General features: G+C 42.4%; 2 protein-coding genes across 2 annotated transcripts; one reads left to right on the top strand and one right to left on the bottom strand.

The window, feature by feature from the left end:
* The first annotated feature begins 4,450 nt into the window (after positions 1-4,450).
* LOC123754204 (uncharacterized) lies at positions 4,451-5,215 on the top strand. The gene has a single exon (XM_045736413.2). It carries the CDS (start codon positions 4,451-4,453, stop codon positions 5,213-5,215), a length of 765 nt encoding a protein of 254 aa, XP_045592369.2.
* Positions 5,216-6,799: 1,584 nt separating this feature from the next.
* Positions 6,800-47,778, bottom strand: LOC123754136 (WD repeat-containing protein 20). Its single transcript, XM_045736337.2, has 4 exons — positions 47,471-47,778; positions 24,257-24,445; positions 10,238-11,521; positions 6,800-8,129 (listed from the first exon to the last, which is right to left on the bottom strand). The coding sequence occupies exons 1-4, from the start codon at positions 47,750-47,752 to the stop codon at positions 8,040-8,042; spliced, it is 1,845 nt and encodes a 614-aa protein (XP_045592293.1). The 5' UTR covers positions 47,753-47,778; the 3' UTR covers positions 6,800-8,039.
* Between the last annotated feature and the right edge of the window lie 5,740 nt (positions 47,779-53,518).

Genomic DNA, 53,518 nt, shown 5'->3' with positions numbered 1-53,518 from the left:
CCCAAATTTGCATAATACAATACAATACCATGCAAACAGCAAGCCACCTGCTAAATAGAACATTTGCCTACCTTTCGTAAAATATCTTGGGGAAGGGGGGGGTTTAAGGGATGTAAAGGTTACTAGTTCATACTAAAACCATTTAATAGAAAGGAATCTATCAAGATATTTAGTACTTTACTTACGCTCCCTTTATACACTCATTTATGCGGAAAACGGAAGAATTATACGAAGTTCCGCAAGACTGTATGCTTACTCCCATTGCGTGTTTCTCTTGCGTGCGTCAATGCATAAGGGTTAATAATACAATGGGTTCATCTACTACACATACACAGGATACACCGGCTGCACTGATAATGTCCAAGGAAAGTAAAGACATAGAATGACAAGCAAGGTCATGATATTGCTTTTCATGAAATAATGTAATTAGCAGCAGAAAATAATTAAAAACAAGAACCATTTTACAGATCATGCAGATATAGAGAAATGAAAAATCATATCTGGTGATAACTAACGGTATCAGCAGGCATTTAATAAATTACTTGCATAACTATAATATTGAACACCACAAATAAACTAAGCTTCCAACAAGAAAATGTTGATGACGAACATAAACAAGACCCCCACAGTCAAGAGAGAAACTATCATTTGGTATACACACACATTATCTACAAATCAGCATCTGTCGCTAGAAACAAGGAAAATGACAAAATAAAGATCAGAAGGACACGACGAGCCAAGAGACTGGAGCGTAAGACGAGCCAAGAGACTGGAGCGTAAGACGAGCCAAGAGACTGGAGCGTAAGACGAGCCAAGAGACTGGAGCGCAAGACGAGCCAAGAGACTGGAGCATAAGACGAGCCAAGAGACTGGACCAAGACGAGCCAAGAGACTGGACTAAGACGAGCCAAGAGACTGGACTAAGACGAGCCAAGAGACTGGACCAAGACGAGCCAAGAGACTGGACTAAGACAAGCCAAGAGAGTCTAAACATTCTAGTATACATCTAATATCACCCAACAATTATGGGAATTTTATTACCCAATAATTTAATATATTGCACTTGAATTGCAACAAAAAAAATTCCAGCTACTCTTTGCTTCCCGATAACTGTCACAAGACGCTGTCTATCAACGTACATCATTGCATGGTAGACGACCAGGGGCCAGATTCACGAAGCAGTTACACAAGCACTTACGAACCTGCATATCTTTTCTCAATCTTTGGCGGTTTTGTTTACAATTATTTAACAGTTAATGACCTCCGATGCACCAGGAGGCTGTTTATAACAATAACAACAGTTGATTGGGAAATTTTCATCCTTGTAAACTGTTTAATAATTGTAACCAAAGCTGTCAAAGATTGAGGAAAGGTGTACACGTTTATAAGTATTTGCGTAACTGCTTGGTGAATCTGGCTCCAGTACTGTCGCCGTCATGTTTTTCACTTGTATCATTAATAAATGTCCTTCAAACACTCCTCTCATTAGAAAACATTTCCTATTATTCAACTTAAAACACATTGATAATGTAAATTAGTGTTACCTGCTTGATGGGGATCTGGGATCTACTCCCCAAGCCCGGCCCGAGGCCAGGCTTGACTTGCGAGAGCTTGATACCTACTTGATGGGGTTCTGGGAATTCTTCTACTCCCCAAGCCCGTCCCAAGGTCAGGCTTGACTTCCGAGAGCTTGATACCTGCTTGATGGGGTTCTGGGAATTCTTCTACTCCCCAAGCCCGTCCCAAGGCCAGGCTTGACTTGTGAGAGCTTGATACCTGCTTGATGGGGTTCTGGGAATTCTTCTACTCCCCAAGCCCGTCCCAAGGCCAGGCTTAACTTGCGACAGCTTGATACCTACTTGATGGGGTTCTGGGAATTCTTCTACTCCCCAAGCCCGTCCCAAGGCCAGGCTTGACTTGCGAGAGCTTGATACCTGCTTGATGGGGTTCTGGGAATTCTTCTACTCCCCAAGCCCGTCCCAAGGCCAGGCTTGACATGTGAGAGCTTGATACCTGCTTGATGGGGTTCTGGGAATTCTTCTACTCCCCAAGCCCGTCCCAAGGCCAGGCTTGACATGTGAGAGCTTGATACCTGCTTGATGGGGTTCTGGGAATTCTTCTACTCCCGAAGCCCGTCCCAAGGCCAGGCTTGACTTGCGAGAGCTTGATACCTGCTTGATGGGGTTCTGGGAATTCTTCTACTCCCCAAGCCCAGCCTGACTCAGTCTATCTGGCTAATATGTCTATACTGAATGAAGGACGTAAAACAGTCATAGTTGAGAACATGTTAGCTAGAACAGTTATTTCTTAGATACTCAAACTACCAAAACCTTTATCGAATAATTAATTGAATAATATGACCCCAATTAATATGACAAAATTAAAACTGTATCCACCCAAATGTAGTTCGCCATCTATGCCAATTGTAAATAACACTTACGTATTCAGCATGTATTATTCATGAAACAATGAAAACAAATGCAAGTTTGTTAATTCTGTATAAATTGATAAATAAAATATCCACCCAAAGTTCTAGATCTATTAACAACTCTGCAATTTATACAACAATCAAGAGTATATTACCTGAAACAGGTTCGAGGGATACACATTTGTTCACTAGGCTTAAGGACAATTTTTTTTTATCTTTTTAATTCCTGTTATTGCCTACTAGAAGAAAAAAATACATTAAAAAATCTGACAAACCTTCAGTAGATTCATTTTTCCAAGAGATTGCCACAGAAAACTAACCCAATGAAAACCCACAATTATACACTGCACCACCTGGCAAAATGTGATCCAAGACCTTATGTGTAGCATCAAACTAAAATATGAAAGTTAAAGCTGGAAATTATTACTGTAAACATCATGGTTTTAACAAGCCTTCAAAATGCAAAGTGGAAACCGGCTGGTCTTTACCAAACTCTCCACTTTATAATATGGATTAGGATAATATACAAGACAAATTCCCTGGGCAACCATTCCAAAGATATCAACAAAATATAGATGAATCACATCTTTCATAAAGCCTCTATTAGCAGCTTGAAGTATGTACTCTGTCACAACCTCCAATGAATAGGGAAATTGTAAACATAGAACAACTTGAATATTAGGTTATCATATACAAGTACTGTACAGAGGAACCTCGGGTGACGAGCGGCTCCATCTACAAGCATTTCAGGTAACGAGCGAGCCACTCGCAGAAAATTCGTCTCCATTGATGAGCTTCCACTCTGTTAACGAGAAAACAACGTTGTGCTTTCTAGCGTTTCCGTTGATTCTCGCAAATTCTCGGACGCCTCCGACGATACAAATCAATGAATTTTTTAAAAAGATGCTGATGATGCTGGGATGTAAAGGGGGTGACTGCTGTAATGTTGCAAAGCATTAAATTTTTTTGTTAGAAAAATTTGAAAAAATTGAGAAAAAAAAAAAAATCAAAAGGTTCGTTCTGTGTATGTCAAGTAGGCTGCTCCATTTTCAATGAAAAAAAATAGAATATCATTAATATTTTTCGGTGGTGGAACACATTAATTCTATTTCCATTATTTTAAATGGGGAAATTCGTTTCGCAAGACGAGCGTTTCACATGACGAGCTCCGTGCCAGAATGGATTAAATTCGTTAACCAAGGCTCCTCTGTATTGCCTAACAGCTATGTAACAAATTCCAGAACATTTCTATCCCTTTTAACAAACTAACTACCTGTCATTGTATACCACAAACAACTCAATATTTGATCCAAGTATTATCCAGTGATCCAAGTGGGCAATGTGATAAGGGCAACAAATTTCCATGTTTGTTTCCCTAAAGTTATCAGTCAGGTTCATTCAAATAATTTCTATAAAAATAAAATTCAAGATGAAGACAAGAATAAATATTGAATATCAACATGCAAAAACAAGTGCGGCAACAAAATGCATCCTACAGTACTTTATTTACACGTGTACTTTTATATTGCCTTACGTGGCCAACCACATCACATCAAATACATTATATTAATGAAATTCATACAGTAATCAACAGCTTAGCTCCCTTAAACTGCATCTAAATTATAAAATGAAAAACAAAAACTAAACTCTCCAGCTGTTAATAGATCACACAAGACCATCACTACGATAATGGACCAGATGACCCGAGTCACCGATCTATTCGTCAAGCACACTCATACAAACATTAAGTTGGTACTAAAATAATATTGATCAACTGTGGAGACAGCAAACTTGCAAAGTTCAACCAATGTGTTCAAGAGAGAACTTGATAAACATCTCCAAAGGATGCCTAATCAACCAAGTTGCAACTCGAACGTCAGGCTGCGACTCGAAGGTCAGGCTGTGAGCAGCCCGTCCAACAGCCTGGTTGACCAGTCCAGCAACCAGGAGGCCTGGTCGATGACCGGGCCGCCGAGTCCTGAAACCATCTCAAGGTAACCTCAAGGTAATATAGTTGTCAAGATGGGCAACAAGCTATCAACCAATGTAGTTGTCAAGATGGGCAACAAGCTATCAACCAATATAGTTGTCAAGATGGGCAACAAACTATCAACCAATATAGTTGTCAAGATGGGCAACAAGCTATCAACCAATGTAGTTGTCAAGATGGGCAACAAACTATCAACCAATATAGTTGTCAAGATGGGCAACAAGCTATCAACCAATATAGTTGTCAAGATGGGCAACAAACTATCAACCAATGTAGTTGTCAAGATGGGCAACAAGCTATCAACCAATATAGTTGTCAAGATGGGCAACAAGCTATCAACCAATGTAGTTGTCAAGATGGGCAACAAGCTATCAACCAATGTAGTTGTCAAGATGGGCAACAAACTATCAACCAATATAGTTGTCAAGATGGGCAACAAGCTATCAACCAATATAGTTGTCAAGATGGGCAACAAGCTATCAACCAATATAGTTGTCAAGATGGTCAACAAACTATCAACCAATATAGTTGTCAAGATGGGCAACAAGCTATCAACCAATATAGTTGTCAAGATGGTCAACAAACTATCAACCAATATAGTTGTCAAGATGGGCAACAAGCTATCAACCAATATAGTTGTCAAGATGGGCAACAAACTATCAACCAATATAGTTGTCAAGATGGGCAACAAACTATCAACCAATGTAGTTGTCAAGATGGGCAACACGTTATCAACCAATATAACTATATCAAGATGGGCAACAAGCTATCAACAACCATTTTCTTCCTCTAATTGAAGAGTTCAACAAGTAAAAACCTAAACCCACGCAGGTCAACATATAGGTGTTGCACAGCACAGCCCGGCTATGCAGGGATTACTCGGCTCATCATCAAACTATCAACACCACAACTAAAAAGCATAACAAAAAATTTCTAGTAAGGGTACAAAAGAATACCAAAAAAAAAGATTAAATAAAAGTAGATTTCCAATATAATATAATATTCACTTACTATGTATAGTTTCTGATTACTGGACATCACTTTTATTATAAATTTTTTCACATGTAATTGCATATACAGATAATCTCATTATCTTAATAAAAGATATCAGAGGCTTATTAAACCTAACAAAGAATTATGAGAAAACTGCAGCATTTGGACCCAAACATTTATTCCGTTTCAAAACATGCAAGAAACCAATTACCAAATATACTTGACAACCTGTGTGTGTACCCTTTAAGCATGTTGACCAAACCACACACTACAAACTGAAGAGACGACGACGTTTTGGTCCGTCGTCGACCATTATAAAATTGATTACGGACTTATCCTCCTGGACCATTATCACAATCGACTTGATAATGGTCCAGGACGAACTGAAATGTTGTCGTCTTTTCGCTTTGTAGTGTGTGGTTTGGTCAACATTTTTCAGCCACGTTATTGTGACTCCTCATCCCCATAAGCTTATCGTGGGAGGCAGCCACAAAATGCAGCCAAGCAAATCTCGTTTTGATTTTTATATGGCTCAACTCTGATGATACATTTGCTTCGTTTAGAGGCAAGCTTTGACTATCAGTTATTAATTGTACCCCATTACAGTATAAAGTTTCTCCTCTGTAACAATGTCCATACTTATGGCATTCTAAGCAAAACTAAGCATTAATTCAAGACTGAAAATTTAAGAAGGCTTTTGCAAGAAATTAAAGTTAGATTCCCAACATTGAAATATTTGCAGAAATAACAGTACAGTATATGGCTTCTACACATTTATCTACAATTACAAAGGCAACCCTTGAAAAGAATTATATCGGAAATAAAGACAAGTGTTTCGAGAGTAAATGGGATTATAATGAGCAAGGTTTTGAGATCTGCAGTAAACCTGGTCTTTGAGAGGGATGCTATTCAAGTTCATGCTGGCAAACTGAAGGAAACGTTATACACAGTGTCTATATCTTGGACACCACCTTCCTTATGGGAAGGTGGTGTCCAAGATATATCCCCTAATGTCCAAGATATTATCCCCTTATGGGACCGCCCTATCCTTGAGGATAGTGACCGTGAGGGTCACAAGGCAGTTTCTTGAGGGGGTGGTGACCACATTCATAAGCTTTCCATTGTATTTCGTACGCCTTTACGTGCCAACACTTGTGAAGTGCGAGAGACATGCGTCGGGAACTTGTACGCGCAGGTTTGGCTACTGTACAAGTGAAGCAGTTGCCACTTGATGCCCATGAATAATGAATGTGTAGGAAGTATATATAAATATAGTACAGTGCATGCATGGAATTTAAATAATATATATTCTAGTTCAGGGGAACAGACCGATTCCTTGCAGGATCTTGGGTAACCGAGAAGTGTAGCCCTATATAAAAACACTGGGCTTAAATTATATTGGAGTTTTTATTAAAATATTGATATTTAGGGTTTTAATTTGCTGATGAAGCCCATAGTACAATACTATGAATATTATTATTAAGGAAAACATATTGTATAGCTATTTGATTTACATTTTAGCAGCTGGACTAAAATTCTATTTTAATTCAGTCTTTTGGTTGTAGTTATAAAAATAATATTTATAATACACTTCAGCTTCTCGTCACTGACTTGTATACATCAGTCAATGATTTTCTTATTATTTAACTACCCTGTGAAAATTACAGGTCGAAAACATAAGATCAAAAACTTGTTTTAAAAATGTCATGACGATTTTATGCCACTACCTATGTACATTTAGCACAATGTGGTTTTCGATAAATCCCCAATATACTTCTCAGCCATGGCATGAGTTTAACATCAAAATACAATATACATATTATTGGCAATTTATTATAAATTATAAGACAATATGACCCCAGCAATAACTGTGGAAAGTAAACCGATACAAATCCAAGTAAAGCACTGGAATGGACACACCAAAAAACAGTATTCAAATAGTGACAAGAATGAAAAATCGAGCTCGTAGTGCATCTGTCTGAAACATATTACAATTAAACAAGCACAAAGCAGGGGAAGAGCTGTTGTACAGGCCATAGAGAATGACATTCTTCACTGTGAATACCCTCAATCAAGCCACAATTACAAAACATCATTAGAACCTAACACTAAAGTGATACCAGATTCACAGTTAAGGCAGTTCCTATAAGTTATGCACAAGGTTTCACATTTACAACTCAAAATTATGACTAAAACCAAAACTGGTATAGATAGAGCAGCAAGTGTGGGAGTGTGGAAAATGAATCGGGAAATTTAGTACAACAGTTTGGGTACCTAGAAATGGCAAAATAAAGACATTTTGCTGTCACTGGCTTTGCTGATGCACCCTCGCAACTTTTACATTCTGTCAGTGTAGGCTGCACAGCTTTCAAATATAATAACCACCCAGGGAACTTCAATTTCTTTTTACACAATTCATTATATATACATTATACAGTATAACCACCTATAACCTGACTGGCCATTGCATAACCCCTTCCCTTCCCCTCCCCAGAATCAGTAATGCAATAGTACATCACGGCAACACACGCCCACACACACACACACACACACACGCACAGTCTGGGACGATCACACCACTGTGGCGCTTGACCAGAAACCACGGACAACCGCCACCCTTCCCTGAGGCTACACTACCGTCCCACCCGAGGCCAGGGGCCCTCCACCCATGGCCACAGCCGTTGTCGGACTGGGTGTAGAGTGTTGATTGCTACCAGGCTGCAAGAGAAATATTCACTATAGTTCATTAAAATAAACACACACACACACACACATTGTCCTATATGTAGTATTGTAAATACAAATTCCTACCCCCCCCATTTATCACTTACTTTAACATTAAAAACAAACTGCTCCTACCACTCAATTTCATGGCTATTTACAATACAATTTTATGTAGTAAATATGCCATATTCTATAAACAGGAAATACAAATTTAATAAATACTGAAGTGGAAAAATAAAAGGCTAACACTTTAAGTTACGTAGATAAACTTCTGAACTGAAGGCGAGTTAAACAAAATGAATGAAGGAACTTCCTTACTGTTGAAATGCTTCACTTTAACTCCTTGCCCATCATGGAGTATAAATTCAACTGAAGATTACATTTGTATTCATTTTTACATAAATATACATTAGTGTAATGTCACCAGTTTCTAGACATTGGTACAGTAGTTTAAAAGGAAACAAATAAATTTCTGCATTGTTCGGTAAAACACCAAAAAATGGGCCGAATGTCGGCATATATATATATATATATATATATATATATATATATATATATATATATATATATATATATATATATATATATATATATATATATATATATATATATATATATATATATATATATATATATATATATATATATATATATATATATATATATATATATATATATATATATATATATATATATATATATATATATATATATATATATATATATATATATATATATATATATATATATATATATATATATATATATATATATATATATATATATATATATATATATATATATATATATATATATATATATATATATATATATATATATATATATATATATATATATATATATATATATATATATATATATATATATATATATATATATATATATATATATATATATATATATATATATATATATATATATATATATATATATATATATATATATATATATATATATATATATATATATATATATATATATATATATATATATATATATATATATATATATATATATATATATATATATATATATATATATATATATATATATATATATATATATATATATATATATATATATATATATATATATATATATATATATATATATATATATATATATATATATATATATATATATATATATATATATATATATATATATATATATATATATATATATATATATATATATATATATATATATATATATATATATATATATATATATATATATATATATATATATATATATATATATATATATATATATATATATATATATATATATATATATATATATATATATATATATATATATATATATATATATATATATATATATATATATATATATATATATATATATATATATATATATATATATATATATATATATATATATATATATATATATATATATATATATATATATATATATATATATATATATATATATATATATATATATATATATATATATATATATATATATATATATATATATATATATATATATATATATATATATATATATATATATATACCATGACACATTAGGAGTTACAAAGCATTCCTGGCATTTGTGTGGTATCCTATGAAATGATTCAATTTAATTTTTTGTTTTGGAGTGAACATGTTCACTCCATGTTCAGCAAGCATCCAAACACAGAGCAAGTGCTTACTGAGCAGTATCTCGGTGAAAACTGTAAGGTCTCCTTATTGGGGATACCTAAATAAAATCTCCCTATGGGACTAAGTAACTATCAAGTGAACCCAAAAAAAGAATTGAGGTATTTTTAATTATTGCATAATTGTTTCCAACACACGTGAGAAATGACAAAGGGAAACAATGGGGAATCAAAGTTAACGAGAAAAGACTGGTCATAGAAAAGTTGATAATCAAAGTTTTGGTGCACATGGAAATAGGCAGAAACACAACATTCCAGATTATCTCGACTAAATAGAGATATTTTTATAAATTTTGTTTTTAAATACTGTAACCCAAATCAAAACTTTCTTCATAAAATATACATTTCAGTAAACTAATGATGGTTCAGGAAGAGAGAGGAGTCATACCTGTTTTCCTGGCCGACACCAAGTGAGCACACAGCCATCTTGACACGAGGTAATTAGGCAATCCTCTCTGAAGATTAGGCCAGAGAGACGCTCATGACCAATTTTTTTGCAAATCATGGGCTCTAATACAGGACATTCATCTAATCTTGGACAGAGGGATGTACCCATAGGTCTGTAGGCGTCTTCAGGTAGTACTGTCGATCCTCCTACTTGATTTTTATTTACAGAACCTTTACAATTTTGTGTAGAATTTTTCGACGCCAAGCTCAGGCTTCGTTTATGGTCTTTCTCGCCTTTCTCTTTGTCTTTCTTTTCACCAAAGTTGAGGTTTGCGAGCTTGGCGGTAAGGGAGTTAGTCGAGTGGGAGTGGTGAGAAGAATCACTACCAACAGAAGACTCTTTTACACTGTTGCTCTTGGCATTAGCTGTCGGTTGTCCACTCTGAGGCACACCTGTTCCCCCACTTACACTTCCCCGTCCACTGCTACTAACAACGGTGCTCGATCTTGGCCGCAAGTATGGCTGCATTAAAACATCGTCCTTCAGGTCCCATAAACATAGCAAAGTGTCCTGTCCGACTGAACCTAATCGATAACTCGTTACGGATAACCCCAGTCCATCTGACGCTAGAGAGTTTCTGTTCGAATTTGGCCTGGAATTTGGCGCACTATTATTTGTCTTACTACCTCTCACGTCATTACCAATGCTATTGTGTTTGACCATATCTTCGTTACACACATCAAACACATCCATATCACTATAAGTTGTTGTATAGGAATCAAATGCAACCACAGTCACCCAGCTTTTATGTCCTTGTCCTCTGGCCACAACTCTCTTTTCGTGAAACGACCAGATTGTAACGAGGTCGTCCTCGCCGCCAGTAACAACGTAACGGCCATCAGGCGACCAACACACACACAATAACCCTCCATAGTAACTTCTGGCACTACCCACTAAATCCATTGTATCAAAGTTAAAGACTTTCAAGTACCCATCCTGGGATACCACAGCCAGGTATTTGGAGCATGGCGAGAAGGCAAATTCATTAATGCTTCCCTCGCCAATGACCCATCTATAAAGTGGGTTTCTAGTACTTTTCGTTTTGCATGTATAGACGGAGTAGCCCTCGCCCTGTTTGAACAGCTGATAATGGGGTCTGTCAACACCACACAGGAGCTCCTCATTATAAGTGTACATGTGTCCACTGCTGTGGGCGGCCAGAAACTGATTGGGAGAACCCGGTATCCATCGGACACATGTCACTTTTGTCTTGTCTATCAATCTCTGCAAAGTAAAAAAAAATAATAATAATAATTGGAACACAAATTGTAATGGCAATTGTCAGAAACAGGTCAATTATTATTATTATTATTATATCCCCTTTCCCCCACCCCCCAAACAGAGTAGTCAATGCACTTTGTCAATTGCTTTGGTTTGCCGTTAAGGTTAAAAATGCAACATTCACTATCTCAAAACAACACATTTTACATTCTATTTCAGACCTCTGAGACATTCTGTTTTCTGAGACAATATATTGAAGAACATCTTACAACTGAAATGGCGGGGATCAAGCAAAATGAGGATTAATAATTGTTTGTTTACATCTACTGTAACTGTACCCAGAATGATGAGTTATATTCGATCAATGTGTCCTCCTAAGGTTTCTCAACATCAAGAAAATGATCAATTTAAAGTGTCCTATCCGAACCTACCAGAGGACCCAAAACAGAAAACGGAACAGTACGTCACTTTCGTGAGCGGCCTCTGTTTTTTAGTACGATAATTTTTGGCCTTTAGTAACGCATACGAGTAAAGAGCAACTTTTTTGCAGGAGGACAGGTTGAATAAATGACTCGCACCTCTAGTGAATCAGCTGTGCTTTGGTTTTTGTACTCTTGAATTATGCTATGACTTACCCGAGAACCCTTTTAATGTGGCGTTGCCTCTGACAGTTTCTCTGCTGAATCACTGCTCCAAGTCATGAAGCAACATGATAAAATTAATTTATGATCTGCAGTTAAAATAATAATAATAATAAAAACTTAGGTTTATTAGAGGACGTCATTGCGAGCCTATTAGCTTTTGGTACGCCGAGATTGACAATTTTATACTTTAGTTAATATCCTGTTCTGGATTTACTGTTAGACTCTGGGATTAAACATAACAGCCCACGCCTGGCCATGTGTGTACCTCTCTACTGCTACAAGACTAGCACCTCCAGAATATCGACAGAATAAGTCAATTTTAACTGTTCATACATTCAAGGGTTAGTTACCACTGTACTCAAAAGCACAGGTATTATTATTATTATTATTATTATTAATGTAAGGAAGGGATCTTCGTAATGACTATTTGAAATACTGTACTGTAATAATTGTGTTGGAGAAAGTTACTTTTAATGGCTCCAGCCAGGTCAGTAGCTTTTCTGCACGGGCACTGTGGCAGGTTTACGCTAGAGAGAATCATTCTCCCAAAGACATAAACAAGTGCATAATGTTGATAAAGAAACAATCCCACATACATTCTGTGACTGAAAAGTACGTTGAAAATATAAGTGTTAAATGTAGATAGCCAGTCCTAAACAAAATAAGAAATAAAACAGAAATAAGATGTGAAACCAGAAAACAATGGAACGCTTGACGAAGGAAAGTAAATACAAGCCGATACGTGTTCACTTCTCTCTAAGTGATGGAACGTGTCGGGTGGTCATCATCCCACATGATAGCTCAAGTTGGATGGTCATCATCCCACATGATAGCTCAAGTTGGATGGTCGTCCCACATGATAGCTCAAGTTGGATGGTCGTCCCACATGATAGCTCAAGTTGGATGGTCATCCCACATGATAGCTCAAGTTGGATGGTCATCCCACATGATAGCTCAAGTTGGATGGTCATCCCACATGATAGCTCAAGTTGGATGGTCGTTCCACATGATAGCTCAAGTTGGATGGTCGTCTCACATGATAGCTCAAGTTGGATGGTCGTCCCACATGATAGCTCAAGTTGGATGGTCGTCCCACATGATAGCTCAAGTTGGATGGTCATCCCACATGATAGCTCAAGTTGGATGGTCATCCCACATGATAGCTCAAGTTGGATGGTCATCCCACATGATAGCTCAAGTTGGATGGTCATCCCACGTGGTAACTATAGTGCAGAGACTAACTTGTTACCATATAGGCTAGTTAGGAATAGGACTGATTATTCACATGTCCCGGTAGCGACTGGCCATTGTGTGGAGCTTTCCGCCATGTGTAGACCATTTTAAATTTGCTGTCAGTATGGTATTATTCTTGATCATGTGGTCTGTTGATATGTTGAAATCATACCTGTGGATGAACCAGTATAAAGCAGAGATAACTGTGCACTAGAGTCAAATAAGAACACTCTTAAACTATAGTAGGCTGTGGTGGTAATACAGTGCCGTACTTTTGAGTCTTTGGACACATCTACAGAAAAACCTTAGTATTTGAATGGCTCCAAATTCGAACAATTCAGCATACAGCAATTTCAAGGTAAAACACTTGGTAGTCAACCGTTTGCTCGGCACTTTAACGTACACACACACACACATTACAAACGAGTCGGTTTTCAGTAGCTGTCATTCAGTGCACAACCCCACTAAACTTCTGTAAACTTTCTCGGGTTTTTTGGAACATTTTTCTTGTATTCTTAGTGTAGGTAGGTCACCATGGAGCCTAAGGAGGTTAGTGATAATTGTCTAACAAAAGGAAAATTGGTTAGAACCAAGACAGAGCTGAGAAAAGAACTCTTAGGAAAATATTAAAGTGGTAACTGCTTGTCTGTTCTTGCTACCAAGTTCGGTATGCCTAAATCTACAATCTCGATACTAAATAATAAAGAGGCCATCAAAGAAGTTGATGTTGCTAAAGGAGTGAAAGCAGTTACAAAATACACAGACAAATGAGGAGGTTGAGAAATACCTGTTCATTTGGATAAATGAACAACAGTGAGCCGTGACAGCACAATATATCTGAGATCATCATTTGTGAAAAGCAAAACAGCATGGTGATATCTCGCAAAACAAACCCTGGAATGAGTGCTGCTAGTGAAGTGATTGAAGCCAGTGTTCAAAGCTAGTCATGGGTGGTTTGAGACAGTTAAGAGAAGTGGTATTCACAGTGTACTGAGGCACAGGGAGGTGGCGAGTTCTAACAAGGATGCAACTGAGAATTTTGTAATTGAGTTTAGGTAGTATGTGGAGGCTGAGGGTTTTATTCCCCAACAAGGGTCTGCGGGCTGCTCCAAGCAACAGCCTGTTGGACCAAGTTATCACAAGTACAGACTCGGGGAGTAAAAGAACCCCCAAAACACACTCCATGTAAGTGTTTAGCTCTGATGAGACAGGTTTTTTCACGGAAAATGCTGCCTAAGACGACCCATATCACTGAAGAGAAGAAGTCATTGCCAGGACACAAGCCAATGAAGAGCGGACTGACTGTTGTTGCGTGGGCATGCAAGTGGGGACCTTAAACTAAAACCTTTGCTAGTCTACCACTCAGAAAATCCGAGGGTGTTTGAGAAAAACAAATTGATGAAAAGAAAGTTACAGGTAATGTAGAGGGCTAACAGCAAAGCTTTGGTAACCAGACAATGTTTGGTCGAGAGGGTTAATTAAGTGTTTGGTCCTAGTGTCAAGGGATACCTCGAGGAGAAACAATTGCCCCTGCTCATCCTCTAGGCATGAAGGATGAGTTAGTGCCAGAGTTTAACTTCATAATAGTCAAGTTCTTGCACCCCCACAACACAACTCCTCTCATCCAGCCCATGGACCAGCAGGTAATTTCTAACTAAGAAACTGTACACTAAAGCACTATTCCAAAGGTACTTTAAACTGACCTCTGATACCCAGCTGAACTCTGTGAATTCTGGCAGAACCCCCTTCCTTCAACATCCTCTGCTTGATACCTGCTTGATGGGGTTCTGGGAGTTCTTCTACTGCCCGGCCTGGGGCCAGGCTTGACTTTTGAGTGCTTGGTCCATCAGGCTGTTGCTTAGAGCAGCCAGCAGGCCCCCCATATCCACCACAGCCCGGTTGGTCCAGCACTTCTTGAAGAAAATTATCTCGTTTTCTCTTGAAGAAATCCACGGTTGTTCTGGCAATATTTCATACACTCGCTGGGAGGATGTTGAACAACAGTAGACCTCTGATGTTTATACAGTGTTCTCCGATTGTGCCTATGGCACCTCTGCTCTTCACTGGTTCTATTCTGCATTTTCTTCCATATCGTTCACTTCAGTATGTTGTTATTTTACTGTGTAGATTTGGGACCTGGCCGTCCAGTATTTTTCATGTGAATATTATTTGATACCTCTTTCTTCTCATTTTTTGGGGAGAATTTTTTGTCTCCAAAACATTTGGAGAGTTTTGAAACGACCCCAATAATTTAAGCGATTTATCGTGTTTATGTACCTTGCGATGATTTCGTGCGATGATTTCACGGCTCAACATCCCTGCGGCCCGGTCCTTGACCAGGCCTCCTGGTTGCTGGACTGGTCAACCAAGCTGTTGGACGCGACTGCAAGCACAGCCTGACTTATGAATCACAGCCTGGTTGATCAGGTATCCTTTGGAGGTGTTTATCAAGTTCTCAAACACTGTGAGGGGTCGGCCAGTTATGCCCCTTATGTGTAGCGGAAGCGTGTTGAACAGGCCCGGGCTCGTGATGTTAATAGTTCTCCCTCAGAGTACCTGTTGCACCTCTGCTCTTCAACTGGAGTATTCTGCACATCCTGCCATGCCTCCTGATCTCATATTGTGTTATTTCTGTGTGCAGGTGAGGGACCAGCCCCTCTAATATTTTCAATGTTTAAATTATTATGTATCTCTTCTGTCTGCACTCAATACAGATTTAGGCTCTTTAGTCGGTCCCAATAGTTGACATGCATTACTGACTGAATTCTAGCAGTAAAGGATCTCTGCACCCTCTCCAGGTTAGCAATTTCTCCAGCTTTGAAAGGGTCTGTAAATGTGCAACAGTATTCCACACTAGAGATCACTGGCATCTTGAAAATCCTCATTGGCATAGCATTTCTCAATTAAAAAGTTCTTGTTATCCAACCTGTCATTTTTCTTGCAGTTGTGTTGGTTACTTTATTGTGTACTTTAATTAACCCCTCGGCTGCTCTTGTATTTATAGCCTGCAACACGCCCAAGTGCAAGAAATAAAAAAAAAAATTTAGTCTTATAAAAGTATTCATGTGTGTTCCCTGATCATGAGAAAAAAATAATAAAATCACAGGCGGAATATTTTGGCCGCAATAGGGCGGAGAAATTCTGGCAAAAGAACACACGTTAAATGTAATGAAATACCATTTTCTGGAAGACCTGGAGGCTCCCTGGAGCTATCCAGGCTGATATGGATATATTAGCTTTCTCGCATCAGTCAATGTGCCTGGAGTTCATGCCTACCGGGAATCATGAGCTAGAACCTGGCCCCCCTCAGAGAAGCACGAGGAGCAATGGCCTATAGAAACCCCCGTGTGGTTGGGAGCATTCTGTGTATGACATCGACCAGGTTTGGCACTCAGAAAGGTAGGCGCCCCCAAAACAAACCCCTATTCTGGTGAAAATATTACTACCAAAAGCTGAACGAGTGGACAGAACTCCCCAAATGAAAATGAGCAAACTAGCATGACATCATCAAACATCAAACATAGCATGACAGCATGATTCAAACTAGCACGAATCATCGCGTTGCTGCGCCACTATCCGTGCAAACCACATCTCCCCCCCCCCCACCCACCCCACCCCAGGAAGGGGAGCCCCCAGACCCCTCTCGCCAGTGATCCACCCTTCAGTTCTGAAGCTGGATGTCAAAACACGCGAAAACACCACCAACCGGGAGGGAGAGAGGAAGGGAGAGTGCCAAGGAGTCTCCCGGTCTCACCCAGAATATGGCATTTCATTACATTCAATGCCGGTTTTCTGGGGGGAGCCCCATCAACTCCCCGGAGCTAACTACCCAAAGATAACAAAAAACGAACTTACCCAGGAGGCAGTTGGTTCTCGCTCCTGAACTCGAAGCCAAGACAACTGGCTGCAACCACTGACCCAATGCAATGCAGGCCCTACGAGGTCCAGGAACACTGACAAAGTAGCTAGCGGCCAGAACCCTGTTCGACCTCCAAAAATCCCCACGCCCAAATGTCAACCCCACTAGACATGTTGCCAAAGCAGCAAACTTACAAATGTTGTGGACACGAGGATAGACTGTGGGCTGGCTAGACTTGATAACCCTGCAGATGACCTGGGAGACCTGCGCCAGGGAAAAGGGAAGGAGGGAAACCAGGTCAACTCAAGGCGCGTTCCCGGCCACCGAACCCGTGGCGTGGAAATAACAGCGGAGAGCCGCAACCGGACACAACACATGATGCACCCCTGGCCTCAACAACCCATGGACCCCTCCGGAAAGCAGCAGACTCATTCTTCGCCAGAAAAGGAGGGGACTGCTGTAGACTAACAAACCTACCACCAGGACCAAAAGAGCAGAAACCCCTGTGCCGAAGAGGAGCATGTAGCTCCTCGACCCGATCCCCAAAGGCCAATGTCAACAGGAAAAGAGCATTAGAAAAAATCCTGAAGCGCAGGGGCCACGGCAAACCGAGAAGAGAGAAAAAGAGAGCACCCGGTCAAACAACCAAGATGGGTCAGGCAGCGTATGAGCAGGCCGGAGGTGAAACAACGCATGAGACAGCATGCGGAACGAAGTAGAAGTAACATCAATATCAAACAAGCTGCAGCGGCTCTGCCAGCGCCACACGACAGTATTCAGCATAAAATTACGGTCCTGGAACAACCACGACAGGAAGGACAAGACAACCCTATCAGAGACCGAAGTTTACCTATGCAGTGATAGGAAAAACCAGGAGGACCGCCAGGAAACTTCATACTGTCGCCAAGACGAAGCATGCAGGTGGGAGACCAACAACGAAGCCACCTGCACTCCATACAAGTGATGATAGACCCGAGTCAGAAACTCCAGACGCGAGGACTTGAGGAGAAGAATGACCCAGCCTCGTACCGGGCTGGAGTGATCTGCTGAAAGAGGCGGAGCCGCGGGAAGACCCTCGGGTTCGGACACCAAGCAAGCAGCTGCCGAAACCAAAGCTGGGCCGGCCACCAAGGAGCCAGAAGGACAACTCTCCCCTGGTAAGTCTCCAAGCGAGCTAGGACCCGGAGCAACAGCTGAACCGGGAGAAAGAGGTAGGAGGTAACCCCACCTCGCCCAGTCCTGCATGAAGGCATCGACCCCGACGGCCTCGCAGTTGGGGAAGGGTGCCACAAACTGGGAGACTCCTCGACCACGCCAATGCAAAGAGATCCACTTCCGGATGCCCAAACATCTGGCAGAGCCTACTGAACGAGTCAGTGTCGACCGTCCATTTCGTGGAAATGGGAATGTACCAGGGCAAGCCGTCCGCCAGGACATTGGACACCCCCTGAATGTGAACCGCCAGGAGTCAAACCCCGAGAACTCATCAGACGAGTCACCTGAAGCAATCAGCTCCAGAGTCAAGGATCGCATCGAACCACCCCCGTAATTCAGGCACTGAAAACCTGGGGAACAGTCCGAATGAAGTCAGATCATAATCCATGAGCGACCCGAATCCTCCGGAGCAACATCCACAAACTCCTGCACTGTGCTGTGAGCCCGATGGAAGGACAGACCCTCACTGTCCCTGGCCAACCTGATGACCAGCCGAACCAGAGCCGCCAGAGGGAGAGACGAGGAAGCAGTCCGAGTATCCCACACAAGACCCAGCCAAGACCAAACCTGAGAGGGAACCTGATGGGACTTCCACCAGTTCACCAGGAACCCGAACCCGGTGAGCTGGGAAAGAACCAAATCCCCGGCGAGCAGACACGTGGACTGGCTGGGAGCTCAAACCAGCCAGTCGTTGAGGTAGGCCAGAACCCGAACACATAACAGATGTAGGCGGACCACTACGACCTGAGTAAGGAACGAAAGGAGCCAGATTCAAACCAAATGGAAGGCAACGAAAGCGGTAACTCCAATGCCCTACAACAAAACCGAGCCAGTCCCTAAACCTCGGATGAATTGTGACGTGCCAATACGCGTCCTGGAGGTCCAGGGACACCATCCAAGTGTCCAGCTCCAACAGAAGACGGACCTGGGATAGAGTAGCCATCCGAAAGGAGAGGGCAATAAAACCAACAGGTTTAGACAGGACAAGTCCAGAATGAACCCGAGGTCACCCACCTGAGGGACAAAGTCGGTTTGACCCACGCCCAAGCAAAACCACTCTGAGACGACCTGACAGAGCACAGGAGAAGAGGCCTGCCCCGCTAGCCCCAAACCCCCCTGCTTGATACCTGCTTGATGGGGTTCTGGGAGTTTTTCTCCCCAAGCCCGGCCCGAGGCCAGGCTTGACTTGTGAGAGTTTGGTCCACCAGACTGTTGCTTGGAGCTGCCTGTAGGCCCACATATCCATGGGCCCGCATGGCCCCGAAAGAGGAGGGGCCACCCAACGTCACCATAGGCTGCACGAAATGGCTCAAAACACCCACAAATCGTGAGACCAGGTGCACGCAAACAGAGCGAGCCTCACCCCCACCGCCCTGTCAATGGGACGGACCGCGAAAGGCCCGATACATCTTTCAAGCACCTAAGCAACGCTCAGGGCAAACAGAAACAGACGGTACCGAAGGCTGCGCAGGTGCCGAATCTGACACCACTGGCCTACCACGATGGGAAGAACCCTGAGCTCTGGCACGACCCTGCCGGGAAGGACCCTCCATGAGCCCGTGGAGGATTAACAAGTCCGACATAGGACGGCAACTAGCCGAAGCTGCCTGCAGATACTGCACAACTGCAGACTCGGCAAACACCAATGGACTAAAGGGCGAAGGAGCCTAAGAGCCAGGGTCCAAGCGGATTCCAAGGAAGAAGCGAGCACCACCTGCCGACACCCGAGTCGAGAAACAAAAAACCGTGAAACCGCATCCCACAGGAGTGGCACAAACAGCTTCAACAATGCAGAAAACGCACGCACCAAGAGCAATGCACCAGACCCAGAGGCAGCCCCAAGTGCCTCCACATCTACCTCAAGCCAGTCCGAGGACAGCTCTAGGAAGGAGAAGCGCAGGGCCGAAGCCAACAGGCCACATGTGCGCAAATCCTACGCGACCAATGCAGCCGAAAGGGAAGGAACCTGTACATGGAGCTGCATCACACCAACATCCCGCGGAAGGGCAAGGGCGAACAAGCACGCATCAAGATGCTCAAATTCGCCCCCCCCAAGGAAAACCTGCAACGCCTTCAGAGCCTCCCTCTATTCAAGTGTGCGGGATCGACAGAACATATGCCGAGCCTCCAACGAGAAGAGAGGGCAGTCTGCTAACCAGGATGACTCCGGAACTTCATAACGAACCCAATAAGAACACGAAGACCCATACACGAAGGAACGTGCATCCATTATGAAAGCATAATCCAAGTCGCGCCGGAGGTTATCTGCAAGGACTTCCCACACTACGTGGGACGGGACACGGAAAGCCGAAAACCTTCGGAAAGACAAGACCGAAGAACCCACGGGATCACTGAACCGAACCCGCAGAGGAGTAGACACCAAATCCAATTCGTACGAGGAAGGAGCAAAAGAGGAACGCTCTGAGGATGAGGATGAGAAAAAGTACTGAAGCAAGCACAGTACCCTGGGGGACTGAGCTCTTCACAGTTGATGGACGGGATTTTATTTTGTTGACTATTACACATTGGGTTCTGTTAGTCAGGAAATTGTAGATCCATCTGCCTATTTTTCCGGAAATTCCTTTTGAACGCATTTTATGTGCAATAACACCATGGTCACATTTGTCAAAGGCTTTTGCGAAATCTGTGTAAATTACATCAGTGTTTTGTCTATCTTCCATGGCATCTAATGCCATGTTATAGTGGCCCAGCAACTGCGACAGGCAAGAGCGCCCTGTTCTGAAACCATGTTGTCTGGGGTTATGGAGATGCTGTGATTCCATGTATTTTGTGATCTTACTTCTTAGCACTCTCTCAAAAAATTTTATGATGTGCAATGTTAGTGCTGTCGGTCTGTAATTTTTTGCCTCTGCCTTATTTCCTCCTTTATGGAGTGGTGCTATCTCTGCTGTTTTTAGTATGTCAGGGATAATGCCAGTGTCTAGGCTTTGTCTCCAATGAATGTGAAGGGCCTGTGAGTGTTTTTTTTTACAGTTCTTGATGAATAAGGAGTACCAAGAATCAGGGCCTGGTGCAGAGTGCATAGGCATACTGTTTATGGCTTCCTCAAAATCCAGTGGGGATAGGGTGACGTCTGATATATGATTTGATGTTGGTATCATATCCATGAAAAATTCATTTGAGTTATCAATCTTTAGCGAGTTTAGTGGCTCGCTGAAAACAGTCGTACTCTTTCCTCAGCATCTCGCTCATTTCTATGTTGTCATCGGTCAAAGTTCCCTCTCCCTTTCGCAGGGGCCCGATACTAGATGTAGTTTTTTATCTTGATTTTGCATAGGAGAAAAAATATTTCGGATTTCTCTCTCTCTCACTGATGGCCTTTTGCTCTCTTTGCCTCTCCTGGGTTTTGTATGATTCTTGTAGCTTTAGTTCAATTGTTTCTATTTCTCTACCTAACCTGCTTCGCCGTTTTTGAAATTGGGTACAACTCTCAAGTTATTCCGCAATTCATTTTCTTCGCCTATAGAGGGAACGACGTTCTCGTTCCAATCTGCATCTGTATCTTTTTTCTTAGGGGTATGCGGTTTGAACATATTTCTAGTGCTACTGAGCTTATTTTTTCAAGGCACTGGTTCAGGTTTGCATTTTCTAGCTGTTCTTCCCAGCTTATTTCTGTGAAGTCTTGGTTTATTTGCTCCCAGTTTGTCTGTTTATTATTAAAGTTGAATTTACTGAAATCTCTTCCGCCGGGCATCGGAACTGGTTTTGAAGGTCTATTCCCCATGCTTGTTGGACACCATGGTATGTTGTTTGGGCACCATGGCATGGTATTCAAACAACATAGTGGCTACAACAAAATTGCATGACAAAAAGAGACAGCAGCCAGCAGACGACGCCATCTCCGTCACCAAAATGGCTCCTCCCAACATACTCCTTTTGCTATTATTACACTATATACACATGTTATATATATATATATATATAGGTATCTACATTTGTGTTCACCATAGTGAACCACTAAGCTAGAATGTTGAGTGCAGACAGTAACAGGTGGCCACACAGTCAGCAGATGATGCTATCTCCCTTCCTCAGCATTACTCCTCCCACCATACTACGCATAGCGCTAATTATCACAAGAGTCCTGCTATTATCAGAATATTGGTAATTTTTACCAGTCAGGGATCTTCTGTAATACTATCATCATTAAATAATACCAGTTACATATATATATTTTGACATTTTTAGGTGATGCTGTGGTCACAAGCTGAACAGCAGTGCTATTAGTTCATGCTGCGTGCACCAGCCTTGGCTGCTCACTCAGTACTGAGGCTCTCACACTTGCCTGACAGCTGAGTGGATAGCGCTTTGGATTCATAGTCCTGAGGATCCAGGTTCGATTCCCGGTGGAGGCAGAAACAAACGGGCAGTTTCTTTCACCCTGATGACCCTGCTACCTAGTAGTAAATAGGTACCTGGGAATTAGACAGCTGCTATGGGCTGCTTCCTTTGAGGGGTGTAACAAAAAAAAGGACTGGTCAAGGACCGGGCCACGGGGACGCTAAGCCCTGAAATCATCTCAAGATGAGCTAGATGACCCGGAATGCTGTCCACAATTTTTTTTTTAAATGGCATTTGTTTACACGAGCCCCAAGGAAGCTGGTGTGAACCCCGTGTAGTCGTAGGACTTTTAAACCTTACGTGGTATTCCCAACCATACATAGCTGTGGTATGCACTTCTGCGACAGTTACTCACCCCAGCTAAACAGTGGTGCCTCGATTAACGAATTTAATCCGTTCCAGCACCGAGCTCATCATGTGAAACGCTTGTCTTGCAAAACAACAACACTGTCGTTGGAGGCATCCGAGAACCAGCGGGAACGCTAGGAAGCACCATGTGGTTTGCTCGTAAATCAAGACAAATTTTTCTGCGAGTGGCTTGCTCATTACTCGAAATGCTCATAACTGGAGTTGCTCGTCACTCGAGGTTCCACTGTTTATGTATTGCACAGTTTAAGAGTTAAAAAGACTTAAATGTATATAAACGGTACTTTGTGGTGGGCCCATCAGTGGCTCTCTGATCCCCTTCCTAGCATAAAAAAGTCACTATGCTCTTCAAAGTCTTGTCACCAAAAATCGTATACATTACAGGGTAATCATATCGGAAGACCTTGCTTTTAAAAATGAATTAAAGGTATATATAAACGGTTCTTTCTTGTGGATCCATTGGCGACTCTCTGATCCCCTCCCTTTCAAGTGTGTCAGTTGTTTTTTGATGGTACATAACCGATGGGTTGACACCTGATAAGACTATGAGCTGCCACAGTGGCCACCTAGTGGCTGGAGTTTGTAACTAACCTGGACTGTACCTGTAAGAGGAAAATAAGCCAACTACTGTACAGTACAGTGTTCCTAGTTGTCACACTTGTTCACATTTTCCCCTTGTTTTGTTTTGCCTTACCTTTCTGGTGACACACACACTGTTTTGGGTGGTCTAGTATTCCCTGTTCCTCCCACCTCTTTCACTGGACCTAACCCTTCCCTCCCACAAAAAATAAATTACTGATCAGCTTGATGGGGTTTTGGGAGTAGTTTTATTCCCCAAGCCCGGCCCGAGGCCAGGCTCGACTTGAGAGAGCTTGGTCCAACAGGCTGTTGCTTGGAACAGCCCGCAGGTCCACATGTCCACTTTCTCTTGATGTCCACTGTTGTTCAGGCAATATCTCTTATACTCCATCAAGTAAGCCACCATACTAGTCAATGCAGGAATGCAAGGAAAGGGACTGATGAATCAGTTAGGATAGACATAAAAAAATAAGCGCTACTGACCTCGCCAGCATTATATGCTTTATTAACTTCCTTGGTGATGGGGTCTATAAGTTGTACTTGACCCCCCAACAAGCCCACTAGCAGGGACACGCCATCAGCATTTGCCGTTGTTGCATTGAAGTCGTGGCAAGTTGGCACGTCCTCTTTGTTGTAGGCTCTTTTGTCTATAGGTTTGGTTAAGTCTGCTGCCTGGAAAAAATTGAATTATAAAACAAACATACAAGTATGGTATTGCTAGGGTATGATATTATAGTACTACTGTGTATATATTGATAAATTAAGTATGAATTCCAGTGATCTCCATTTTCTTTAAAATTTGAAAAACCACACATTAGTCTTATTTAAAATGTAAAGCACAATGTCTACCAATGTGGCAAATTATTATTTATTTCCCAGAGATCCTAAATGCAATTTTTTTTTAACACTATTTCACCTCTTTATTATTTGGCCATGTATTGTAAAGTTATCCAATTTCCAAACACTTAACCACTGTACTGCACCACCCGACATGACACGGGGTATGGCGGTGCGCCAGTCGACATGTGAGCAATGTTAGGATATCGCAAGATTGAAAACGCGAGTGGTGGGTTGGTTACGAGATGGAGGCGTAAGGCCTGTAGTGAGTGGCAGCCATCTTGAAAAAAATTCCCAGCATTCCCCAGGGCCACGGGCAGGCTCAGTTATAATTGACCAACCATGGCTGATTCATGTGCCTCCTGCTCCCAATCCCCTGTTGGATGCGGTGTTGAAAGATCGCTGTCTGAAGGGAAAATTCGGACATTATTGTTTCAAGAAGAAAAGGGTAGTGATATTGATGAACCAAGGAACTATAGATCTAACAGAAGTGTCCAATACAAGAGATATAGACACAAATGCGAATGAAACAGCGAGCGTGTCCTGTACAGGGCGAGCGCCAGTCATGCTGCAGCCTAACAGACCATCGCACTTGCCAGTATTATCACTGTCTATCTGTGTCATCTTCCATTTTTGACAAAAGTGATACTATAGATGAAATATTTTCTGTGTTCAGTGATGCTGCTTCTGATACAAGTACAGTAGCATAGATGAACCGAGTGTTAGGGCTTCCATGGTGGAGGTATTAGGCAGATATTTGCTGTCTCGGCAGCATGTCATGCCAAGCGCCTCAATGGTTTCCCCTCATGAGGGCACTGACGCCAGTACACACAGAGTAATCACACTAACATGATATGTCAATGAGATGACAGTCAATGTTGAGATAGACTCATGATGTGTCATTCTTTTATGTAGTATTTATGTATGGTTTTGGAAGCCTCTAGATTCTCACTACCTTAACCACTTAACTGCGCCAACCGAGTATTCTCGGTCGGCGGGAAACTGCGCCAACCGAGAAAACTCTTTGAATTTTCGGTACCAATTCTAAATGTGTACGAGGCTGGTTGTGTACGAAATGAACTCTTAGGACCTCCAGTGAGAGGCAGCCATCTTAGAAAAAATTCCCAGAATGCCCTAGGGCTGCTGGCTGGGTTAGTACTGAATGAGCAACCATGGGTGGTGCACATGCCTCTGGCTCCCAAACACCTGTCCGACGCGGTGTTGAAAGATAATGCTCTGTCGGTGAAATTCAAACCTTATTGTTTGAAGAACATAAGGGTCATAATATTGGTGAAGCTAGGAGCAGTAAGGACCTAACACAAAGGTCGGTTGCAAGTGATACAGCACCTATGAGGACAATACAGTAAGCGTATACAGTTGTAGCTCTGAGCGTCACCCTTGCAATCCTATGCTATCTCCAATTTATGTAAATGATACATAGATGAATCGTTTTCTGCATTCAGTGATGATGCATCTGATACAAATAGCATAGAAGAACAATGTTTGCGGCTTCCATGGTGGTGTTTTCCATAGATATTTTCAAGAATACCTGAATCTCTTCCTAACTGATGGACACACTTTGAGGCTAGCTGAATCTCTTTCTGACTGACGGACACTCCTGAGGTAAGCTGAATCTCTTCCTGTGTGGGACCATACAAAGCGATCTTTTCAAGACTACCTTACAAATTGATCTTTTCCTATAATATTTTCAATACTTCCTTATACTTTACAAGCTTGGCTACATACAACCTACATGTACTAAAGCCAAGGGTGTACGTGAGTGCGTTATTTGCAAGCACACAGAATGAAGAAACAGGAAGCGAAAATTTATCTGTACCTGGTGCACTGAGAGCGAAGTCGCGCTGTGTACCATGGGCTACTTCGTTGATTATTACTCGCTTCCGAAGTACTGAGTGTGTAATACAGTGTGTTACTGTGTAAATAGTGTGTGAAACTGTACATATTGTAATTTTAGTGAATTTTAACAGGTAATATTGCGACAAACATTTATTATGAACACATTACTGACACATGTACCACAGTTCCAGGGAACATTATGAACGTTCTACTGTATACATATTGTAAAGGACACAAATATACATCATATATGATAAAAAAACAAATAAAACTGCATTGGAAATACATAAAACAAATAATTGAAAATATATTTGTGGCAACACCCGGTGCTTGTATGGCTCGCACGACCGTGTCTGGGTGAGTCACGCACTGGCGACCAGCCCCTGATGACGTCACAGCGCACCTTGTCCACGTCCCCACAGCCAAAGTAAGTGGAATTTGGTACTTATTTTTACATAGACATGTTCAGGGAAGGGAATTTATCATTTTACGAAGAAAAAAAGAATTTTTGGGGAACACTTCATTTCATGCGCACCAGGGGAATTTCTCAATAAACTCCGCGCAGCACGGTGGTTAAACATTACTACCGAAAACTGAACTTTCAAGCAGAACTCACCAATTCGAAAACAAGCCAACTAACATAAAATCACAACCACTGTGCCACTGTGCACCTCCCACCTCCCTGGGAGGGGAAAGGTGGAGCCCCAGATCCCTGCGCTGGCCATCCAACCCAAGTTTAGAGACTGAATGCAAAAAACGTGAATACCACCGATAACAGGGAAGGAGAGATGCCGGGGAGCCTCCGAGACTCACCCAGAAAATGGAATTTCATTACATTCCATGCTGGTTTTTTGTGGAGAGCCCCTCCAGCTAACCGGAGCTACCTAAGCAAAGAAAAATGAAAAAAGGGATTTACCTGGGAGACGGCCGCTACTCGCACCTCAACTCGAAGTCGAGACAACTGGTTGCAACCTGTGACCCAAAACGACAAAGGCCCAACTAGGGCCAGGAACATTAATGAGGTACCGCGGCCAGGACCCTGTTCGACCTCCAAAACCCTTGCACCCGAATGTCACCCCAAGACCTATTACCAAAAACGGCAGCTAAAGCAGCAATTTCCGAACATCATGGGCACGAGGATAGACCACTGGCTGGCTGAACCAAATAACCCTGTGGACGACCTGGGAGATCTGAACCCCCGGAACAGGAAACAAGGGAAACCGGGTCAACCCAAAGCGTGTCCCCGGCCACCAAGGCCGTAGCGCGCAAATAACGGTGAAGACTCGCAACCAGACAACACATGATGCACCCCCGACCAAGCCAACCACGCATCAACAACCCAAGGAACCCCCCTCCAGAAAACCGTTGTCTCGTTCTTTGCCAGAAAAGAAGGAGACAGCTGCAAATGAACAAACCTTCCACCAGGACCGAAAGAGCAGAAACCCCTGTGCAAGGAAAGCATGAAGCTCCTGGACCCCCCCCCCCCAGAGGCCAATGCCAACAAGAAGAGCACCTTATCAAAAGAATCCCGAACTAAAGAGGCCATCACAAAACTGAGGAGAAGAGAGAGAAGCCGGTCCACCGACCAGGATGGCTCAGGCGATGCATGAACAAGCCGGAGGTGAAACAATGCACGAGACAGCTTGCGAAATGGGCTAAAGTAACATCCACACCGAACGCAAGCTGGAGGGGCTCCGCCAGCAGCGCACAATCAGAGGCAATGTATCGGACTGGAGAAATGTTACAAGTGGAGTACCACAGGGTTCAGTTCTTGTACAGGTGATGTTCATTGTCTACAAACGATCTACCAGTTGGTATACAGAATTATATGAACATGTTTGCTGATGATGCTAAGATAATAGGAAGGATAAGAAACTTAGATAATTGTCATGCCCTTCAAGATGACCTGGACAAAATAAGTATATGGAGCACCACTTGGCAAATGGAATTTAATGTGAATAAATGTCATGTTATGGAATGTGGAATAGGAGAACATAGACCCCACACAACCTATAAATTATGTGAGAAATCTTTAAAGAATTCTGATAAAGAAAGAGATCTAGGGGTGGTTCTAGATAGAAAACTATCACCTGAGGAAAGAACACCACATAAAGAACATTGTGCAAGGAGCCTATGCCACGCTTTCTAACTTCTAAATTGATTTAAAATACATGGATGGCGAAATACTAAAGAAATTGTTCATGACTTTTGTTAGGCCAAAGCTAGAATATGCAGCTGTTGTGTGGTGCCCATATCTTAAGCAGCACATCAACAAACTGGAAAAGGTGCAAAGACATGCTACTAAGTGGCTCCCAGAACTGAAGGGCAAGAGCTACGAGGAGAGGTTAGAGGCATTAAATATGCCAAAACTAGAAGACGGAAGAAAAAGCGGTGATATGATCACTACGTACAAAATAGTAACAGGAATTGATAAAATCAATAGGAAAGATTTCGAGACCTGGAACTTCAAGAACAAGAGGTCATAGATTTAAACTGACTAAACAAAGATGCCGAAGAAATATAAGAAAATTCACTTTCGCAAACAGCAAATGTGTGGTAGATGGTTGGAATAAGTTAGGTGAGAATGTGGTGGAGGTCAAAACCGTCAGTAGTTCCAAAGGCGACAGTATTCAGCATAAGATGATGGTCTTAAAACAGCTAAGAGAGAAAGGACAAAACAACCTGATCCGAAACCAAAGACAACCTAGGAAGAGAAAAAATATAACGAAAGGACTGCCAGGAGACTTTATACTACTACCAAGAAAAAACACGTAGGTGGAACACCAACGAAACCACCTGATCACCATACAAGTACTGTAGTGATAAACCCACATCAGAAAGACCCGACGCGAATATCGGAGAAGACCGAACCAGCCATGTACAGGACCGAACCGATCTGCTGAAAGAGGCGGAGCCGCGAAAAAGTCCCCGGGTTCGGACACCAAGCAAGCGGCGCCAGAAACCAAGGCTGGGCCAGCCACCAAGGGGCCAGCAGGACTACTCTTCCCTGGTAAGTCTCCAACCGAGCCAGAACCCAAAGCAACAGCTGAACCGGAGGGAAGAGGTACAGGTAACCCCACCTTGACTAGTCCTGCCGAAAGGCATCGACCCAGACGGCCTTGCAGTCGGGGAAGGACACCACATATACTGGGAGATACCGCGACCACACCGATGCGAAGAGATCCACCTCCGGGCACCTGTATGTCTGGCAGAGCCAACTGAACCAGTCGACCTCGACCGACCATTCTGTGGATAGAAGAATGAATCGGGACAGCCCATCCGCCAGGACACTGGACACGCTCTGAATGTGAACTGCCAGGATAGCTAAACCCCAAGAACTCGGCCAACAAATCACCTGAAGCGACCAGCCCCCAAAGAGCCAAGGACTGCATCAAACCCTCTCGGTTCAGGCAATGAACCACTGGGGCGTAGTCCGAATGGAGCCGGATCGTCGATCCACAAGTGACACGAACCCTCTGAAGTGTGAGTGTGAAGAACCACACTGCTGCGAACTCCCACTGTGCTGTGAGCCCAATGGAAGGACGGACCCCACCAACCCTGGCTGGCCTGGTAAACATTGGTCACAAAGTCCCAGTCGAGAGATGGAGCGTCCGTGAACACATCAAGCGAGGGCTTGGGTAGGTGCCATAGCACTGAACAAAAAAAAAACTGAAAAGGAAGCCAGCAACGCAGCATTTGACTCAAGGCCACCGGAGGCCGAACCCAGTGATCGCGAGAGTGGCTGAAGGGACGGCCCCGAAGCAACCAGAACAGCCGCTGAAGTCAGACTCGACCCAGCGGGTAAACTAGCACGGCGAAGTTCAGACTCCCATATAGCTGCTTGAGCAACTGCCGAGTGACCCAGGAGCCCCCAAAAAACAGTAGAAGGTGGGACTGCAGCCACAACAATGCCTTCAGAGGGAGGGACAAGGAAGCGGTTTTAGAGTCCCACACAAGATCCAGCCAAGTTCGAACACGAGATAGGACCAGAATAGACTTCCTCCAATTCATCAAAAACCCGAACCTGGTGAGCAGGGAAAGAACCACACAGCTCGCGAGCAGACATGCAGAGCGACTGGGAGCCCACACCCAGTACCATCCTTTGCAGATGACACTAGGATTTTTATGAGAGTTGACAACATAGAGGATATGGCTAACCTCCAATCAAATGTAAATCAGGTCTTTCTATTGGGCTACAGAAAATAATATGGTGTTTAACGAAGATAAGTTTCAGCTCATGTGCTACGGAAAAAAATTAAATATAAAAACAGAAACCACGTACAAAACTCGGTCAAATCATAACATAGAACGAAAAGGCAATGTAAAGGATTTGGGTGTACTTATGTCGGAAGACATTTAACCCTTAGACCGCGCATATTACCATGCATATTGGGGGCCCGGTAGGGAAAAATATTTGAATTTAAACAAAAAATTTAAAATGTTAAACAAATCGCCAACGCATACATTGGCTTCAGTGTCGTGAAACTTTCATCAAAATATTTTCAGAAATTGATTTTAGACAAACAAAAAAAAAATAAAAACATTTTGTTGATAGTAAAAAAAGAGAGATGCAAGCACCTGTCCTATGCTCAAAAGAAGAAGAATAGTAGTAAGAAGTGTCCACAAAGTGGATATGCAGCTGGTGCCTTTATATCATTGCTGAGAAATACATAATAACAAATAATAATGAGTAACTATGTTAACCCTTTAACTGTGCAACGCGCCTGCAGGCCCACGTCTTGGGTGCGTTACGCGCCTCCAGGTATTTGTATTTTTCACGTTCCATTCAAAACTCCCGCGGCTACATGGGGTTCACATCAGCTTCCTCAGGGCTCTTGTAAACAGACACCATCTTTAAAAAAAATCATGGTCCACATTCCCGGATGCGAGAGCCTCAGTAGTGAGCGAGCAACAAAGGCTGGCGCTCACAGCATGAGCGCACAGCTCTGCTGTTTAGCATGTGACCACAGCATCGCCTAATAATGTCAAAATATACGTATATATAACCTGTATTATTTAGCCATGATAGTATTATAGAAGAGCCTGAGTGTGATAATGACTGGGTACAATGTTCAAATATCAGTGATTCAATGCTGTTCACGATGTTCACAGCACTAGCCACAGCACCACAGCATTATTTTGTCCATCTAGGAATCTTCAAATGACTTCTTAGGTTCCTTTTCAAAATAAACTTGTGGTCAATTATTCATTTGCAGGAATTAGTGACCAGGATTGTGGTTATAATTAGCGTTGTGCGTAGTATTGTGAAAGGAGGAATTTTGGTGAGGGAGGGAGAGAATTGAGGTGGCCTCACTATGTGTGGCAGCTACTCTTGTTTTGTTCATCATACTAGCTTCGTGGTTCGTTATGGGGAACACATATGTACATGGGTATATACAGAGAGTGTGTGTGTATATAGTGTAATAACAGCAACAGGAATATGCTGAGGGGAGCTATTTTTGTGAGGGAGGTGACGTCGTAATCGTAGTGTCGTCTGCCGTGCGATTTCTCATGCAGTGTATGGTGGCCACTGTACTGTTTGGACACAATACCGGGTTACTTGTATAGTTCCGGTAAATAAAATATGTAGATAGGTATATATAACATGTGTAAATAGTGTAATAAAAACAATAACAGTATGGTGGGAGGAGCAATGTTGGCGAGTAAGATGTTGGAGTGAGGGAGACTGGCTGGGTGTGACTGCTCACACTCGCAGTGTTCTGAATGTGTTGATGGTGAATGTATATAGTGTACGACAGTGTATATAGTGTACATACGTTGTACATATACATAAATGAACATGAAACATTGGTGTGAATAACTATGATGGGAGGAGCAATGTGCGAATACAATGTTGGAGGAGTGAGGGAGGGCTGGCTGGGTGTGGCTGCTCACACTCGCGGTGTTCTGAATGTGTTGATGGTGAATGTATATAGTGTGTGACAGTGTATAGTCTGTAAATAGATTGTATATATACATAAATTAGCATGATACATAGTAAATATGTGCAACATATGTGTACACAAGTGTCATGCACGTAACACAGTGTCTTCTGACAGTACGGATGTTGTACTGCCATAATATAGTGTACGTGTTCATTATACAGTGGCACCTCGATTAACGAGTTTAATCCGTTCTGGCACCGAGCTCGTTATGTGGAAAACTCGTCTTAAGAAACAAATTTCCCCATTTAAAATAAAGGAAATAAATTTAATCCGTTCCACTCCCAAAAACATCCATACTTGTATGACATTTTATAATGTAAATATAATACTGCACATGTAATTATAAATGTTTTGTTGTACCATTTTCATGTTTACTTTACCTTATGAGGAGTCGTTGCTGGCTTGAGGGAGACGATGGAGAGGTGGGAAGGAGGAGAGGGGTTATGGTGTGGAAGGAGAATCCACCTCTGAGTCAGGCGGGCTCTCTCTTTTTAGGAATTTCACCCCACTGGGACTGGGTTGTGGTTCACTATCACTGGCTCTACTTTTCCCTACTTTTGCAAAGAACGTATCTATTGACAATTGCTTTTGTCTGTTTTAGGATGCTCCTAAAACGAGACAGCAAATTGTCATTAAACATGTTGACACACCGGGTTGTCACTGCTTTATCAGGGCAGCTTTTCCAAGAATGCGTTCACCTTTTCAAATATTCCCAACACTTCCCTGATCTCCCTGGAAGAGGCAGCATCCTCCCTTACCTCCTCATCCCCTTACTAATGGTGCAAATTGTTGATGAGGACCTGCCATACTCTCTTGTGAGATCAGTCACACAGACACCACACTTATGCTTTGCTATATTTCCTTCTTCAAATCCACCGTAATTGTGTCTTTCTTCATCTTGACAACGCTATCTCTAGCAAGCAGCTTCTTTTGCGACTTCGTGTGTTACAAATTGCAGTCACAAAACCATAAAAAAAACAAAGAAAAGCGCAAATAAATGCAGAGGGATGCTTGTCGTGCGTGATACAACAACAACACTGGCGTCGGAGGCGTCCGAGAATTTGCGAGAACCTGCGAGACGCTAGGAAGCACCATGTGGTTTTGCTCATTAATAGAGGTGAAGCTCGTCAATAGAGACAAATTTGCTGCGAGTGGCTCGCTCGTTACTCGAAATGCTCGTAGATAGAGCAGCTCATTAATCAAGGTGCCACTGTACATAGCATTAGCACGTAAAAACAAATAAAATGTATTTGGAACTGTGCGCAAAAAATGAACAAAAATATATTCGCGGCAACTCGTGCGTCCCGCCCCGGGCGCCCTACTGGCCCAGGGAGCGTACGTCACGGGCGAACGGGGAATGACGACGTCACGCGCCAACTTACGGACCCCATAGCAGCCAAAGTAAGTACAATTTCGACATTTTTTGACATACCCATACTGAGGGAAGGGTTTTTGACACTTTAAAAAAACAAAAGAATTTTTTCAAGAGAATTTATTTCCTGTACACGGGAGGGGGGGTCATATCTGGAGGCAGCACAGTTAAGGGGTTAATATGCTCTATTTTGTTATATATCATATAAACACACTGTCCAATGTTAATATATATATATTATTTTCATCCATATCCCAAAAATATTTTTTTAAGGGAATATTTTTTTTTAAGATTTCAGTTTTTTCTCCCCTGTTTATTATCTGATTTTGTTGTAAATTTTACATCCTGGAGAATGCATATATTTCCCAAACAATGTGAAGATAAAATGAAATTGGTCAACAAATAAATCAGTCAACTCGCAAAACTTGGGAATTTTTTTTTTTTTTTTTTAGCTGCTTTTTCTCCAATTTCAAACTACTGTACTAGTATTTACTTTATCTCTTTAGGTTGTTTTGATGATTAGGGACAATATTAGGCATTTTTCCCTTATATAAAATATACCCCAAATATATCCCCTAAATCATTATACAGTGGTACCTCGGATTATGAGCGTTTCTGTTTACGAGTTTTTCGGGTTACGAGCAGGACTTGCTCGGAAAATTTACATTGGAATACGAGCATTGCCTCGGAATACGAGGGTGTTGATACGCGTACAGGCCGACCTAGCACGTGGTGGCATGGCGATCGCCCCTCAGTTTACCAGAGCCTTGTGCCCAGTGACTATCCCACCTGAATTCTTCACAAGGATTAACAGTTTTTGTCGGATTTTTCGCCATTTGAGCAAAAAAGTTGTTTATTATATATCTCCTCATGGGTCCCAAGAAAGCCACTGGTAAGGTTCAACCTAAGAAAATAGTTGTAAGTAGAGACAGTAGAGGATGTTCCTTCCTCATTAAGAAAATGTGTGAAGTATGGGAAGAACTGCAAAGTTTTGTTGAAAAAACTCACCCAGATAAAGCTGTAGCAGGCCGTTGCATTGACCTTTTAAATGACAATGTGATGTCTTAATACAGTACAGACAAGTGTTGCAAAGAAGGAAAAAAAATCTTCAATGGATCATTTCGTTGTGAGAAAATCGAGCAGTGAGCCACAACCAGGACCTAGTGGCAGGCAGTAACACCTTCCAAACAGTAACACCTCTCCTTACCATACGCCATACGCCAACAGCAGTCATCAGCAATGGTAAGTAATAACTTGAACGTACTTTTGTAGCGTTGATTTGGATGAATTAGATATAAAATTTAGTTTGAAGTGAGTTTTTGGGTAGTCAGGAACAGATTAATTCATTTCTCATTATTTCTTATGGGGAAAATTAGCTTCGGATTGCGAGCTGTCTCCAGGAACGGATTAAACTCTTAAACCGAGGTTCCCCTGTAATTATTATAATTATCCCTATATTTTGTGTTTTTTTTTTCTTTACTTCATTTCAACACACATTGACCTACAACTTTCACATATTGGAGTACGAATGCCAAACAATGTTTATTAAAACATACAATTAAATTAACAAATTAAAACTACCTTTATTCATTGTTGATAACTTCAATTATCTCTGAAACTAGAGTTTCAACTTTGAGTGGCTTCTAAAATTCCAGTTTTTGACCGATTCACTATTTTGACATACAGTACAGTGGTACCTCGGAATGCGAGTGTCCCTGTATGCGAGTTTTTCGGAAGACGAGCAGGATTTCCTCGGAAAATATGTCTCGGAAGGCGAGGGTTACCTCGGAACGCGAGTTTGTTGATACGTGTACAGGCCGACTGGCGCGTGGTGGCACGGCGATCGCGCCTCAGTTTACCAGTGTCTCGTGTCCAGTGACTATCCCACCTGAATTCTTCACAAGGATTTACAGTTTTTTATCGTTTTTTTGGCCATTTGAGCATAAAAGTTGTCATTATATATCTTGCCATGGGTCTCAAGAAAGCCATTGGTAAGGTTCAACCTAAGAAAATAGCTGTGAGTAGAGGCAGTAGAGGATGTCCCTTCTTGATTAAGAAAATGTGTGAAGTATGGGAAGAACTGCAAAGTTTTTTTTGAAAACACTCACCCAGATAAAGCTGTAGCAGGCCGTTGCATTGACCTTTTAAATGATAATGTGATGTCTTACTACAGACAAGTGTTAAAATGTAGGGAAAAACAAGTGTCATTAGATAAATTCTTAGTAAAACAAGCAAGTCCTAGTGGTATGCAGGCAAAATGTGCCAGAGTGTGCATACCAGTGAAGTCCTCACTGCCTGATGTTATAATGGAAGGGGACTCCCCTTCCAAACAGTAACTCCTCTCTTCCTCCCACCTCCTCACCATCTTCCATACACCTACAGCATTCAACAGCAAGGTAAGTAATAACTTGAACATAGTTTTGTAGGATTATTTAGATGAATTAGGTATAAAAATTTAGTTTGATGTGGGGTTTTTGGGGTAGTCAGGAACGGATTAATTCATTTCCCTTTATTTCTTATGGGGAAATTAGCTTCGGAATGCGAGTTTTCGGAATACGAGGCGTCTCCAGGAACCAATTGAACTCTTAAACTGAGGTATGCCTGTATTGTGTGCTCAGCTGTGTTCTACAATCCCTTCAGAATGGATTTTTCATAAACTTTATACAATTGGAGTTATAATTTTTTTTGGTCTATATTTGCCGCATATTTCAAATGCGTTATTGACGATTTTTTTTACAGTAAACTATACTGAAAATCTATATACTAATTTGATGAAAATAAAGATCATATGCTATTCTGAGAGAATAATAACATTAAATGAACAATTGGTGATAGTTCATATTTTTTATTCCGAATTGAAACACTTAAGTTTTCAATATTCAATTTTAAAATTAATTTTGATTATCTTGTTTTTCAAGTTACGCTACGATCATTTAGACAAAGTTGGAGCATTTGCCTAGTTGATTATGCAACAAAAATGGGAAAGTGTTTGTGCAAGGTTTAAAAACTTAGGTTAAATTATTTTGTCAAATCGTATATGTATGTATTGCGCGGTTTAAGGGTTAAAGAACACAATAAAGTAGCTGTCACAACTGCAAGAAAAATGACAGGTTGGATAACAAGAACCTTTCAAACTAAAGATGCTATACCAATGATGATACTTTTCAAGATGCTAGTGCTCTCTAGAGTGGAATACTGTTGCACAATGACAGCCCATTTCAAAGCTGAGAAATTGCTGACCTGGAGAGCAAGCAGAGATTCTTTACTGCTAAAATCCACTCTGTAAAACATCTAAACTATTGGGACCGACTAAAATGCCTAAATCTGTATTCTCTTAAGTGCAGGCAGGAGAGATACATAATAATTTACACGTGGAAAAATATTAGAAGGGCTGGTCCCAAACCTGCACACAGAAATAACATCACATAAGATCAGAAGGCATGGCAGGATGTGCAGAATACCCCCCGTTGAAGAGCAGAGGTGCAATAGGTACTCTAAGTGAGAACTCTATCAACATCAGAGGCCTGAGACTGTTCAACATGCTTCCACTACACATAAGGGGCATTACTGGCTGATCCCTCACAGTGTTCACCTTCAAATGATACCTGATCAACCAGGCTGTGAACCCACACGTCGGGCTGCGAGCAGCCGCGTCCAACCGCCTGGCTGACCAGTCCAGCAACCAGGAGGCCTGGTCGAGGACCGGGCCGCGGGGACACTGAGCCCTGAAATCATCGCAAGGTAACAGCAAGGTAACTGCAAATTACCTCAAGCCCATCATCACAGCAAAAATCTGCTATCAAAACTATAACAAACTCTGTCTTCAGACAAAACACAAATCCCTCTGCTTAAGTCTCATAATTAACATGCTAAACATACACTCACTCCAAAAATTCTCATGTGCTATTTACATGTACAAAACCTTGTTCTTAAATGCTAATCTTGACCTAAAACTTTTCTTTCATAGATGTAATAAAACCCATGAGCACCATACGAGAAATAAATATCTTTCTATGGAAAGCCCCTTCGGCTCCTCAGAGCTATACCGAGTTGATGCGTATATATTAGATCGTGGCAACAGTCAATCGAAGAAGTTCTAAGCCTATCAGGGACCAGAGCCAGAACCTGGCCCCCCTCAAGAGAGAGTCACGAGGAGCAATGACCTAAAGACATGCCCCGTGTAATTGGAAGCAGTCTTTGTCTGCCATCTACCAGGTCAGACACCCAGAAAGGTAGGAATTCCAAAACAAACTACTGCTGGCCAAAAATTGCAAACCAAAAGCCGAACTAGCAAACAGAACTTCCCCTATCAAAAACAAGGAAACATGATGTCACCACAACCACTGCGCATCCGTCTGCGCAACATTCCCCCTCCCTGGGAGGGGGATGGGGGGGTCCCAGACCTCTACGTTGGCAACTCTCCTCAGTTCAAGAGGCTGTTGTGTTGGCGACGGTCAATCACTCTGGCTCCACTCTTTGTGCGGTACTGCTTAGCGGTGTTGTTGCTCTATGTTGGTGGTGTGCGAGCCAGGAGTAACACAAGCGTACTGGGACTGCATGCACCTAGGGCTACCTTCCCTAGGTGCCCCGTAAGTACAGTGGTACCTCGGCTTACGAGCATCCCTGGTTACGAGTTTTTCGGGTTACGAGCAGGATTTGCTCGGAAAATTTGCATCGGGTTACGAGGGTTGCCTCAGGATACGAGTTTGTTGATGCGCGTACGGGCCGACCTAGCGCGTGGTGGCTCGGTGATCGCCGCTCAGTTTGCCAGTGCCTTGCACCCAGTGACTATCCCGCCTGAATTCTTCACAAGGATTTATCGTTTATTTTCGGAGTTTTTGCTATTTGAGCATAGAATTTGTTATAATATACATCGCAATGGGTCCCAAGAAAGCCAGTGGTAAGGTTCAAGGCAAAAAATCGCATGTGAGGATGACAATAGAGGAAAAGCAAGAGATCATTCGGAAGCATGAAAATGGTTCACGTGTTGTTGAACTTTGTAGGCAGTACAACAAATCCACATCAATGATATGCACTATACTTTCCAAGAAAAAGGACATTATGAGTGCCAAAGTGGTAAAAGGAGTATCAACAATCACGAAACAAAGACCACAAATAGTTGAGAAAGTGGAAAAGTTGTTATTAATTTGGATACACGACAAGGAGTTAGCGGGCGATAGTGTTTCAGAAGGCCATCATTTGTGAGAAAGCCAGGGTATTGCACGAAGACCTTGTAAAGAAAACCCCTGGAACGAGTGCAGAAAGAGACTTTAAGGCAAGCAGGGGATGGTTTGAGAAATTTAGAAAAAGAAGCGGTATTCATAGTGTTGTGAGGCATGGGGAGGCTGCCAGCTCAGACAAACCAGCCGCTGAGAAATTTATTGAAGAATTTAAGGAGTTTACAGAGGCTGAGGGTTACCTACCGCAACAGGTGTTTAATTGTGATGAAACAGGACTGTTCTGGAAAAAGATTGCCTAAGAGGACATACATTACCAAGGAGGAAAAAGCATTGCCCGGACACAAGCCTATGAAAGATAGGTTTATGCTTGTGCTGTGTTCAAATGCGAGTGGCGATTTGAAAATTAAACCCTTGCTAGTGTATCATTCTGAAAATCCAAGGGTTTTCAAACAGTATAAAGTGCAGAAAACCCATTTGTGTGTGATGTGGAAGGCTAATAATAAGGCATGGGTGACTGGGATTTTTTTTTTCAGAGTGGGTGAATGAAGTGGTGTGCCCTGCCATAGAAAAATATCTGCAGAAGAAACATTTGCCACTCAAGGCCCTGCTTCTCCTCGACAATGCTCCTGCTCATCCTCCAGGCTTGGAAGATGATTTGTTGCCAAAATACAATAAATTCCTCAGAGTAAAGTTCCTTCCTCCTAACACCACTCCTCTAATTCAGCCTATGGACCAGAAAATCATAGCGAATTTTAAGAAACTTTATGAAAGGGCACTTTTCCGGAAATGTTTTGAAGTGACTGAAGCCACAAACCTCACCCTCAAAGAGTTCTGGAAACACCATTTTAACATTTGTAGTGCTTTAAAACTCGTTGACAAAGCCTGGCAAGAAGTGACCCAAAGAACCCTGATCTCTGGCTGGAGAAAATTGTGGCCTGAATATGTGACAGAACTACACTTTTGAGGAGTTTGAGCCTGTAAATGATGTGCCTACTGTTGAGGAAATTGTTGCTCTGGGCCAGGAAATGGGCTTGGAATTGGATGGTGATGATGTGGAGGAGTTGGTGGAAGAACACAACGAAGAACTGACCACCGAAGAACGCCAAGCCCTTCAAAAGGAACAGCAAGACGACCGAGCTGATTCGCCAGTGGAGGAGGATGAGGCAGTAGCGAATGTCCCTTCTGGAGAAATTAAGAAGGTGTGTCAGATGTGGGAAGAGATTCAAACTTTTATTGAAAAGACTCACCCAGAGAAAGCTGTAGTAGGCCGTTGCCTTAATCTTTTCAATGACAATGTGATGCCTCACTACAGAGACATCTTGCACAGAAGGGAAAAAAAGCTTTCACAGACAGATATGTTGTGAGAACATCGAGCAGTGAGCCACAACCAGGACCTAGTTGTATGCAGGCAAAACGTGCCAGAGAATGCACCCCTGAGAGGTCATCACTGCCTGATGTTATAATGGAAGGGGACTCCCCTTCCAAACAGTAACACCTCTCCTCCTCCCCCCCCTCCTCACCATCGTCCATACGCCTACAGCATTCATCACCAATGGTAAGTAATAACTTGAACATAGTTTTGTAGTGTAGATTTAGTTGAATTAAGTATAAAATTTAGTTTGAAGTGAGGTTTTTGGGTAGTCTGGAACGGATTAATTCATTTCCCATTATTTCTTATGGGGAAATTAGCTTCGGGTTACGAGTTTTGTGGTTACGAGCTGTCTCCAGGAACGGATTAAACTCTTAAACCGAGGTACCACTGTACTGCCTTTGCGGCTGAGGGTTATCTTCCATGAGCCGTTCAGGAGCAGCTACCTCCGTGTGGTTCTGTTGCTGCTCAGCGATTGCCCGCCCATTGGGTTCAGCTGGGGTGGATCTTACTCCTGTTTGCCTTTGGGTAGAAGGTAGTTTTGGCACTGGCTGGGGTGCGGGGTACTGTGCAGCTGTCTGATATACACATAGCGACCGTTCAGTTCACCTGGAGACATTGTGCTTTTGCGGGGTTTTTCCTTTTGTTTTTGTTTTGATTTGCCTGGTGGGAGTCGACCATTCTCAAGTTGATTGTGAGAATGGCCCATTCTCAAGTCACAATCCATGGGACCACAATGGACCATCCCTGGACCATTTTCAAGTCACAATCGACTTAAAAATGGTCCAGAACGGATCGAACCGCCGTCGTCCCTTCACTTTCTAGTGTGTGGTTTGGCCAACATATTTCAGCCACATTATTGTGACTCCTCGTCTGCACTTGTAGGATTTTGGTGGCTGTGCCAGTAGCACAAGCACTCAGTATAGTGTGGAGGAAGAGCTTGGACACGGGGGAGATACCAGATGCACTTAAAGTGGCAAACATAGCCCCTCTACATAAGGGAGGGAGTAAAACATTGGCAAAGAATTATAGACCAGTTGCACTAACGACGCACATAATAAAAGTATTTGAGAGAGTGATTAGGAGTCAGGTCACCAATTTCATGCAGACCAATGACCTTCACAACCCAGGCCAACATGGATTTCGAGCAGGAAGATCGTGACTCTCACAGCTACTTGATCACTATGACAGTCACTGAGGCATTAGAAGAAAAACAGAATGCTGATGTGATATACACGGACTTCGTAAAGGCTTTTGATAAATGTGACCATGGAGTGATAGCACACAAAATGAAGTCAATGGGAATAACCGGTAAAGTAGGACGCTGGATACTCAGTTTTCTGTTAAACAGAACTCGGTGAGTAACAGTCAATCATATAAAATCAAGTCCAAGCGCAGTTAAAAGCTCTGTACCTCAGGGTACAGTCCTTGCACTGATGCTTTTCCTTATTCTCATATCAGATATAGACAAAAATACAAGTCACAGTTCGTATCATCCTTTGTAGATGACACAAAAATCAGTATGAAAATCTCGACTGAAGACATCGAAAAACTTCAAGCTGATATTAATACAGTTTTCGACTGGGCAACAGAAAATAACATGATGTTTAACTACTCAGGTACAGTAAAAATGAGGACCTTAAACATAATACAGGGTACAAAACACAATCAAATGTGCCCATGGTAGGAAAACAGCATGTAAAGGATTTGGGAATAATGATGTCTGACGACCTAACGTTTAGGGAGCATAACCAAGCAAATATAGCGTCAGCCAGAAAAATGATTGGATGGATTACGAGAACTTTCAAATCCAGGGATCCCATCACAATGGTTGTAATATGCAAATCACTTGTGTTGTCCCGTCTTGAGTACTGCTCAATACTCACTTCCCCCTTCACAGCAGGAGAGATTGCTGAAATAGAGGGAATACAGAGAACATATACAGCATACATAGACGCGATAAAGCACCTGAATTACTGGGATCGTCTCAAAGTCCTCCAAATGTACTCACTAGAAAGAAGACGAGAGAGATATCAAATAATATACACGTGGAAGAAACTGGAGGGCCAGGTCCAAAATCTACACAGTAAAATATCAACGTACTAGAGTGAACGATATGGAAGAAAATGCAGAATAGAACCAGTGAAGAGCAGGGGTACCATAGGCACAATCAGAGAACACTGTATAAACATCAGAAGTCCAGGGTTGTTCAACACCCTCCCAGCGAGCATAAGAAATATTGCCGGATCAACCGTGGACATCTTCAAGAGGAAACTAGATTGTTTCCTTCAAGGAGTGTCGGACCAACCGGGCTATGGTGGGTACAGTATGTGGGCCTGCAGGCCGCTCCTAGTGGACCAAACTCTCACAAGTCAAGCTTGGCCTCAGGCCGGGCTTGGGGAGTAGAACAACTCCCAGAACCCCATCAACCAGGTATCAACCATATCGAACCCCTGCGGTTCAGACAATGAATCCCCGGGGAGCAGTCTGAATGGACTCAAGACGGGACAGCACAAGTGACTTGAAGAGTACAACCATTGTGATGGGATTCCTGGATCCTTGGCTTTTTGGGACTGGCCACTTCAGATGATTCGTCTACCGAGTTCTCGGGGTTTGGCTCTCTTGGCGGTTCACGTTCAAGGGGTGTCAAACGTCCTGGCGGACGGTCTGTCTCAGTTCAATCCCCTATCCATCGAATGGACGGTCGGCATCGACTCATTCAGTTGGCTCTGCCGTACGTACTGGTGCCTGGAGGTGGACCTCTTTGCATCGGCATGGTCGAGGTGTCTTCCAGTGAAAGTGGCGCTCTTACAAGACTGAGGTCGTTGGGGTCAATGCCTTTCAACTGGACTAGTAAAGGTTGGGTTATCTGTACCTCTTCCCACCGGTTCGGTTGTTGCTCCGGGTCTTGGCTCGCTTGGAGACACTTACCAGGGGAGAGTAGTCCTGTTGGCTCTTTGGTGGCTGGCCCAGCCCTGGTTTCAGGCGCTTCTTGCTCGATGTCCGAACCCGAGGGTCTTGCCGCGGCTCCACCTCTTTCAGCAGATTGGTCCGCTCCGGTACGTGGCTGGTTCGATCTTCTCCGCTCTTCGCGTCTGGTCTTTTTGACATGGGATTATCACCACTTGTATGGTGATCAGGTGGCTTAGTTGATGGTGTCCCACCTGGGAGTTTCGTCTCGACGGCAGTATGAAATTTCCTGCCGGTCCTTTCGGCACTTTGTCTCTTCGTAAGTTGTCTTCGATTTCTGGTCGGGTTGTTTTGTCCTTTCTCTTTGTCCCTTTGCCTTGGTTGTTTCAAGACCATCTTATGCCAAATACTGTCGCCTCGTATCATGCGGCGCTGGCGGAGCCGCTGCAGCTTGCATTTGGCGTGGATGTCACTTCTGCTCCGTTCCGCAAGCATTCTCAGGTGTTGTTTCACTTGCGGCCTGCTCATGCGTCACCCGAGCCGTCCTGGTCGTTGGACCAGGTGCTTTCTTCTCTATCTTATACTAGGTTTGTGGTGGCCCCTTTGGTTTAGGACTGTTTTTCTACAGTTCTTTTCTTGTTGGCATTGGCCTCGGGAGGTCGGGTCGGAGAGGTTCATGCTCTCCTCCGGCGCAGGGGTTTCTGCTCTTTTGGTCCTGGCGGTTGTTTCTTCGTTTGCAGCCATCTTCTCTTCTGGCGAAGAATGAGTCTGCTGCTTTCCGAAGGCGTCCTCGAGTTGGTGATGCTTGGTTGGTTCGGCCGGGAATGCATCACGTTTTATGTCCGGTTGTGGCTCTTTGCCGTTATTTGCACGCCATGGCCTCTGTAGTTCGGCTTTCGGTTTGCAATTTTTGACCAGCAGTAGTTTGTTTTGGAATTCCTACCTTTCTGGGTGCCTGACCTGGTAGATGGCAGACAAAGACTGCTTCCAATTACACGGGTGGGTCTTTAGGCCATTGCTCCTCGTGCCTCTCGAGGGGGCCAGGTTCTGGCTCTGGTCCCTGATAGGCCTAGAACTTCTTCGATTGACTGTTGCCACGGTCAAATACATACACATCATGCCAGTATAGCTCTGAGGAGCCTCCGGGTCTTACCCAGAAAATGGCGTTTCATTACAGTCAACGCTGGTTTTTTAACCACTGCACTGCGCCAAACAACAAATGTCGTTTTGAGAGTTGTGCGTTTTTTTTTACTTAGGCTATATTTTAATGTTTTTTAAATAATTGTTTTCATCACTCTGTGCTTTGAAGTGAAAATAGCCGAGTTTGGAAACATTGAGATTAACTTTACCTGATCATTTATAAAAACAAAAATATGTCCTTAACAATTGCACTATGAAGCTTTTGCCAAAAACAGGTGCACAGTTCCGGGGTTAATATCCCCAGTCGGGTTAAATCTGTGAAAACACTCCATGCAAATAAAAGAACCCAGTCTTTGGAACTCGCTCCCTGACAAATTAAAAAATTTTCCAACTTATGCCCTATTCAAAAGTAAAACCAAAACGTACCTAATTTCATCTTCACAGTTTCCTACCTTGTGCTTCAAACTCTCACTGTATCTTGTACAGTACTAACCACTTCCCCAATATTAGTACTTAAGACTAATTTACCTGTATAATCACCTCTGTCAATTTATATTGTAGTTGTTGATATAAGACCTTGCTACAATGTACCTTTTTATCTTACCTAATATGTTAGATTAAGGACCTGCCAGAAATGCTATGCGTCTTGGTGGCTTTCCAATAATAAAAAAATATACAAATCTTATGTAATCTCACCAACCCATTGTACGTTGTGAATAAATTATCATTATTATTATTATTTTAACTTATTGTGTCGCGGGACAGGCAGCCAGCTTATACATACAGTACATGCAAGGTTCATATCAAGGCTAGGCTAGGCTCATTTTTATCCCTAGTCCGAACACTGGACTCGAAAATGAGACCAACAAAAAAATATTTGTATAAAATTCATTTTTTATCCGATCGATTTTGAGATAGTTTCAAAATGAGCGCCTTTAATTTGTGCACAATATGATACCATAATGAAAGATGTAACATGAAACTTGATGTCAAAACACTTGAAAGATTACAAATACGTTTTTGGGCCAAATTTTATAATTTGTTAAAATCCTATTTATTGTGCTAATATTATGGGACTAGTTTTAAAATACGCACCTTTATATTGCGAACAATTTGATACCAAAACGAAAGACGTAACATGAAAATTGATGTTATCAAAGTGAACGAGTATACACATTAGGCCGTGGTGTGCAAATTGGTGCTCGTTCATGGGAAACTTTAGGCTTTGCTGTGGGGAGTCACGCCGGGCTTTTGGACATTATATGCATATACACCTGTAGGGAATTCTATTGTGAACAAAATGATACCAAAACGAATGACGTAATACGACAATTAAGGTGAGAAAACTGAAACGAGTATACACATTTTTGGTGTTGCTGTGCTCGTCTGCATGCCGGAGACATGACCTTTAAATTTGCAATGCGCATGCCAAGCGCATTAACCCTCTGTGGTGATGGCCTTAATAACCCTCCGTGGTGATGGCCTTAATAACCCTCCGTGGTGGTGGCCTTAATAACCCTCCGTGGTGGTGGCCTTAATAACCCTCCGTGGTGGTGGCCTTAATAACCCTCCGTGGAGGTGGCCTTAATAACCCTCCGTGGTGGTGGCCTTAATAACCCTCCGTGGAGGTGGCCTTAATAACCCTCCGTGGTGGTGGCCTTAATAACCCTCCGTGGTGGTGGCCTTAATAACCCTCCGTGGTGGTGGCCTTAATAACCCTCCGTGGAGGTGGCCTTAATAACCCTCCGTGGTGGTGGCCTTAATAACCCTCCGTGGAGGTGGCCTTAATAACCCTCCGTGGTGGTGGCCTTAATAACCCTCCGTGGAGGTGGCCTTAATAACCCTCCGTGGTGGTGGCCTTAATAACCCTCCGTGGTGGTGGCCTTAATAACCCTCCGTGGTGGTGGCCTTAATAACCCTCCGTGGTGGTGGCCTTAATAACCCTCCGTGGTGGTGGCCTTAATAACCCTCCGTGGTGGTGGCCTTAATAACCCTCCGTGGTGATGGCCTTAATAACCCTCCGTGGTGATGGCCTTAATAACCCTCCATGGTGATGGCCTTAATAACCTTCCGTGGTGGTGGCCTTAATAACCCTCCGTGGTGGTGGCCTTAATAACCCTCCGTGGTGGTGGCCTTAATAACCCTCTGGAGTTTGATAAGCCACAAGTCTAATGCCCCACCACCGTTCCATGGTACCAATACATAATATACACAGGAGAGACAAATTACTTCAGTACATGTAGCATAATATAATCCTACATATTAACACATGTAGCATCATGGCAGGGAGCAGGAGGCAGCCCTCACCTCCACACACACACATATTAATTATGCCAAAACTAGAAGACAGAAGAAAAAGAGGTGACATGACCACTACATACAAAATAGTAACAGGAATTGATAAAATCGATAGGTAAGATTTCCCGAGACCTGGAACTTTAAGAACAAGACGTCATAGATATAAACTAGCTAAACACAGATGCCGAAGAAATATAACAAAATTCACTCTCGCAGACAGAGTGGTAGACGGTTGGAACAAGTTAGGTGAGAAGGTGGTGGAGGCCAAGACCGTCAGTAGTTTCAAAGCGTTATATGACAAAGAGTGCTGGGAAGACGGGACACCACGAGCGTAGCTCTCATCCTGTAACTACACTTAGGTAATTACACACACACATTTGAGTACCCACATGAGCCACAGGGATATTAGAAAGACCTTGTTCAGTGTGGGAGTAGTTAACAGGTGGAATGCATTAGGCAGTGATGTGGTGGAGGCTGACTCCATACACAGTTTATAATGTAGATATGATAGAGCCCAATAGGCTCAGGAACCTGTACACCAGTTGATTGACAGTTGAGAGGCGGGAGGAGAGAGCCAGAGCTCAACCCCCACAAGCACACCTAGGCCAGTACAACACCCCCCCCCCCCCTGGCACTGTCCTGGCCCCGTGGCAGCAGTGACAGGCCGTGACAGTGACCTGTCATGTGAGTGCCACCATCCCTGGGGGGAAAATGGCCACTAAATCACTACTCCCTAAGGTACTCACCTGCCTGACGCCCGGCGCCACCCACACACACACCCCTACGTACCTTCTTAATGCCTCTATACGTATATACAAACAGTTCTCGGCCGTAATTGAAACATATTTTGGTTCTATCGCCGTTTATCGCGCTAATATTGCCACTGGCGTCGGGTAAAGTGACGAAGGAGACCCTGACGGCGGGTATAGTGCCACTCCCGCCGCTGTTATTGTACGCTATACGGTTGGGTCTACTGTATTCTGAGAGTGGCAGTAAGCGGTAGACGCCTTCTATCGTCGTGAACTGAGTCTTTATGTCATCCTTGGCGCCCGCATCACCTGCCACCGCCATGTTTTCCTTCACTGACGGATCACAACGGCAGGTTCAACTACCCGCCCAACACCCCCACCTAAACTCTCACACTTATCACCCTTATTTCTCACTGATACACTCTTATACATCCATGAATAGCCATGGTAAACTACCCGGGGTTAAATTCAGTTAATCTCCCGAGCTGTGGGATATTTACGGTCAGGTACTGATATCAATTAATCGGTGAGTAAGGCTACTGCATACATGTTTAAAGGCACAAAAATACTTTCCTGATTTTTTTTACTAATATAATTGTTATTTTATTCATGCGTATAAGCTTTAATCGCCCAAATTGGCTGCATATTGTTGTTACAATGATTTACAGCGAGTACTTGAGCGATTTCATTGATGGGGCAAGAAGTCCCGTATGGTGCAGGGCGCATGCGCGCGCTCGTACTCGCAGCCGGTGAATGTCTCCTCTTGTATACAACTCTTAATTACTCATCTATTAATCCAAGGACAACTAAATCTATTTTTCACATCTGTATCGTAATTAATATACACTGGAGGTTCATAATTACCGCAGTTGCAGTATAGTGATACAATTATATGGTTAATTAAAAATAATTATGTAATATAGACCTATATAGCCACGAGGATGGCTCATGGAATCTAATTTTATATTTCAAAAGCTTGGCAAGACTGTATTAAGACCAGCTGATGCCCTAAGCTGAGCACAATAACAGTATCCCACGAGGGCCTTCCGTCGCTGTAGCTACAATAAAGACAATTAGACTCAAGTGGCCGAGATGAAGTATTTTCCTCAAGGTCTTCCCCCGCGCCACAACACAACTATATTAAAAATAAACATTTTTTTGCTGTCGTTATTTAACGCTAAAAACCAGACAACAATATAAGCCAATTAATGTTACCTATAACTATATAGGGCAACAGAAAATAAAATTATAATTTTCGTCACTGTTTTATGTATTGTTTTTTATTAAAACTGTTATAAGGAGAAAAATTACAATGGAAACATTTGTTGAAAAGGGTAGTGTGTGGTGCCCCCACCTCCCTTGGTGCCCTGGGCACGTATACCCATGTATTGCTTCATGGGGTATACCAGCGCTCAAGCTGTAGTGTTCTCCTGCCCTTAGCTGCCCTTCAGTCTCCGTGGTGCAGTGGTAAGACACTCGCCTGGCGTTCCGCGAGCGCTTTGTCATGGGTTCGTATCCTGGCCGGGGAGGATTTACTGGGCGTAATTCCTTAACTGTAGCCTCTGTTTAACTCAACAGTAAAATGTGTACTTGGTTGTAACAACGATTCTTCGCGGCGGGGATCGTATTCCAGGGACCTGCCCGAAACACTACGCGTACTAGTGGCTGTACAAGAATGTAACAACTCTTGTATATATCTAAAAAAAAAAAAAAAAAAACTGTATGAGGGAGAACTTACAGCTACAGGGGAGTTGCAAAGGGGTTTAAGAAGAGTTACAAAGAGGTTACAGAGAAATCTATTAAGTAAAAACATGACCTTGAGGAGAAGTATAGGTTAGGAGTCGTCTCCAAAGAATTTGCAAAGATTTACTCATCAATGTTGTCTAATATAATTAGAAGAGCCAAAATAAAATAATATGAAAATAAATTTACCCAAATTAGGGGCAACATTATAAAAGCATGGAGCACTATCTCCCAAATAATAGGATCAAAAAAGATTTTGAATCTTTATTGAAGATCAGCATTGTTCCAAATGGATAACAAAAACTGTTATAACTTAACAGTTTTTATATAACTTAACTTAACAGAGTTATAACTTAACAGACCTGACCAAATGTAAACACAGTTTACATTTGGTCAGGTCTACATCAGCAGATAATGAGAATTCCCAGAGATACTTGTAACCGAGTCTAAGCCGAGCATTAGTAACATCTAGAAGTCTGCTGATTTTATTGGATGATCCATAGATGTGTGGCTCCTCTTGCATGATAGTATGATGATAGATGGAATTACTGGTGTCAATTTCACTTTGCCTCAGATCTACAAGATCTTGTTGAAGTTCTCGGTGTACTGCTGCTCTCAGATTGCTCATTGACAATCCAAGGTTACACTCAACGGCTCCTTTAAAGGCAGATTCTTTGGCTAACTTATCAGCTCTATCATGCATTCGGAGGCCAACATGAGATGGAGACCACATGTAATGGACTCTGTTACCATCCTTAATAATTTTGTTATATTTGTGTCTAGCTTCGGACACGAGCATGTTACAGTTATGTCTTAAAGAGTTGAGAGCATTTAAGGATGATAAGGAGTCACTTACAATTAATGTATCAAGTTTTGAGACTTGTACACATTTCAGTGCAAGGATCAAGGCAAATAGTTCAGTCTGAAGGGTAGAGGCCCAGTTGTTTATACGGACTCCCCACTCAAAGTATAGGCCATCGCCCATTGTCAGGACAACTGCACTTCCAGCTGCACCCGTGGTGCGGTGTAGGGAACCATCAGTGTATATAATTTGAGAGAGAGAATGCTCTGTGGAGAGAGCATCAATATGGCTTAAGGCGTTGAGCTTTGCCTCAAGACGAAGCTTGGGCTGATCTCTAATTTGCTTCTTGGGTGGAAAGGGAGGGATTAAAACTGGAAAGGGTGTAACCTCCCACGGTGCAGGAAAGTGCCGTTGTTGTTTCTCTTGGTACAAATCATGAACCTGATACATTCTGAGTTGAGATGGGTATGGGGGGCATAATAAATGAACTGAACTAACTAAATAAAAAACCAATACCCCTATCCAATGACGTTAGTTAGTTTAGTTCATTTATTATGCCCCCCATACCCATCTTGTGGGCGATAGTGGAAAGAGTTACAGATGCACATAATGGGCTCAGGGACTGAACCCCACAATTCATTTAGCTAAGCAAGTTACAATCGTGATGAGCTAGTTACAAAATTCAATATAAGTCGTCACATCAACAATGGGTTCGAGATCGACCTCAAGTACAGGTTCTAAATTAAGCAACTGACATATGTGGAGAGCTAGTGTCACAATTGATATGTTTGTCCTGCACACCGCCCCCCATCCAGTGGGCAGCGGTGGATAGGTTACACCGCCCCCCATCCAGTGGGCAGCGGTGGATAGGTTACACCGCCCCCCATCCAGTGGGCAGCGGTGGATAGGTTACACCGCCCCCCATCTAGTGGGCAGCGGTGGATAGGTTACACCGTCCCCCATCCAGTGAGCAGCGGTGGATAGGTTACACCGCCCCCCATCCAGTGGGCAGCGGTGGATAGGTTACAATCACTCAGTTACTACCTACAGTTAGCAAACTGGGGATATTTGGCTAAAATGTCTGGTAGCAGATCATTTTGAATGAAATATTTACACATCGTTGGAACATTGGTTATAGAATTGTCTCTAAATTCACGTATCTTTTCGCACTCCATCACATAGTGACGGAGGGTGTGCGAATAATTTTGTTGACACAGTTTACATTTGGTCAGGTCTACATCAGCAGATAATGAGAATTCCCAGAGATACTTGTAACCGAGTCTAAGCCGAGCAGTAGTAACATCTAGAAGTCTGCTGATTTTATTGGATGATCCATAGATGTGTGGCTCCTCTTGCATGATAGTATGATGATAGATGGAATTACTCACTCCCTAATGAATTGAAAAGCTGTCCAACTTTTGCGTCATTCAAAAACAAAACTAAAAAGTAGAACCTTCAACCACCAAAACCTTCTTCTTAAATTACATCATTATGGAGTCAGAGGACACTCCCTGCAATACCTCAAATCTTACCTTACTGACAGGCTCCAGTATGTTTCTGTGAATAATTCAATTTCTCCGACACTACCCATCAACATTGGTGTTCCTCAGGGCAGCATACTTGGCCCTCTCCTCTTTCTCATCTACATTAATGACCTTCCAAATGCCTCCCAACACCTCAAACCAATTCTATTTGCTGACGACACAACCTTCATTTACTCCAGTCCTGACCCCCTTGCTCTAAATGCCACAGTAAATACTGAGCTAAATAAAGTCCATCTGTGGCTAACTGCCAACAAACTCACCCTTAACATTGACAAAACTTTCTATATTCTGTTTGGCAATAAATCCTTAAGTAAATTTTATATAAGATTAAACAATATCCAAATTAGTAATAGAGTAGATGGCAAATTTCTTGGTGTCCTCATTGACCACAAGCTGAATTTCCAGGGACACATTCTAAATATATCAAAAAAGTTTCTAAAACTGTTGGCATTCTTTCTAAGATCAGATATTATGTACCCCGCCCTGCCCTGGTGACTCTCTATTACTCCCTCATCTATCCATATCTCAACTATGGTATTTGTGCTTGGGGTTCTACTACCCAAAATCATTTACGTCCTCTAATTACTCAACACAAAGCTGCTATTAGGACAATAACCAACTCTGGCCCCAGACATCACTCGGTACCCTTACTTAAATCTCTGAATATGTTAGACATTAAGTCACTGCACATTCTCTCATGTGTATTATACATATATAAAACGCTGAACTGTAATGCCAATCCTGACCTCAAAAGCTTCCTAGAAGGTTGTAACAGAACCCATGAGCACCACACCAGAAACAAATACCTATTTGATATTCCAAGAGTACGACTTAGTCAAACTAGAAATGCTCTACCACTCAAAGGACCCAGAATGTGGAATGACCTCCCTAACCTCACCCCTAAATGTCAACCCATGTCTTGCTATTCTAAACAATGCTGTTTGTTGACCAACTTGTACAGTTGCTGATTTTTGCCATGTTCCCACCTTTTTTCTTTTTTTCTTTATTCCTTTTTTCAACACAATTTATACTTTACTCCCAATTACTATTAAGTTCTAGTCTAAGTGTTTCCCTCACACCTTGCCCGAAACGCTGTGCGTATTAATGGCTTTAAGTATTGTATATACTACTTCTATCTATACATCCAACAGTATGTTTGTAACTCTGCATCTATATATGCACTTTTCCTAAATAAAATATTATTATTATTTATGCATATCATTGACTTCCTCTGCTCCTGCTGTGTCAGCCTGTAGCATACTCCCACTGTCAGTATGTTACCATCTTGAGCTAGTATATCGCACCATAGATTATGTGGATGCCATAGTGTTCAGTTCCTCAGTGGTCACACTGCCTTTCCCCGTAGTTCATGCCTCTTAGTTCTGGGACTGGCGTAGTGGACTTCCTCTCAACTTTCTCCAGATTCATCCAAAGGTTGACAAGGTATGGACTCCATACTGAGGCCGCATGCTCCAGGGTTGGTCATAATGTATGTATGATGTATGTATGTATGTATGTATGTATGTATGTATGTATGTATGTATGTATGTATGTATGTATGTATGTATGTATGTATGTATGTATGTATGTATGAATGTATGTATGTATGTATGTATGTATGTATGTATGTATGTATGTATGTATGTATGTATGTATGTATGTATGTATGTATGTATGTATGTATGTATGTATGTATGTGTTTACTAGTTGTGTTTTTTGCGGGGGTTGAGCTTTGCTCTTTCGGCCCGCCTCTCAACTGTCAATCAACTGTTTACTAACTACTTTTTTTTTTTCCCCACACCACACACACACACACCCCAGGAAGCAGCCCGTGACAGCTGACTAACTCCCAGGTACCTATTTACTGCTAGGTAACAGGGGCACTTAGGGTGAAAGAAACTTTGCCCATTTGTTTCTGCCTCGTGCGGGAATCGAACCCGCGCCACAGAATTACGAATCCTGCGCGCTATCCACCAGGCTACGAGGCCCCTACAATGTA

Source organism: Procambarus clarkii, chromosome 6 (genome assembly GCF_040958095.1).
Source record: "Procambarus clarkii isolate CNS0578487 chromosome 6, FALCON_Pclarkii_2.0, whole genome shotgun sequence".
In the NCBI taxonomy this organism is placed as follows: Eukaryota; Metazoa; Arthropoda; class Malacostraca; order Decapoda; family Cambaridae; genus Procambarus; species Procambarus clarkii.
The sequence above is the reverse complement of the archived record's forward strand: the minus strand, read 5'-3'. Positions and strand labels throughout refer to the sequence as shown.

What these genes read in the sequence shown, in the direction of transcription:
- LOC123754204 (XM_045736413.2), top strand. Translation starts at nt 4,451, where the DNA reads ATGGGCAACAAGCTATCAACCAATGTAGTTGTCAAGATGGGCAACAAG.
- LOC123754136 (XM_045736337.2), bottom strand. Translation starts at nt 47,752, where the DNA reads ATGGCGGTGGCAGGTGATGCGGGCGCCAAGGATGACATAAAGACTCAG. An exon ending in CGTATAGAGGCATTAAGAAG is followed by an intron (nt 24,446 to 47,470) that starts GTACGTAGGGGT and finishes AATTTTTTCCAG; the next exon opens with GCAGCAGACTTAACCAAACC. An exon ending in AAGCATATAATGCTGGCGAG is followed by an intron (nt 11,522 to 24,256) that starts GTCAGTAGCGCT and finishes TTTACTTTGCAG; the next exon opens with AGATTGATAGACAAGACAAA.